The following is a 69,578-nucleotide window of genomic DNA, read 5'->3' as shown; positions in this document are numbered from 1 at the left end:
AGTTCCTTTTAAATGGGAAGGTATTATACAAGTGGAATTATGACATGGTTTTATTGAGGTATGTGGACAAACATGAAGCTAATCAGCTTATGAAGGACATACACGAAGGGTCCTTCGGCACAAACGCAAATGGGCATGCAATGGTGAAGAAGATCTTAAGGGCGGGTTACTACTGGTTAACGATGGAAGCCGACTGATCATTACACCAGAGCATGCTACAAATGCCAAATCTATGCTGACAAAGTACATGTACCGCCTACCCCGTTAAATGTTATAGCATCACCTTGGCCATTCTCTATGTGGGGCATCGACATGATCGGGATGATAGAACCCAAAGCGTCTAATGGACATAGATTTATCCTGGTGGCGATAGACTACTTCACCAAATGGGTTGAAGTCGCATCTTATGTGAATATCACGAAGCATGTAGTCGCCCGTTTCTTAAAAAACAATATCATATGTCGATACGGGATTCCGAACAGAATCATCACTGATAACGGGTCCAATCTCAACAACAAGACCATGGAGGAGTTATACACAACATTCAAGATTGAGCATCATAACTCATCACCATATCGGCCTAAGATGAATGGGGTTGTCGAAGCTGCGAACAAAAATATCAAGAAAATCATCCAGAAGATGGTAGTCACGTACAAGGATTGGCATGAGAAGCTACCTTTTGCGTTACACGGTTATCGTACCTCAGTACGAACTTCAACAGGGGCAACCCCTTATTCCTTGGTATACGACATGGAAGCAGATCTCCCTATAGAAGTGGAGATTCCCTCGATGAGAGTCCTGATGGAGGCTAAGTTAGACGAGGCAGAATGGGTTCAATTAAGGTTCAATGAGGTCAACCTTATTGAGGAGAAACACTTTGGAGCATTGTGTCACGGTCAACTCTATCAGAGGCGTCTTAAGAAGGCATTTGACAAAAAAAGTATGTCCTAGGGTGTTTCAAGAGGGAGATTTGGTGTTGAAGAAGATCTTGCCCATTCACAAGGATTCTAGGGGAAAGTGGACACCAAATTATGAAGGCCCATTTGTGGTGGTTAGAGCCTTCTCCGGGGGCGCTCTAATCCTAGCAACTATGGACAGTGATGAACTGCCACTTCCCATCAATAGTGATGATGTTAAAAAGTACTTTGCCTAAAAAAGTGGAATAGTAAAAGCCGCTAAATCGAAAACCTGAAAGGGAGATTTAGGAAAAAATGGCTATCCCGGTGGATCGAAAACCCGAAAGGGCGATCCATGCAAAAATTAGGGATAAAAAATTAAAAAAATTGACCCGCTGAGTTGAAAAATCGAAAGGGCGGCTCAGGCAAAAATGGGTATCCCGGTGGATCGAAAACTCAAAAGGGCGATCAGGCAAAAGTTAGGGATTAATTCCAAGACAAAGAACTGTACTTTCAGGCATCTAGCATATCCCTCGAGGATAAAGAATCAATCTACCTGACTTTTTCCAAAGCGACGTACTCGGACTATCAAAGACATAAGGATCATAGCAGTGTGGAGACTCAATAGGAACTCAATTTTATTGTCGTCCTATTTCTATGCACATCAATTACCTCATTAAGGAATTGCATCGTTATGTACAATCGCCCACTCAAGGGTCAGATCAATAAAAGAGAATTTTTCTCGACAAAAGTTATGCCCAAATTATTTTGTATTTTATCTGTTTGTTTGCAAGGCATTTTTATTTTTGATAAACATCACTCTTAAAGATTCTGGAGAAAATAAAAACACATAATTGAATGAAGTGATAAAATTGCTTTTGAAATAGTAAAAGGGTAGATCTCATAGCCCCCAAGTTTGTTCTTGTTTTTCATTGGGGTATAAGATTGTTTGCAGGCACCTATGTTCGTTCCAATTGCTAATCAAACGCCTCTCATAGATATACTCATGGTATAGCCAAACCTCAGCGAGTCTCTAGTGCATTTCCAGCAAGAACGTTAATAAATCATGGTTAAAATATCGCGTGTTGAAAAGTCTGAACCCTTCGAGTGGCCTGGGGCAGCCCAAATATATTCCCAAAATTACCCAGTGGGGCATCAAATCTTGATCTCCATCATAACAAAAGTCCACACTGTTGGCATCATCACCAAAGCGAAAACGCCTTAACCGGGGCACATCCCAATTACCCATTTGCATACTCGCATACATCGCATGCTCCATGTGCATCAATTACATACATAATCTTCCTACCAAATAGGAAAATTCACCAAGAAATAATCATACCAATAATTGGCATACATATGCATAGCCTTATACGATTCACATTCCTATATGCACATCCTAAATATCCTCGGCATTTGCATGTTCGCATACGCCGCATGCATAATTTCATACATAGTGCTTTCATCCAAAGTGGAACGTCATACATCAAGCATAAAAAATCAGGATCCATGGTCATTCATGTGTATCCCAGACTTTCCTCCTTCAATTCAATAGAGTTGATACCCTGCATATGCTTGTGGAATTATTTCTCAGCTAGTCTTTCTTCAACTTTATGGCTGATAGTGAGATTCCCCAACGTCTTTGCTATCATTTCTCCCCAAGCAGAGGTTACCATAAAAGTCTCTTATGAGCTTCTCCCCTGCAGAGCTTTTCCAGCAGATTTCCTCCAAAGGGAATCTTTTCTAGAATATTTCCCCCAACAAACGAACATTTGAGATACTGCTTCATTTATCTAAAGAATCTCATTTATCTGTTTAAGACACTGGTTCATTTATCTGAAGAATCTCATTTATCTGTTCGAGATACTGCTTCATTTATCTGAAGAATCTCATTTTATCTGTTTGAGATGTTGCTTCATCAATATGAAGAGTCTCATTCCAATTTCTTTTGAGATACTACTCTAGTATCCTCGAAGAGTCTTAGATTCAATTAAGGTATCATTCCCTTGTTCGGAATATCTTAATTTGATCGTATAAGATGCTACTTCGATTCGATACAGAGAATCTCATTTTTGCTGTTTGAGATGTTGTTTCATCAATATGAAGAGTCTCATTCCAATTTCTTTTGAGATACTGCTCTAGTATCCTTGAAGAGCCTTAGATTCAATTAAGGTATCATTGCCTTGTTCGAAATATCTTAATTCTATCATATAAGATGCTGCTTCATTTTGATACAGAGAAACTCATTTTTGTTGTTTGAGATGCTGCAGTAAGACCATAATTTTGACCCTAAGATCCCTCATGCAATTCCATCATATGCATTAGCATTGGGATCATACCTTAGCATCCTCCTTACCCTTTTTTCATTGGGTTTGTTTTAGGAGAGATCACCAAGCACTACGTGATTGTATCATACTTGTATTTTATCATTTCACTAACCAAAATACCAAAAATATGTCTTTGCATTTGCCTAACTCTTTTGTAGGTAGGGCATGATCTCCATTGATCTATCAAGTTCACATCTAGGGTTTGAGACCCTCATGAAAAAGAGCACAACCATGAATTGATTCAAGGATAGTCATAAACATCATATATGAGTCCCAATGACCTCTACATGTTATATTGATCAAGTTTTCTTCAAGAGTTTGAGGGTGGTTTGCCTTGGAAACCCTAGTTTGACTGGGTATCTTGAGTAACTTCTCCAACAAGCTATCTCACCAATTGATCAAATTTCTCAAGGGACACTTCAAAATTCATCATCTTATGCATATATGATCTACCATGAGCCTAGAAAGTCAAGAGAATCGAAGATTAGCAAGTTGGTTGATGGTGGTTGGCCAGATGAATTCATCTGATCAAAACTGGGTCTCCCTAGACCCGATCTCCTACAATTTTCACCATATGAAAATGATTCCAAGAGCAAACATACTCTAAATGATATTCCAAACAACTTTCATGTTGAGACCTAGCGATATTTTTGCTTTGAAAATCATTTTCTATGTTGAAACATTATAGGTCATTTTGTTTAAACCCTAATTTGAAAGTCAACTTCCCAAGGCCATATCTTGCTCAATTTTTAAGATATGAAAGATTTCCAAGCTTCACAATCAAACTCAAGATGTCTAATTCAACTTTTAGGTTTGGAGTGAGAGCTGATTCAACTTTTATGAGCATGTGATATGAGGTTACATTATATGTCACTTTTGACCTATACCATTGATCAAGTGATTTTTCCAAACTTCAAAAATGCATAACTCTATCATTTCAAATCCAAATGAAACGAAATTGGTCACGATTTTGAAGGTATTTGAAAGATCTACAACTTTGATAAAGACACTTTTCTCATTTGAAGCTCACATAAAAAGTTAAGCAAGGTGGAATATTGGGACATATGGCTTGACACTTAGAAAAAATTTCAATATGTTAAAATTTCCAAACTTCCACCTCAAAATTTTTGAACAGGAAAGTTGTTCCTCTTGATCTAACCTTTCCAAAAAGCTCAAATTCATCCATTTTGGACAGGAAATGAATGGGTTGCACATGGCTTGAACATGGTATCATCATTTGGCAAGATTGAACTTCAAACATCCATGCACAACTGCCTAGCATTCCAACATGACTTCAGCATTGCTTACACTCAATTATGGATCAGATAGAGTGATTTCATGGGCCTGCACACGCCCATGCACTCATGCATCACACATTGCTAATTTTGGAAGCTCATTTCAAGTGTGCAAATATCAACTGAATTGGCTATAAATAGAGCTCCATATGCTCAAAATTTCACAGACATTCGCGCCAGCTTTGATCCCAAACCTCTAACTCTCTCATTTCAAAGGATAATCCTGAGAATTTCACTTTAAATTGAGTTTGAATTCTCTGTGTTGAGATTCAAAACTCCAGGGATCCAAGACCTTTTGAGCACTCAATTCTTCTTCTGCAAGCATTTGGAGTGAGATCAAGCATGAGCCAAGGTAAGAACAGCTTAATCCAGACCTACATTGAAGGTATTTTCCAGAAATTTTAATCTCTTCGATTCTCTATTAATCTTGCTCAATTCTCTATATTCTTTGGTTGTCTGAAGTCCTACCAATGTAGGCAAGAAGATTGAGTTACTTTGAGGCCAAATCGAAGCAACTCAGTTCATGTACCTCAAATTTCAACTCCATGTATCTCTCAATATACTTGGAGTTAGGATGAATTGAGGTCAGATTCGTGCTCTACGCCATTTTTTATTTTAGATCATGTCCCCCTTTTTTATTCTGGTGATGGTTGAAGGTGGACCAGTCAGGTGAGGTCCACCAGAGAAGAAGACCGGAGCTACAGCTCCGGCGATGTGTTGGCATCTCTCACAACCATAGGATCCAGTTGAAATGATTTAATCACGAGCGTGCATGTTGATTACCACGTGTGTGGACAATTGACTCAAGTGCATGGTGAACCGCGCACGCTCAACCACTTGATTTGCCACCTTAATTAATGAGGCAGATCAAGTGGTCCACGTTTTTTTGATTTTCTGTTTTTTATTTTAATTCCTTTGATTTTCATTAATTCGTATTAATTTTAATATTGATCCAAAAAATATGAGAGTTTCACCAAATATTTTCAAATATTTTCCTCTTTCATATTCTGAATTAAAATTATTTTTTGAATCATTATTAATATTTTTCATTATTTAATTGATTTTTCATTTGTTTTTTATTGTTTAAAAATACTTTTGAGTCTTTAAAAAATCTAAAAAAAATTGTCCAAGGTCCTTTGACCTTGTTTGACCTATGATAAATGTCATGGCCATTTATTTGGTGTTTCGATGAGGTTTTAGGAATTTGACAAACCATATTTAATTTAAATGCCTTATTTTAGTTTTTTTTTAATTTGATTAAATGCCAAATAATTTGTTGACCAATTGTGATGACTCGTTGGTGTTTGACTATTGTTGTTGGGTCTTGGTCAAGGTTGATTTGACTTTGTCAAATTAATATCATTGGATTTAGGGGATTGATGGAATGTACATTCCATCTCCCAAAATGAATGGATGATATTAATTTGGTAAAAGTCCTCCTTTGACCAATTTGTGTTTTGATCCATTACCCTCCCACTTCATCTTATTCCCCTTCTTCATTCATCCATTCCATTTGGCCCATGATATCTCAAAATCCTAAGGCTAGTTGATTAGAAAATTAACATGAGTATGGATGAGATTATGCCACACCTTTTGCATATCCTTTTTTTTGTGGTATGTTTCATGAGCATAGTCTATTATACTATGTCTCTAACATGCATTAACACCAAAATTCTATTGCCCGACCTCAAATAGTTGTGACTTCTACATAAGTCCAATTACGATTGCTTAACATAGCGCTAAACTTGTGACACAAAAGGCATAAGCATTCTAGTTAGTAAGATTGTAAGTCTCCCCTCTTTCATGGTATTGTGTGGAAACTTGGCCTTTTTTCCTTCCTTTGGAATATGTCTTGGTTCAAGGATCCATGCTTGTGATAAGTGGGTTGAGTGTTCTCCAAAGAATGTCTTAAAATGAAAAGCAAAAGCAAAACAATAGTAACTTCTAACCTATTAACTACTAACTTTTAATTTCAAGCCCTTTACTTTAATGCCATTTAATTCTAGCTTTTATACATTTGCCATTGTTCATATCATTCTAATTGTTTATGTTAATGCAATTTTCACTTTATCCACTTGGACCATATTGTGTGATAAATTTTATTTGTGTATACTTTGCTTGTTTGTATGGTCTTTGACCATTAATGTACATAATAACAACAAAAACCCTAAAAAACTTTTTGTGTGGACTGTTGGCTTGATCTTGGACAAATAGACTTAGAATCTAGGCAACCTTCCTATGCTAAAGGACTTGGCCAATGCCAACTTATTGAGAAACCAAGTGCTTGCAATTTGAAACTTCATATGATACATCATTCAAGATCTCTCTGAGTTCATCTGTAACATGATCATTGTGAAGTTGTTATTTTGAACCTGTGACTTTTGAAATTCATCTGTTACATGGGTTATTTTGAGGAAGATCATGGAATGGATAAGCTTGGATGTGGCCATCTTTATTTGATGCCTTTTCTCTTTAAGATTAATATAATTGTGCATTTGTGTGTTGCTTGATTTTGAAAGTCCAAGGGAATTCTGGGTTTCTATTGACATTCTTGTCTATTGGATTGCTACCCATTTGGTCAGATCTTTTCAACTCTAAACTTTAAATTTTGTACATAGGATATCCTCTTCATATTCTCCCCATTTATTTAATTTCAAAAATCTCTCCCTCCTTTTTCAAAACCTTCTTGGATTGAACTTATTTTGTTCTCAACTTTGACCACTTTTGCAAAAGATAGAAACTTTGGCCTTATGCCATTGCATTTTCAAACTTCTTTTCTAAATCAAACTTGTAAGTAAACTTAACTATACTTGACTTAAACTTTCAAAAAAAAGTCAAAATGAACTAACTCATTCAAACCATTTTTAGGCCTTTGTGCCTTTCAAACTTAATTCTTGTTAAAAGCAATGCATCCACTTTGAAATTTGTATCACGAACAACGAGATTTTGATCCCTCATTTTTATGTTGGTATGTAGGCACAAGACCGAAGGTCTTGTCAAACACAAAAATATAATTAATTGAATTCTTTTCTCACCCCCCCCCCCATTCTATTTTGTTTGTAAACATCACTTTATACCAAGTACATATGCACACAAAAAGGGCTCCCTAGAAGTACCTAGGACACTTTGGATGCTAACACCTTCCCTCTGTGTAACCAACCCCCTTACCTGTAATCTCTGACTTTTTATTAGTTTTGATTTGAAAATATCTTACTTTTAGGTTTTGTTCGTACTTTTTTCCTTTTCCCTTGGAAACAATAAAAGCGCGGTGGTGACTCTTGTTATTTGATCTCTAGCTTATCCATAGCTTGATGATCATGAATTTACCGCTATAAAAATTAAGTGGCGACTCTGCTGGGGAGTAGTCTCCAGTGGGTTTAGCCTACTTTTTACGTGAATATATTTGTATATATGTGATGTTTGTATATATGTATGTGTGATATACTCTGCTTGTTATGCTTGGTGATATCTGAATGGTGAGATAAGTTCTAACCCGAACTTGAGTGCAATTAAGATAGGAGGATGGTATAGTCATGTTCGACTTGTGTGGAGTAGTCCTTAACAAGTTGGCTTGAGACCCATCTGCTCAGTGGAGACTCTTTTGGATTTGGAATGTCACATAAGTATTTGTGGTTAGGCATTGCTATCTCTAATTGGGTCCGAGAAGCTGAGGACCGTAGAACATTTACCCCCTCTTGGCCTATTTAGGACGTAGTGCAGAAACTTTGCAAGTGTAGACTTGATAATAGTTGTTACGCGATACTACACTCAGATGAGTTTCTCTTGAGAATATTATGGGTAGATGAGTCAGTCATCTTAACCTGTAATATCCGATAGATGGAATTAAGACTCTGGGAACTTTTTAGAACATGGTCTACAGGTTTTTATCCTTAGTTCACTCATTTGGGTTGGTTCTTACCCAGACTCCATGCTCGTGACTTACAACAAACTCTTGATTATTGGTTGATCCAATCAAGTCTTGTCAATATCAATGGAACTTGGGTGTTGATAAGGTGTAAACCACAATCCACCAAAATGGATGATTGATCTTGACAATGACTTGATTCATACCTTGACCTTTGTTTGCCTTGTGTGTGATCCCTTATTTGTGATTGTTGCGTTCATGCATTCAAGCGCATCATAACATTCATCACACAAAAATTTCAAGGAACTAAGGTATCATTTGCAAATATTTTCAGACCATGGATTATGGACGAAGGAACACCAAGAAGTACAGTTTCAGATGTCCCGACTTGAAAGAGTTAAGGAAGCTAGCATCTTTTGTATTAGATCCCTTGGACTTCAAACAATGTCATGGGAACCTTTTATCCATCTTGTCTGTTGATGTGATTGAAGGACTTTTGAGTGTGCTAGTCCAGTTCTATGATCCTCTCTACCGTTGTTTCACTTTCCCAGATTTTCAGCTTGTGCCTACATTGGAGGAGTATTCTCATCTTTTGGGGATACCTGTTTCTAGTAGAGTGGATTTTAGTGGATTGGAGGAGATTCTCCGGTCTAGTATTATTGCTGAAGCTCTTCACTTGAAGAAGTCTGAGATAGAGGCTCATTGGGTGAAGAAAGGAGGATTGTTTGGGGTTGCCATCTAATTTCCTCATCAAGGAAGCTACTGCTTTTGCTCAAGTCGGTAGTGTGGATGCTTTTGAAGTTATCTTTATGTTGATCATTTATGGATTAGCTTTGTTCCCTAACATTGATGGTTTTGTTGATGTTAACGCCATTAGACTTTTCTTGATTGGGAATCTTATGCCTACTCTGTTGGGTGATATGTATTTCTCTTTGCATCTAAGGAATTCTAAAGGTGGTGGAACGATTGTCTGTTGTATTCCTCTTATGTACAAGTGGTTTATTTCGCACTTGCCTCAAACACCTATTTTTGTGGAGAACAAACAATGTCTAAGGTGGTCTCAGAGACTTATGTCTCTCACTAATGATGATATAGTTTGGTATGATCCGTCTTTGATCAGTTTGGAGATTATTGATAGTTATGGTGAATTCTCTAATGTGCCTCTCATTGGTACACAAGGAGGAATTAACTACAACCCTGCTTTGGCTCGTCGTCAACTTGGGTTCCCCTTGAGAGACAAACCTAATAACACTTTGTTAGAAGGTCTTTTCTATCAAGAGGGTAAAGATCCCCAACATTTGAAGCAGAAGATTGTGCATGCTTGGCATAATGTGCATAGGAAAGGAAGATCCGAGCTTGGTCTGCGCAATTGTGTAGCTTTGGAAGCTTACAATCTTTGGGTGAAGAAGAGAGCTATGGAGTTTAAGATGCCTTATCCTTGCGAAAGACCTATGTCTATGATTGTGGTTGAGTCATTAACTCTCCCTAACCAAGATGTAGAGGAGTTGGAAGACGCGCTCGCCAAGATGAAGCAAGAGAAGGATATGTGGGAAGAGCGTTTTCGTGCTTTGAGCAAGAAGCATGAAGAGTTGCAGTTGGAGTCTAAGGACAAAGATGCACTTGTTGAGTTACGTGAAGATCGGGTGACGAAGAGACAGAGAGAGCCACAGTTTTCATCTTCTAGCATGTCGCAGCCTTCCGTTGCTTGGAAGAAGATTATTGATCAGCTTGTCCTCGAGAAGACTCAGATGAAGGCTTCTTTTGAGACCGAGATCCATCATATTCGAAGGAAGTACGCGCCTACAGCCAGATCTTCTGACTTTGTTGTTAGGGATCCTTAGGATGACCAGTCTCCTTTTCTCTTGTATTTTTCATTTGGTTTCTGAAATTGTACTCAGTGTAATCCTTCCAATTATAAATGAAAAAGATATTTTTGGTCATATCAAATTGTTGCAATTGCCATTTAAAAATATATATTTGCAAATAATATAGTAAGTTCCTTGAAAATAAAAAAACAATCAAGCATTACATGCATCATTTGCATGAGCAGGTTTTCGCCAGATGTCTGATTGGTGTTTCTTCTATGCTTTAGCCAAGCTGACTCATCGGTACAATACCCGAGCCAATCATCTGAGAATTATGGAGCACTTAGAGTAAGAGAACAGAGAGCTGAAGGATGAGATCACCCGCCTGACTGCCATGATGGAGTCAGTTCTCACTGCTCAGAGTCAATCTTCTCCAACGCCTGCAACTCCTCCTACGAGGACTGTTATTTCAAAGGTGGTTACCTCTACCGTGCCTGCTACTGCCACCCACTTTGCACCAACTATGCCTTCCGAATTCCCGTGGGGAATGCCGCCCAACTTTGTGCTTGAAGGCTTTGCGCCTACTTTTGCTTCCATGTCGGCATCTAGCTCGGTCATGTCCGTGCCACCTCCCGTTGTGCACACCTTACCTCGCATAGAGGATACCATCTATCATTCCGAGCCGTCTAAGGGTCCGGATGTGTATGAGAAGATGGACGAGATGAAAGATCATTTTCTTGAGTTGCGCAAGGAATTGAAGACGCTGAGAGGTAAAGATCTATTTGGAAAGAGTGCTGTTGAGGTGTGCTTAGTGCCCAACGTCAAGATCCCGATGAAGTTCAAAGTGCCTGACTTTGAAAAGTATAAGGGGAACTCTTGTCCGCTCAGTCATCTTGTGATGTACGCCCGTAATATGTCTACTCATACCGACAATGATCAATTGTTTATCCACTACTTCCAAGATAGTCTGACCGGCGTTGCACTCCGTTGGTATATGGGATTAGATAGTTCCAGCATTCGCACTTTCAATGACTTAGGGGAGGCTTTTGCCAAGCAGTATAAATATAATGTGGATATGGCGCCAGATAGAGACCAGCTAAGGTCTATGTCTCAGAAAGACAAAGAGACATTTAAGGAGTATGCGCAACGATGGAGGGAATTGGCTGCTCAGATCACTCCTCCTTTGGAGGAAAAAGAAATGACAAAGATCTTCTTGAAAACACTGAGTTCATTTTACTATGAACGAATTATTGCTAGTGCCCCCAGTGACTTTACCGAAATGGTAAACATGGGGATGAGGCTTGAGGAAGGAGTCCGTGAGGGACATTTGTCAAAAGATGAGGCGTCAACAAGCAAGAGGTATGGTAGTAATTTCGGTAAGAAGAAGGACAGTGAGACGAATGCACTAGTCAGTGGGAGGAAGAGGAGGCCTTAGATCAGAAGAAATCCAATATCCCGTCAACATCATCATCATCAAGTATCCTCGGTAATTCTGGTATTTTCTAATTAACAAGCAACACCAATTCAACAACAACAACGTCAACAATAACAACCGCAACAAAGAACAAACACCTACAACAACAACAATACCAACAACAATCATCATCAACAAAACTTTGAGAGGAAGACGGTCTCTTTTGACCCGATTCCTATGTCTTATGCAGAGTTGTATCCCTCATTAGTTCTCAAGAACTTAATTCAACCGAGGAACCCATCATAGATTCCAGAACCACTTCCTTGGTGGTACAAGCCTGAGCTCCGTTGTGCTTTTCATCAAGGAGCACCCGGACACGACATTTAAAATTGTTATCCATTGAAGTATGAGGTTCAAAAATTGATGAAAAGTGGTATGGTGTCCTTCGAGGACCGTGTGCCAAATGTGAAAGCAAACCCTTTGCCCGTTCATGGGAACTCTTCTGTGAATATGGTGGACGGTTGTCCTGGAGAATTCAAAGTTTTTGATGTGCGTTTTATTAGGAGGTCCTTAGTGCAGATGCATAAGGATGTTTGTTTGGTAAGTGAATGTGAGCACGACCATAATGGTTGTGTTGTTTGTAGTGTTAACCCGAGGGGTTGTGAAGTTGTGAAAAGGGACATCCAACGTCTAATGGATGAAGGCATGATCCAAATTGTTCAATCCCGTCATGTAGATGACGATGTCAATGTCATAGTGCCCGTTTTCAAGCAACAAGAGCGGTTGGTAATTCAGTATGACTCCAGTAACAGCAACAATCAAAGATCAGTATCGTCGTTGGTAATACGGTTAGTAGGCCCAGTCCCGTATTCATCTGATAAAGTTGTACCGTATCAATATAATGCTACAATGATGAAGGATGGTCAAGAGGTCCCATTATCTACGACTAGTTCAGTGGTTAGCATTGCTGATGTTACAAAGGTGACCTGCGGTGGTCAAGTGTTTAGGCTGGTGTTCCCAAAGGATAAAGAAGAATCGATTGTTGGTGATAAAGTGAAGGTGCCTAGTATAGACCCAGTTGGTTGTTCAAAAGATAAGTCTGGTGAATCCAGCAATTTGAAAACCAATGATGATGATGAGGTACTCTGACTAATCAAAAGGAGCGAGTTTAATGTGGTAGAGCAGCTGCTCCAGACCCCCTCAAAAATTTAAGTGTTGCCTCTGCTGATGAATTCTGAAGCGCACAGAGAAGCACTACATAGAGTTCTCAAACAAGCGTTCGTGGAACATGATGTTATAGTGGATCAATTTGATCATATTGTGGCTAACATCACTTCTTGCAACAATCTCAGCTTTTGCGACGAAGAACTCCCTGAGAAGGGCATAAACCATAGTTTGGCTTTGTACATCTCGATGAATTGCAAGGAAGATGCTTTGTCAAACGTGCTTGTTGACACCGGGTCGTCACTGAATATGCTTCTGAAGTCAACTTTGTCGAAGCTATCTTATCAAGGAGCATCCATGAGGTATAGCGGTGTAATCGTCAAAGCTTTTGACGGTTCACGCAAGACAGTAATTGGTGAAGTGGACCTTCTAGTCAAGATAGGTCTGAGTGATTTTCATATTACTTTTCAAGTAATGGATATCCACCCAGCCTACAGTTGCTTATTGGGAAGGCCATGGATTCATGAGGCAGGAGCTGTTACTTCCACTTTACACCAGAAGCTCAAATTTATCAAGAATGGCAAGCTAGTGATTATCGGTGGGGAGAAGGCGTTGTTGGTTAGCCACTTGTCATCTTTCTCTTATGTTGAGGCTGAGGATGAGGTTGGAACTTCGTTCCAAGCCTTATCTATTGCTGCTGAGAAGAGAGTTGGGGCACTTATGTCCTCATTGAAAGATGCTCAAAATATTGTTGAAGAAGGTACTGTTGATCAGTGGGGGCGCATGGTAGAGGTCCCCGACAATAAGGGCAGAACTGGTTTGGGGTTCTAGAAAGGCTCATCAACTGTTAGATCTGAAGATATGCAACTTAGATTCCGTAACGGAGGGTTCATTCATGGCAATGAGCAACACTTAGTTGTTGTGCTAGAGTATGACGAAGAGGAAGACTGCATCAATTTTATGACGCATGGAAAGGCTTGCAACAATTTGACTGCTGTTGATATTCCTGTTATTTTGCATCAATCTAAGTAATTGCTTTTATATGTTTTAAAAACCTTCTCATATGCCTAAGGGAGAGGTGAACATTGTTTGGGCATTTTCAAATTGATCATCAATAAAATTAATTATATTCATCCACATCTATGATGTTTGTTTTTACTTTTTGCTTTATTCTGAAAATGGTAATCACAAAAAAATATAAATAAATAATATAATTGTCCATCTGCATGATATTTGGTCACAATTTCACTTCTATAAAATCAAAATATTAAATCATTATGCAGGTTGGTTCCTAACCCCATTGAATACAATGATCCTTCTCCTTCTCCAAATTTTGAATTCACTGTGTTTGAAGCCGAGGAGGAAAGTGATGTATAAGTGAGTGATGAATTATCTCGTCTTCTTGAGCAAGATGAAAAGACTATTCAGCCGTTCGAAGAGAAGATTGAGCTAGTCAACTTGGGTTCCGAGGATGATGTGAAGGAAGTCAAGATTGGGTCTCGACTGTGTCCAGATGTTAAGAAGGGGTTGATTGATCTTCTTTGAGAGTATTCAGATGTGCTTGCTTGGTCCTATCAAGACATGCCTGGGTTAGATTTTGAGATTGTGGAGCATAGATTATCGTTGAAGCCAGAATGCCCGCCAGTCAAGCAGAAGTTGAGAAGAACGCATCCCGATATGGCTGTGAAGATCAAAGAGGAAGTGATAAAGCAGATTGATGTCGGTTTCCTTGTAACCGCTGAGTATCCACAGTGGGTGGCCAATATTGTGCCTGTACCAAAGAAAGATGGAAAAGTCCGCATGTGTGTTGATTATAGAGATTTGAATAAACCCAGTCCGAAAGATGATTTCCCTCTGCCACACATTGATATGTTGGTAGACAATACTGCTAAATTCAAAGTCTTTTCGTTTATCGATGGATTTTCCGGATATAATCAGATCAAGATGGCACCTAAAGATATGGAGAAGACCATATTCATTACACCTTGGGGAACATTCTGCTATAGAGTGATGCCTTTCGGTTTAAAGAATGCTGGTGCAACTTACCAAAGGGCAATGACTACTTTTTTTCATGATATGATGCATAAAGAGATTGAAGTTTATGTCGATGACATGATTGCTAAATCGATTGATGAAGAGGAACATGTTGAGCATTTGTTGAAGTTATTCCAGCGTTTGAGGAAGTATAAACTCCGCTTGAATCCCAATAAGTGTACTTTTGGTGTTCATTCTGGTAAGTTGTTGGGATTTATTGTCAGCGAGAAGGGTATTAAAGTTGATCCTGCCAAGGTCAAAGCAATACAAGAGATGTCTGCGCCCAAAACTGAGAAGCAAGTCAGAGGTTTTCTCGGCCGCTTGAATTATATTTCTAGATTCATTTCCCACATGACTGCCACATGTGCGCCTATATTCAAGCTTCTTCAGAAAGATCAGTCTTGTGATTGGGCCGAAGATTTCCAGAAAGCTTTTGACAGTATCAAGGAATATTTGCTTGAGCCTCCAATTTTGTATCCACCTGTTGAAGGAAGACCATTGATCATGTATTTGATTGTGCTCGAAGATAGTATGGGTTGTGTTCTTGGTCAGCAAGACGAGACTGGAAAGAAAGAATTTGCAATTTACTACCTCAGTAAGAAGTTCACCAACTGTGAGACTCGGTATTCGATGCTTGAGAATACTTGTTGCGCATTGGCTTGGGCTGCTAAGCGTCTGTGCCAGTATATGTTGAATCATACCACTTGGTTGATATCCAAAATGGATCCGATCAAGTATATATTTGAGAAGCCTGCTTTAATTGGGAGGAATTCCCGTTGGCAGATGTTGTTATCAAAGTATGATATCGAATACCGATCTCAGAAAGCAATCAAAGGTAGTATCTTGGCTGACCATTTGGCTCACCAACCAATTGAAGATTACCAGTCAGTGCAGTATGACTTTCCTGATGAAGAGATTTTGTACTTAAAAATGAAGGATTGTGATGAACCATTGCTTGAAGAAGGGCCAGAACCTGGTTCCCGTTGGGGCATGGTGTTTGATGGAGCTATTAATCAATATGGAAATGGCATTGGGGCAGTGATTATTACTCCTCAAGGCACGCACCTACAATTTACAGCTAGATTGACTTTCAAGTGTACAAACAACATGGCAGAATATGAAGCTTGCATTATGGGGCTTGAAGAGGCCATGAATCTCAGAATCAAGTATTTGGATGTCTTCGGTGATTCGGATTTGGTTGTGAATCAAATCAAAGGAGAATGGGAGACAAATCAACCCTGTTTAATACCATATAGAGATTATGCGAGGAGGATTTCAACTTTCTTTACAAAGGTTGAGTTTCATCATATTCCTCGAGATGAAAAACGGATGGCAGATGCTCTTGCAACGTTGGCATCAATGATTGTAGTGAAGTATTGGAATGAGGTTCCTAATTTGTCTGAGATGCATCTTGATAGGCCAACTCATGTATTTTCTATTGAAGATATCAAAGACGAGAAGCCATGGTATTACGACATCAAATGTTTCCTCCAAAGTCAGATTTACCCACCTGGGGCATCTTTGAAAGATAAGAAGACTTTGAGGAGATTAACCGGTAATTTCTACTTGAATGGTGATGTACTATACAAGAGAAACTTCGACATGGTTTTGCTCAGATGCGCGGATAGACACGAAGCAGACTTGTTGATGACTGAAGTGCATGAAGGTTCCTTTGGTACTCATTCCAATGGACATGCAATGGCAAAGAAAATGTTGCGAGCAGGTTACTATTGGCTGACAATGGAATCTGACTGTTGCAAATTTGTGAAGAAATGCCACAAGTGTCAAATTTATGCTAATAAGATTCATGTTCCTCTGACACTATTGAATGTTATCTCTTCCCTATGGCCCTTCTCCATGTCGAGAATTGATATGATTGGGATGATCTAGCCGAAAGTTTCGAATGGACATCGTTTCATTTTGGTGGCAATTGACTACTTCACAAAATGGGTTGAAGCGGCATCATATGCAAATGTAACCATGCAAGTGGTTGTGAGGTTTATCAAGAATCAGAGTATATGCCGTTATGGTGTGCCAAGCAAGATCATTACTGATAATGGATCGAACTTGAATAATAAAATGGTGGAAGCTCTTTGCAAAGACTTCAAGATTGCATATCATAATTCTTCTCCCTACAGACCTAAGATGAATGAGGTTGTTGAAGCTGCAAACAAGAACATTGAGAAGATTATTCAGAAGATGGTTGTCACATACAAAGATTGGCATGAGATGCTCCCATTTGCTTTGCTGGGTATCGTACATCCATCCGCACTTCAATAGGGGCAACCCCTTTCTCTCTTGTTTATGGTATGGAAGTAGTGCTCCCCGTAGAGGTTGAGATTCCTTCATTGTGTGTGCTTATGGAAGCCAAGTTGACTAAGGCTGAATGGTTTCAGACCAGGTTTGACCAGTTGAATTGAATTGAAGAGAAAAGGTTAATTGCCATGTGTCATGGTCAGTTATACCAGCAGAGAATGAAGAAAGCGTTTGATAAGAAGGTCAGACCTCGTGTGTTCAGAGAAGGTGACCTTGTGCTCAAGAAGATTTTGACGTTTAAACCAAATTCTAGGGGAAAATGGACTCCTAATTATGAAGGCTCATATGTTGTTAAGAGAGCCTTTTCAAGCGGTGCATTCATACTTACAACTATGAATGGTGAATAGTTCACTCGTCCTGTGAACGCAGATGCAATCAAGAAATACTTCGCCTAAAAAATAAAATAAAAGCTCGCTAAGTTGAAAACCCGAAAGGGCGGCTTAGGCAAAAATGAGCGTCTCGGTGGATTGTAAACCTGAAAGAGCGATCCAGGAAAAAATTAGAGACATAAAACAAAAAAAATCCCGATAAGTTGAATACCCCACCTTGGGCAACTTATGCAAAAATTAGGGATTATGGCAAGTAACTGCATTCTGCTGATCTTCAAGGTTTTGAAGATTTAATTAAGCACAAGGGTTGACATCGATTCATCACCCCAGTAGCGGTAAAGAGCGCAGTGGATATCAAGAGTTAGTAGAAGGATTAAGGATCATTTGTATTCAATGTAACCCTTTTCCATGTAAATTACCATTTTCAACTTTGTAAAAATCTATGGAGTCTTGTCATTTACAGACTACCATTCTATCAAATAGAGTTGAGCTTTTATCCAATTATTTCTACTCTTATTTACTTCTGCCAATAGTTTTAAATTTTATTATGATCATTTTGAAAAATAAATTTTTAATCAAAATCAGTTTTTCGTAAATATATAAAAGCAAGAATTTTTCAAAGCAACAAAAGGAATATCAGCAGCATTTTAATGGATAGCAGGTCCTTAAGTGCAAAACATTAGAGGTTCCTCAAGAAATTAACCCTTTGGGTATCCCTGGACGTTTGTGTTGATTCAGTTCCTCGGCGGAGTGTTTGTTCCCCCAGTAGAGCTTCATTCTGTTTCCCCAGCTCAGTTGGTTGATTCAGATACCTTGCGGTGTGTTATTTTCCCCGACAGAGTTTCTGCCTTCCCCGACGGAGTTTGTGTTTCCTCAGCAGGGTTGATTTTCAGCAGATATGGTTGACTTCCCTAGTAGATTGCATTGGTTTCCCCGCTGATCGCCAGTCGATTTGCTCCCCAGTCAGAGTTTCCTCCTGGCTTCTGAGCAGTTTATATTTCCCTGTAGGGTTGTCTCCCATTTTTATGGTGTTGACCTAAAATTCCCCACAGGCTCGGGGATGTTTTCTCTTTCCTCAGCAGATCTCCTTCTTCCCCAGTTGGGGTTGAGCCTTTTTGGATTGTTGATCTCTTTGTTCTCCAGCAGTTGTCTCCATATTTTGTGGGTTGACCAGGATTGTACCGATGATTCAAATTTCTTCACGATACCTTTGTATCCTTTGTGATCGTCTTTGTCAGCATAATCATCATATATACATATACATACACATTCATATAATTTCATGGTTTGCATGATTCATTTGAGATTATTACTCTTTGCTATGGCGGTACTCTATCCCCATACAAATATGGTGTCTGTCCTCCTTCAATTGTAGAGTGTCAGCCCCTTAAGTAGAAAGACTTTAACCTTTCTCCTTTTCCCCACTGAGTTTGTCTCCTCGTGGATGATTATTATTTCAGTTTTCTCCCCAGTTAATTATTTGGATGGAATCACTCCCCTTGGGTTATGTCCTCAATGGGTTGAGTCTTTATTGACCGTTTCTTTCTAGTTTTTACCTAGATAGATGCTCCGATTCTCCTAAGAGTTTATTGCCCAGTAACTGTTAATATTCTTCTTAGTTTGCAGTTTGCTACTTTTTGCCCAATACCCGGTGAAATTACCCCAGCTTTCCCAACAGTAGAGTCCCCAGTGGATCTGATTCCCCAGGAAGTATATCCTTGATATGTTCATCCTAACCAGTGACGGATATCTTTCTCTCCCCTGCTTGAGTCTATCCTTGATATGTTCATTCTAACCGATGACGGATATTCTCTTCTTGGTATTCTACCCAGTAAAAAGGTAGTTGTAATCCCTATTTTTGTTCCCCAAAGAGTTAATCCTTGATATGTTAATCCTAACTTATGATGGGTTTCCTTCTCTTTGCGGTATTCTACCCAGTAACCGGTAGTTGTAAATCCTGCTTTTTTGTCCCCTTCGCAGAGTTGATCCTTGATATGTTCACTTTAACTGGTGACGGATTCTCTCTCTTGGTATTCTATCCAGTAACTGATAGATGTAATTCCTATTTTATCTCCTCACAGAGTCTATCCTTGATATGTTCATCTTAACCGGTGACGGATTTTCTCTTTGACGGTATTCTATCCAGCATTCGATATATGTAATTCCTACCTTTTTGTTCAGTTGGTTTATCCTTGATGTGTTCATCTTAACTGATGACGGATATCCTCCTTGGCAATCCCAGGCAAGTTTATCCTTAATATGTTCATCCTAACCGATGACGGATTTTCTTCCCTATTGAGTTTATCCTTGATATGTCCATCCTAACCGATGACGGATGCTCTCACCCTTGGTCTTCTGCCCAGTAACTGGTAGTTATAAATCCTATTTTTTTGCATTTTTCCCCAGCAAGGCTATTCTTACCCAGTAATCGGTAATGAATACTCTCTCCTAGAATCCTCATCGAGTCATCCTTGATGTGTTCATCCTAACCGGTGACAGATGTCCTCTCTGTCAGATCTTTATTATCTCCTTACCCAGTAACAGGTAGTAGATAATAGATTTCTGATCCTCCTGTGTTGAAGTTTATTTCTTCCCCAATTGAGTTGAGTGTGCATTTCCTTAGAGAAATCATTTTCCCTGCATGATTCAAGTACTTCAGTTCTATCCTAACTTACTTGTATCCCCTGCAGAAGTTTTTAGTTCCTCGGCTGAGTCTTTTCCATATTTGTATGGAATCCCTCGAGTCCCCCAGTTAGTTTTAAGTCGTAGCCTGACCTACGCATAACTCCTTTTTATCCCCTCATAGTCTTTGTCTCCCCAATGAGTTTTCCTTACGGAATGCATTATACTCCTGCGGACTTTCAGTCCCTCTGATTTCTTTTCCTTTGTGGCAGTATTTCCCCACAAAGCATTAACTTTTACATTCATATCATATGCATCATGAGGTCTCTTAGGGACCAAAATTTGTTTCTATATGTTGTAATTTAAGCCCATTCTACTGAGACGACATGAAGATTTTAGCCTTCGCCTCCTCAGTTAGAATGTCCTTAAATAGGGGTAGCTGTAAGACCCCAATTTTGACCCTAAGATCCCTCATGCAATTCCATCATATGCATTAGCATTGGGATCATACTTTGGCATCCTCCTTACCCCTTTTTCATTGGGTTTGTTTTGGGAGAGATCACCAAGCACTATGTGATTGTATCATACTTGTATTTTATCATTTCACTAACCAAAATACCAAAAATATGTCTTTGCATTTGCCTAACTCTTTTGTAGGTAGGGCATGATCTCCATTGATCTATCAAGTTCACATCTAGGGTTTGAGACCCTCATGACAAAGAACACAACCATGGATTGATTCAAGGATAGTCATAAACATCATATATGAGTCCCAATGATCTCTACATGTTATATTGATCAAGTTTTCTTCAAGAGTTTGAGGGTGATTTGCCTTGGAAACCCTAGTTTGACTGGGTATCTTGAGTAACTTCTCCAACAAGCTATCTCACCAATTGATAAAATTTATCAAGGTACACTTCAAAATTCATCATCTTATGCATATATTATCTACCATGAGCCTAGAAAGTCAAGAGAATTGAAGATTAGCAAGTTGGTTGATGGTGGTTGGCCAGATGAATTCATCTGATCAAAACTGGGTCTCCCTAGACCCTATCTCCTACAAATTTCACCATATGAAAATTATTCCAAGAGAAACTTACTCTAAATGACATTGCAAACAACTTTCATTTTGATACCTAGAGCTATTTTTGCTTGGAAAATCATTTTCTATGTTGAAACATTATAGGTCATTTTGTCTAAACCCTAATTTGAAAGTCAAATTCCCAAGGCCATAACTTGCTCAATTTTTATGATATGAAATATTTCCAAGTTGCAAAATAAAATTCAATATGTCTAATTCAACTTTTATGTTTGGAGTGAGAGTTGATTCAACTTTTATGAGCATGTGATATGAGGTTACATTATAGGTCACTTTTGACCTATACCATTGATCAAGTGATTTTTCCAAACTTCAAAAATGCATAACTCTATCATTTCAAATCCAAATGACATTAAATAGGTGACCATTTATGAAGACACTTTTCTCATTTGAAGCTCACATAAAAAGTTAAGCAAGGTGGAATATTGGGACATATGGCTTGACACTTCGAAAAAATTTCAATATGTTAAAATTTCCAAACTTCCACCTCAAAATTCTTCAAGTTCCAAGCTCCAAATGGAAAAGTTTTGAACATGAAAGTTGTTCCTCTTGATCTAACCTTTCCAAAAAGCTCAAATTTATCCATTTTGGACAAGAAATGAATAGGCTGCACATGGTATCATCATTTGGCAAGATTGAACTTCAAACATCCATGCACAATTGCCTAGCATTCCAACATGACTTCAGCATTGCTTACACTCAATTATGGATCAGATAGAGTGATTTCATGGGCCTGCACACGCCCATGCACTCAAGAATCACACATTGCTAATTTTGGAAGCTCATTTCAAGTGTGCAAATATCAACTGAATTGGCTATAAATAGAGCTCCATGTGCTCAGAATTTCACAGACATTCGCGCCAGCTTTGATCCCAAACCTCTAACCCTCTCATTTCGAAGGATAATCCTGAGAATTTCACTTGAAATTAAGTTTGAATTCTCACTATTTTGAGATTCAAAACTCCAGGGATCCAAGACCTTTTGAGAATTCAATTCTTCTTCTGCAAGCATTTGGAGTGAGATCAAGCACGAGCCAAGGCAAGAATAGCTGAATCCAGACCTACATTAAAGGTATTTTCCAGAAATTTTAATCTCTTCGATTCTCTCTTAATCTTGCTCAATTATCTTAATTCTTTGGTTGTCTGAAGTCCTACCAATGTAGGCAAGAATATTGAGTTGCTTTGAGGCCAAATCGAAGCAACTCAGTTCATGTACCTCAAATTTCAACTTCATGTATCTCTCGATATACTTGGAGTTAGGATGAATTGAGGTCAGTTTCGTGCTCTACGCCATTTTTTCTTTGAGATCATATCCTCCTTTTTTATTCTGGTGATGGTTGAAGGTGGACCAGTCCGGTGAGGTCCACCGGAGAAGAAGACCGGAGCTACAGCTCCGGCGATGTGTTGGCATCTCTCACAACCATAGGATCCAGCTGAAATGATTTAATCACAAGCGTACATGTTGATTACCACGTGTGTGGACAATTGACTCAAGTGCATGGTGAACCGCGTGCGCTCAACCACTTGATCTGCCACCTCAATTAATGAGGCGGATCAAGTGGTCCACGTTTTTCTGATTTTCTGTTTTTTATTTTAATTCCTTTGATTTTCATTAATTCATATTAGTTTTAATATTGATCCAAAAAATATGAGAGTTTCACCAAAAAATTTCAAATATTTTCCTCTTTCATATTCTGAATTAAAATTATTTTTTGGATCATTATTTATATTTTTCATGATTTAATTGATTCTTCATTTGTTTTTAATTGTTTAAAAATACTTGAGTCTTTAAAAAATCTGAAATTTTTTCTCCAAGGTCCTTTGATCTTGTTTGACCTATGATAAATATCATGGCCATTTATTTGGTGTTTTGATGAGGTTTTAGGAATTGACAAACCATATTTAATTTAAATGCCTTATTTTAGTATTTTTTTAATTTGATTAAATGCCAAATAATTTGTTGACCAATTGTGATGACTTGTTGGTGTTTGACTATTGTTGTTGGGCCTTGGTCAAGGTTGATTTGACTTTGTTAAATTAATATCATTGGATTTAGGGGATTGATGGAATGTACATTCCATCTCCCAAAATGAATGGATGATATTAATTTGGTAAAAGTCCTCCTTTGACCAATTTGTGTTTTTATCCATTCCCCTCCCACTTCATTTTATTCCCCTTCTTCATTCATCCATTCCATTTGGCCTATGATATCTCAAAATCCTAAGGCTAGTTGATTGAAAAATTAACATAAGTATGGATGAGATTAGACCACACCTTTTGCATATCCTTTTTTGTGTGTGGTAGGTTTCATGAGAATAGTCTATTATACTATTTCTCTAACATGCATTAACACCAAAATTCTATTGCCCGACCCCAAATAGTTGTGACTTCTACATAAGTCCAATTACGATTGCTTAACATAGCGCTAAATTTGTGACACAAAAGGCATAAGCGTTCTAGTTAGTGAGATTGTAAGTCTACCCTCCTTCATGGTATTGTGTGGAAACTTGGCCATTTTTTCCTTCCTTTGGAAGATGTCTTGGTTCAAGGATCCATGCTTGTGATAAGTGGGTTGAGGGTTCTCCAAAGAATATCTTAAAATGAAAAGTAAAAGCAAAACAATAGTAACTTCTAACCTTTTAACTACTAACTTTTAATTTCAAGCCCTTTACTTTAATGCCATTTAATTCTAGCTTTTATACATTTGTCATTGTTCATATCATTCTAATTGTTTATGTTAATGCAATTTTCACTTTGTCCACTTGGACCATATTGTGTGATATATTTTGTTTGCGTATACTTTGCTTGTTTGTGTGGTCTTTGACCATTAATGTACATAATAACAACAAAAACCCTAAAAAACTTTTTGTGTGGACTGTTGGCTTGATCTTGGACAAATGGACTTAGAATCTAGGCAACCTTCCTATGCTAAAGGAATTGGCCAATGCCAACTTATTGAGAAACCAAGTGCTTGCAATTTGAAAACTTCATTTGATACATCATTCAAGATCTCTCTGAGTTCATCTATAACATGATCATTGTGAAGTTGTTATTTTGAACCTGTAACTTGTGAAATTCATCTGTTACATGGGCTATTTTGAGGAAGATCATGGAATGGATAAGCTTGGATGTGGCCATCTTTATTTTATGTCTTTGCTCTTCAAGATTAATATAATTGTGCATTTGTGTGTTGCTTGATTTTGAAAGTCCAAGGGAATTCTGGGTTTCTATTGACATTCTTGTCTATTGGATTGCTACCCATTTGGTCAGATCTTTTCAACTCTAAACTTTTAATTTTGTACATAGGATAGTCTCTTCATCTTTTCCCCATTTCTTTAATTTCAAAAATATCTCCCTCCTTTTTCAAAACCTTCTTGGATTGAACTTATTTTGTTCTCAACTTTGACCATTTTTGCAAAAGATAGAAACTTTGGTCTTATGCCATTGCATTTTCAAAATTCTTTTCTAAATCAAACTTGTAAATAAACTTAACTATACTTGACTTAAACTTTCAATAAAAAGCCAAAAAGAACTAACTTATTCAAACCCTTTTTAGGCCTTTGTGCCTTTCAAACTTAACTTTTGTTAAAAGCAGTTCATTCACTTTGAAATTTGTATCACGAACTACGAGTTTTTGATCCCTCATTTTTATGTCGGTACGTAGGCACAAGACCGAAGGTCTTGTCAAACACAAAAATATAATTAATTGAATTCTTTTCTCACCCCCCCCCCCCACACACACACACATTCTATTTTGTTTGTAAACATCACTTTATACCAAGTACATATGCACACAAAAAGGGCTCCCTAGGAGTACCTAGGACACTTTGGGTGCTAACACCTTCCCTCTGTGTAACCAACCCCCTTACCTGTAATCTCTGACTTTTTATTAGTTTTGATTTGAAAACTTCTTACTTTTGGGTTTTGTTCGTACTTTTTCCCTTTTCCCTTGGAAACAATAAAAGCGCGGTGGCGACTCTTGTTATTTGATCTCTAGCTTATCCATAGCTTGATGATCATGAATTTACCGTTACAGCTGCTTCATTAATATGAAGAGTCTCATTCCAATTTCTTTTGAGATACTGCTCTAGTATCCTCTAAGAGTCTTAGATTCAATTGAGGTATCATTCCCTTGTTCGGAATATCTTAATTCTATCATATAAGTTGCTGCTTCGTTTTGATACAGAGAATCTCATTTTTGCTGTTGCTTCATGAATATGAAGAGTCTCATTCCAATTTCTTTTGAGATACTGCTCTAGTATCCTCGAAGAGTCTTAGATTCAATTGAGGTATCATTCCCTTGTTCGAAATATCTTAATTTTATCATATAAGATGCTGCTTCGTTTTGATACAGAGAATCTCATTCTTGCTACTACTTCATCAATATGAAGAGTCTCATTCTAATCATTTCTTTTGAGATACCGCTCTAGTATCCTCGAAGAGTGTTAGATTCAATTAAGGTATCATTCCCTTATTCGGAATATCTTAATTCTATCATATAAGATGTTGCTTCGATTCGATACAGAGAATCTTGTTTTTTGCTGTTTTAGATACTATTTCATTAATTTGAGGAGTCTCATTTGTTTTAAAGGTGCTGATTCGCTTGAACTTCAGAGAATATTGTGTGACCGTTTCTAGACACTGTTCTGCTAAGTGTCAGATATAGTTGAGGTATCATTCCATTGATGGAATATCTCAATCATAATTATCCAAGATATTATTCTAAAGATTCCCATAAAGTCTTGATTATTTCTTCTACCTTACAATAAATCCTCATACCGCATTTCTCACTACATTCCTCTTTATGCATTTATTCATTGAGTTTCAAAGGACAAAATTTGGGTCTTCTTGTATTTTATTATCTTTCACCGAATGTATGAAGACTATTGTCATTCTTACTTTCTAGTTCACAGTAATTAAATAGGGGCAGCTGTCATACCCCGTTTTTGTCCGGGAAATTTTCAAAAAAAACTTTCGTTAGTATCCATAACAGGAGGGAACGATGTACAGAGTCAGAATTTGTGGGTCTTATCAGGAGTTTTCTTTGTTACTACCTTAGCTTATGAAGCAAAGCCCTGATCTAAGGGGGCCCTTACCTGACTCTCCATTGCTCCTGGCGATTGGTTTCTCCTGCTTGATCAAGAGTTCACTCAACATTCATTTAGTCATAACTCTTAGTTCTGATCTAGACTTTTGATTCTGATTGGTTGCATTTTCTATGAAGTACGTACTAAAAGATCGAAGATTCATTTAACCTATCTGGCTTGTTAAGGTTGGTTCATAAGCCTGATAGGTCCATAGTTTTGTTTCTTTGATGAGGGTTTATTTAAGGCATCACATGTCCTTGATTCATTACTTGTTTGGGATTATCGTTGGCACAAAGTCACGGGATTGGTGGTCCATTCAAGATTATAGCTTGGGGCAGTAGCCATGTTCATATGATTAGTTCGAGCCAGGGTCAAAATTATCATACACCTAGTCAAGGCCAAATGTTTATTTCACTTTCCAAAAGCCACCATTAACCCATACTCAAACTACAAGTTATTCTCCAATTCTTAAAAAGGGAGAGGTTTGAGCCATTTATCCATGGCATTTAAAAAGAACTTGATGTTCCAAGGTTCGTTGTGTTCTACAGGGGGACTTTTATTCCATTTTTTGTCACGAAAAATGGTTATGGACACAAGGGTCGTTGCTTATGGCCTATGTGTGATTCGGTTAGCTAAAACTTCAGCAGGAAAAAGAAAAAAGAGGTCTCAATTATCCAAAGGAATATTACAAAAGTCCATTAAACCAAGTTACATTACAAAACTGCAAGATAACGACAATAATAACAGAAGCTGGCAAAACAATCCTCCTGATAAAAGTCTTTGTTCTCAGTGTTGAGGCTGCCAGAGGAAAGTAGACTTCCGGTAAACATCGCGACGCACTAGCTGGTATAGCCATATCATACGCTCACCGACGTTGAGAAGAAGGTTTTGCTCAAAAAGTACAATGTCCGAAATGCAGCTTCCTAGAATCTGGATGACGGATCCTATTGCAAAAGCATCATGGATTAAAGAGTGGACAAGTTGACGGGATTATCCGGCCAAGTGAAAGTACTAGCAGATGCATAACCTACAAGACTAGATCCAAACCATTAGCAAGTTTTATTACGGAATTATATCCATAAATCTAATAGCACTACTCGTGGATATTGGTTTGTTACAAGCAAGAATTGATGATGTACAAGATAATCCATAAATCCTAATAACATCACAATTGGTTTGGAGAGTTTCTTATTTTAAATTAGTATCAACACACAACAAATCGAGATGCAAATACGTGATTGAGCATGGTCAAATGACTCGATAACATAACTCAAGTCGCTACACATTACCAACAAAAGTGGCCCGATGAAGACGAAGGTTGAACATAGCAAGTTGTGCCGGTTGTAAAACAGAAACCTGCAGCGTAACGATCACGGAGAGGATATTTCGAAAAGTTTAGGATGCTACCACAACCTGTGAAGGGTTGGACCTGCAAATCATCAAAACCTACGGTTCATTAACTATCATCACTACCTGAAGTGTTAAACAAAAACTAAGAGGCATGATACAAATCCAGCCATTCAGATGCTAAATCCCCACACCAATTCTATCATCAAGGCGTAGAGGGGAAAAATCTGGCACATCAAACATTGCACGATTCGACCACACTCATATCTATATCTACAAAATGTTCTCCACGGCAAGACTATAACAACTGTGGCACCTCAGGTCGTATGATTGTCGCAAGAGTGTGTCACATCCAAGGTCCTACAAAAGCAAATAAGTTCGATTAACAAGCAACCAACACAATCCAGAAAATTACTATTGACTACCCTTCATCACAAACGAATGACAACCAAATCGTTATGTACTCATATCCCTAAGCTGCAAGGATCACTGCATTAATGCAGGATAAACTGTTAAGTCATCTTATCAGTAAAAGCCAAAATAACTTAGACTAAGAGTTGAAATATATGTAACTGTAAAAAAATCAAACTTCTACCACAACAAACGCACATTTACTGCAGTAAAACCTTAATAAAGGAGTCAACAAAAATAAGCCACATCTTTGGAGGATTATGCTACAGACAAAATAGATTGGCTCTAAACAAAAAAACAAATCAAAGGTTTGTGATCGGTCCCCAAAAAAAATCTGAGGGAAAAATTCTCTCTAACGGATTGATCCTATCCAAGATTTTCCAAATCATGAAAGATAAAGACGGAAGAGCCTCGTACAAAGACTCTATATAAAGACCATTTGATCATTGAAGCGGGGATCCTTTCGCCAAGCATCGTTACCTTGCCGAAATCTCGTACCGACCCATACCCAAAGCTCAAAATACAAAAGGTGACTCAGAGTTTATCCCTAAAACTCTGAGTAAGCCAAGCTAAGCCATTACTAAACCAAGGCACGCACCAGATCGGTAAAGAGGAACAGAAACGGAGAGGATTCGAAGTACACAAAGCAAAGAGGATCACTTACCAGGTATACTCGCGGCCAATGGATATGCGTCAATAGTTGTGCGAATCATCTTCTCTGTTTGTTTCAAACGTCATAGCATTTGCATAGATTTGTTGCTTCTGTTTTGATTTGTCAATTTCTTGGTTATTGGTGGTGGATATAAAAAGTGGCATTAGAAGCTTTTATACCTTGGTTACCTGAACCTCACATCCGTTACGGCGAGAATAGGGTGCGGAGGAATCGGATCGGGATTTAGAAATAGGATAGGCTGGCATTCGATGTTGTTTTGGGAATTAGGTAGTTGAATTTTTGTGAATCGAAGGTTGCGTAAGGGTGAACACCGAAGAGTGGGGTTCATCGCCTTCTTTCTTCTTTTTGCTTTCTTATTTTTTTTAGCTTAAAAGTTCAGGGTGTGTGTTTAAGGTGGAAGGAAGGATCCGTTACAATGCATATGTTGATTTAAGTAGAGTTTTTTTTATTCCCCATAAAGTCCATTAAATTTGGTTATTGGATTTATAAGACCTGGGTTGGACAAAGCATGTACAGTTTATCTTTTCAAAGTTTAGCTTTATTGGCATTAACGTTGTTTTAATGGCCAACAGTGGAGAATCCAAAAAGGGTCATGTGATCCTTTCTGATGTTCCATTGTATGACTTTCCCTTGCCTTGCCACGTGGGTGCTTTGAGAAGACGAAATGGCACAAGCTGCCCTTAGGTTTCTTCGTCTAGTTCGCTGGTTACAGCTCTTGTTGGGCTAGGGAGAGGTTGGGCTTAGGGCCCACGCTGACTCTTTTTTTGTTTCTTTTTTTTTGTTATTATTGCGGGAAGTGTTTGGGCCTTAGGGCCCATTCTGAATCTTTGAGGTTTTTTAAGGTCTCCTTCGGGCTTCTGTAGTTTGCTATTTTGGGACTTCACCTCTTTTATTTCCAATACACCCTTATTCATCTCATTTGGTTTAGGTGTTATTTTTAAATACTTTAATTTAATGTCGAGGTAACTATGATTAAAAAATAACGACGGTAAAAATATTTATTAGCTTAATTTCGATTATCATTATAATTATTATTTTTATTCCTATATGTTTTTTGTTAGAACACTATAATTAATCAAATAGGAGATTAAGTATTAATATTTGTAAATATTTCCTTTCCTAAAATGAGGTTAATCTCGGTCCAATACCAAATAGGCTTTCTCAAGACATGTTAACCCTAATTCACTGTGTTTAATTAATATTCTCTAAAAAAATTATTTTAAATTAATTTTTGGACGAAAAGGAGAATAGTAAGCTTCCGCTTCAGTATCTCTCGATTATTCGGATAATTGGTGTTCGCCATATTGCCCGAATTTTTGTCATTCAAATTAAAACCCTAAAACTCCATAAAATTAAAATCACTTCTCCAAACTAATTAAATTCTAAAAGCTTGGTCTTAATAATTAATTCTTGGATGAAAAGGAGAATAGTGAGCATCCACTTCACTATCTCTCGATTGTTCGAATAATTGGGCATTCGCTATATTGCTTGGATTTTCGTCATTCAAATAAAATCTTAAAAAGCTTGCAAGGCACAAATCATCTTCCTAAATTAATTTAATACTCAAAATAGATTTAATTTTAAACTTGGGATGAAAAAGAATATAGAAAGCGTCCACTTCATTATTTCTCAATTACTCGAACGATTGGCGTACGCCATATTGCTCGAATTCTTGTCATCCGATTAAAACTTTAATCGTATAAATTCAAATTATTTTCCCAAATCAAATATAATTTCAAAAACTTTATTTTTATAAAACTTTGGACGAAAAAGATAGGAGGCGTTCGTCTCACCATCTCTCGAATAATTGAATGATTGGCGCTCACCATATTGCTCAAATTATCGACTTTCGGTTAAAACACATTAAATAAATTTGGATAAGGGAATAGGTGGCGCACGCCTCATTATTTCTAGAATAAGCAAGTGGGAGGCGCACGCCTCACTACCGTGCATATTCAATTTCCGCAAACAAGCTTTCAATAATAATTCAAAGAAAAGGGAGTAGAAGGTGTTCGCCTTATTATTCTTCGAAAGAATTGAACGATTGGTGTGCACCACATTGCTCAATCTTTTGTCGTTCTTTTAAAAATATCTAACACATCAATTCAACTTGTCACCCCCGTGTGAGCAAAACTCTTTTCAAAAAGAACATTGTTTAATCTTTTTTAACGCGCACAACAAACTAGTGCTTAAGCCTCCGTCGAGAGTAGACAAGCCAACGTTTAGCCTTTAGAATGCGATCTAAACAGCTGTTCATTAAAAGCCACCAACCAACCGTAGTTCCCCAAACTACGAATGCTCTGATTTCCTTATTGAAATTCTAGTTATCAGACTTTAGATGTCACACGGGTTGTTATGACATCCAATTCTGCACAGACAGGAATTATGCAGAACTTAAATGTAAGTGCAGTAAATAACACAAGTAATTGTTTACCCAGTTCAGTCCAACATGACCTACATCTGGGGGCTACCAAGCCAGGGAGGAAATCCACTATTAGTAGTATCAATTCAAAGCTAAACTCACCCGTTTACAACTTATCACTTAATCCCTACCCAATGCAATTTCAATCTTAACCTAAGATCAGAGTTCCTACTCACTCCCCCTCAATCACCTCAGTGATTACTATCTTTAAACACTATTAAAGACAAGTTGAAGTCACACTTCAAAAACTCTTGATTGTGCTTCACAGCTTTAATCAAGATACACAGCACTCACGCTTAAAAGCTTTGAGTGACACAACACTTACAACTCAATGAACACCCTATACCAAAACAATCATCAACGTGATAATGGCTTGGCTTACAAGATATGTCTAATACAAGACTCACAAAAATACAGCAGTGAAGTATGATGGACACACAAAATCTTCACGCCTCAAAATCCCTGAAACTGAATGAAGGAACGCCTTCCTTTTATATTGCAGTATCCTCGGCTTTTGCACCTGTATTCTCCTGAATTTAAGGTCACGCGAGTTCCCATAAATTCAACATTTAGGTTACTAACAAATAGGCTATTTGTTAGGTTCATTGAATGTAGCTTGGTTGTTGATTTCCTGGATTTTCTCTCAGTAGTTGAATCCCTGAAGAATAGCCTGAGAAAAAGCTGAAACAGAAAACTGAACAACCTACAATATAGCATATGCTGTAAGGCATGAATGTCACGACATTCAGCTTGACATCAAGGTCTATATGCTGAGTCTGTTTTTCCAGAAAACAGATTGTACAATTTGCTGACCTGTGCATGATCAAAATGACCATACTACAGTAACAGCTTACATTAATAAATGTCAAAGTGTCCAACTTAACATTTACACATTTGGCCTTAAGTTAGTTCTGTTATTCTCTTGAAGAACAAAACTAAGTTACATGTTGAATTATAACAGAACACCACTCTGTCTAATGTTCAGTAGCTGCTGTCAATGATGAATGTCATAACATCCAGTTTGACATTCAGTCAGTAGGCCTTATGCCAGGTCTGGTCTTTCCTTGATAACCAGACTGGAAATAAATACTAAGTTCTAACAGAACACCTGCTGTTCTATTCCTTAGTATCTGTTGACAGGTATGAATGTCACAGCATCCAGTTTGACATTCAATAAATCCTGTGTTAGCTAGTCCTGCAGTAACTACAATGTAGTCACACATACATGTCATGACATCAGTCAAGACATTAGTAACCATCTAGTGTTTTACCATATAATGCAGCCAATTAAACACCTACACTTATTGCACCATAAGGATACGCAGGCACGAGATTGCGAGATCTTGGCGAGCACATTAATAAAAAACCTCCCTTTTCCCCCTTTTGAGGTTTCCATCCACCTCTTTTAAATATTTTTATCACTCGAAGAAAACAAACAACATTAACTAACATTCAAATCGCAAATTAAACTAAAAGGTTCTCGTTGAGTACAACGGGCGTGAGGGGTGCTAATACATTCCCCTTGCGTAATCGACTCCCGAATCCGAATATGGTTGTGATGACCATTATTCTATTTTTCAAAGGTTTTATCAATATTTTCATATTCCTTCATTGGGATAAATAAAGTTCGATGGCGACTCTGTTTGAACAATTTTTTTCCGCGATCATCGCGGGGAATCGTATTTTTCGAGATGCGACAATAATATGGCTGAGTATGAAGCTTGCACTATGGGGCTTGAAAAGGCAATTGATCTCAGAATCAAGTATTTAGACGTCTATGGAGATTCAGTTTTGGTTGTGAATCAAAACAAAGGTGAATGGGAGACAAATCAATCTGGTTTGATACCATATAGAGATTATGCGAGGAGGATTTCAACTTTCTTTACAAAGGTTGAATTTCATCACATCCCTCGAGATGAGAACCGGATGGCAGATGCTCTTGCAACGTTGGCTTCAATGATTGTCGTGAAATTTTGGAATGAAGTTCCCAATTTAACTCTGATACATCTTGATAGGCCAACTCATGTGTTTGCTGTTGAAGAGATCAAGGATGAAAAGTCGTGGTATTTTGATATTAAATATTTTCTCCAAAGTCAGATTTACCCGTCCGGGGCATCTTTGAAAGATAAGAAGACTTTGAGAATATTAGCTGGCAACTTCTACTTGAATGGTGATGTGCTTTACAAGAGAAACTTCGATATGGTTATGCTCAAATGCGTGGATAGACACGAAGGAGACTTATTGATGACTGAAGTGCATGAAGGATCCTTTGATACTCATTCCAATGGACATGTTATGGCTAAGAAGATGTTGAGAGCAGGTTACTATTGGCTGACAATGGAATATGATTGTTGCAAGTTTGTGAAGAAATCTTACAAGTGTCAAATTTATGCAGATAAAATTCATGTTCCTCCAACACTGTTGAACGTCATTTCCTCCACATGGCTCTTCTTCATGTGGGGAATCTATATGATTGGTATGGTTGAGCTTAAAGCGTCAAATGGACATCGTTTCATTTTGGTGGATATTGACTACTTCACAAAGTGGGTTTAAGCGGTATCGTAGGCAGATGTAACCAAGCAAGTTGTTGTGAGGTTTATCAAGAATCAGATTATATGCCGGTATGGTGTGTCGAGTAAGATCATTATTGATAATGGATCTAACTTGAACAATAACATGGTGGAAGCTCTTTGCAAAGACTTCAAGATTGCACATCATAATTCTTCTCCCTACAGACCTAAGATGAATGGGGTTGTTGAAGCTGCAAACAAGAATATTAAGAAGGTCATTCAGAAGATGGTTGTAACATACAAGGATTGGCATGAGATGCTCTTATTTGCTTTGCATGAGTATCGTACATCCATCCGCACTTCAACAGGGGAAACCCTTTTCTCACTTGTTTAGGGTATGGAAGTTGTGCTCCCAGTATAGGTCGGGATCCTATCATTCTGTGTCTTGATGGAAGCAAGTTAACAGAAACTGAATGGTATCAAACCAGGTATGATCAGCTGAATTTGATTGAAGAGAAGAGGTTGACTGCCATGTGTCATGGTCAGTTATACCAACAGGGAATGAAGAAAGCATTTGACAAGAAGGTCAGACGTCGTGCGTTCAGAGAAGGTGACCTTGTGCTCAAGAAGATTTTATCTTTCAAACCAGATTCTAGGGGAAAATGGACTCCTAATTATGAAGGCTCGTATGTTATTAAGAGAGCCTTTTCATGCGGTGCTTTGATTCTTACAACTATGGATGGTGAAGAGTTCACGCGTCCTGTGAATGCCGAAGCAGTCAAGAAATACTTCGCCTAAAAAAAGAATAACTCGCTAAGTTGAAAACCCGAAAGGGCGGCTTAGGCAAAAATGAGCGTCTCGTTGGATTGAAAACCCGAAAGGGCGATACAGGCAAAAGTTTGAGACATAAAACAGAAAAAAAATCCCGATAAATTGAGTACCCCACCTTGAGGAAATTTATGCAAAAATTAGAGATTATGGCAAGTAACTGCATATTGTTGATCTTCAATCTTGAAGACATTCTTGAGCACAACCTTTATTTCTGATTCATCTTCAACCGAAGCCAAGAGCACACTGGATATTAAAGTCGGTAGAAGGATTAGTGATCATTGTATTCGATGTAGCCCTTTTCCATGTAAATTACCATTTTTAAAATTTTGTAAAGATCTATGGAGTCTTGTCATTTACAAACTACCATTCTATTAAATAAAGTTGAGCTTTTTATCCAATTATTTCTACTCTTATTTATCTTTCAGTCAAATAGATTTAAATTTTTATGATGATCATTTTGAAATTAATTTTTAAATCAAAATCATGTTTTCTTAAATAATAAGAGCAATTACTTTTTAAAAGCAATCGATTTCATTTAAGGAATATCAACAACGGTCCAAGAACAGGTGAGCCCTAAAATGCGAAGCATTGTTGGTTTTCCCCAAACAGTTGTCGTGATCTCTGTTTTATTCCCAACAGCATTTCTGCATCTCCAGCCGAGTTTTGGTGATTTCCCCAGCTGAGTTTGTGACTACCTCCCTTCAAATGTAGGCGCGTTGTCTCAGTAGTTTGCATTAAATCCAGCAAGGTTCTTATTTCCCCTCAAGTCTCCAACAGATTTCATTCAGCACTAATCCTAGAGTAGTTGTTAGATCCTCTACAAGGTTGTCTCGCCATTTGATATGGTGTTGACCTAAAATTACCCGCAGAGTTGATGGTGCAGATCCTCAGTAGATTTTCTCTCTCCCCTAGCCAGGGTCGAGCCTTTGAGATGTTTGATTCGCGTTCTTCTTTCACCTCTCTTTCTCCAGTTGGTTTCTCCCTGTTGAGATTGGTCGAGTGTTGTATTGGTGATTCAAACCAGCGACAGTTGTATCATTTGTGATCGTTTTGTCATCATAATCATCATAAATACATATACATATACATCCACAAATTTTCATTATTACATTATTTGCATTATATGATTCATTATTTCTCTGATCCTCTGCTATGGTGGTATCCTTTCCCCCACGCAGATTTTGTGTGTCTGTCCTCTTTCAATAATAGAGTGTCAACCCCCTTAAGTAGAAAGAATTTAACCTTTCTCATTCCCCGCCGAGTTATGTCCTCGTGGATGATTATTTCATCTTCCTCCCCAGTTGATTATCTGGATGGAACCACTCCCCCTGAGTTATATCCTCATCGGGTTGAGTCTTTGATTGACCCTTCCTTTCTAGCTCCTACCTAGATAGGTGTTGTTGGTCCCCTGAGAGTCTATTACCCAGTAACTGGTAATATTCTCAATTTGTGAGTATTTTAATTTTGCCTGATACCCGGTAAAAGTAACATATTTCCCTTTTCTCCTCAGCGAATTCATTTTCACGTTTCCCCAGGAAGTCTATCCTCGATATGTTCATCTTAATCGATGATAAATAGTTCCTTCCCCTTCTTTGAGTCTATCCTTGATATGATCATCCTAACCGGTGACGGATATTATCTTTTTTGGTATTCTACCCAGTAAAAAGGTAGTTGTAATCCTTATTTCCTTCCCTAGAGGGTTAATCCTTGATATGTTCATCTTAACCAATGACAAATTTCCTCCTTTTTGCGGTCTTCTACCCAGTGACCGATAGCTATAAATCCTATTTCCCCTTGTGGAGTCTATCCTTGATATGTTCGCTTTAACCGGCGGCGAATATTCTCTCTTTTGGTTTTCTATCCAGTAACTGATGGATGTAATTCTTATTTCTCCCCTCAAAGTATATCCATGATATGTTCATCCTAACCGATGACGGATATCCTCTTTTTGGTATTCTATCCAGTAATTGATAGATGTAATTCCTGCTTTTTCTGGAAGTTTATCCTTGATATGTTCATCTTAACTGATGACGGATATTCTTCCTCTTGAGTCTATCCTTGATATACTCACTTTAATCAGTGATGGATATTCTCTTTCTTTAGTCTTCTACCCGGTAACCGGTAGTTGTAAACCCTATTTTGGCTTTTCCCTAATAGTTTATTCTTACCCAGTAATTGGTAATGAATACACCTCCTGTTTCCCTCAGTGAGTCATCCTTGATATGTTTACCCTAACCGATAATGGATGTCCTCTCTGTCAGAACTTGTTATCCCCGTACCCAGTAACCGGTAGTGGATAATACATTTCTGTTACTCCTGTGTTAAAGATCATCTCTTCCCCAGTTGAGTTTGAGTGAGTATTTCCTCAGTGAGATCGTTGTTTTCTGCTTGGGTCGAGTATTTCATCTTTGTTCTGATATACCCGTTCCCTTGCAGATGTCCCTTTTATTCCCCGACTGAGACTTTCCACTGATTTATTTTCACTGAATCCCTCGTGTCCCCCCAACAGTTTTAAGTCGTAGCCTGGCCTACGCGTAACTTTTATCCCCTAGAGTCTCTGTCTCCCTAGTGAGTTTTCATTATGCAATGCATTATGCTCCTGCAGACTTTCAGTCTCTCCGGATTCTTTTTCCTTTGTGGCAACATTTTCCCCACAGAGATTATTTTTAACATTTCATATCATATGCATCATGAGGTCTCTTAGGGACCAAAATTTGTTTCTATATGTTATTATTTAAGTCCATTATACTGAGTCGATACGAAGATTTTAACCTTCATCTCCTTATCTAGAACGTCCTTAAATAGGGGCAGCTGTAAGACCCTAATTTTGACCCTAAGATCCGTCATGATATTCTCATCATATGCATTAGTATTGGGATCACACCTTGGTATTCTATTTACCCCTCATTCATTGGGTTTGCATTGGGAGAGATCACCAAGCACATTTGATTGTATCATACTTCATTTTTCATTATTTACTAACCAAAATGCCAAAAATGTGTCATTGTATAGTTTAACTCTTTTGTAGGTAGTGTGCATGTTCATCTATGCTCTATCAAGCTCATATCTAGGGTTTAAGACCCTCAATGCAAGGAGCTCAATCAAGAATTGGTTTACTTTGGCTCTAAGTTTCATACATGGATCCCCATGATCTTCACATGTTATTTTGATCAAGAAATCATCAAGAGTTTGGAGTTGGTTTGCCTTGGAAACCCTAATTCATCTGGGTATCTTGTGTGACTTCTTCAACAAGTTTCCTCAAAAATTGATCAAATATTTCAAGGGATACTTCACATTACATCACCTTATTCATATATGACCTTCCATGAGTCCTAAAAGTCAAGAGAATGTCAAGCTAGCAAGTTGGTTCATGGTGGTTGACCAGAGAAAGTCAACTAGTCAAAACTGGGGTTCCCTAGACCCTATCTCCTACAATTTTTGTCATATGAAAATGATTCCAAGAGAACAGTTACTCTAAATGACATTCCAAACAACTTTCATGTTGAGTTCTAGAGCTAATTTTGCTTGGAAAGTCACTTTTATGGTGAAATATTATAGGTCATTTTGTCTAACCCTAGCTTGAAGGTCAACTTCCCAAGACCATAACTTGCTCAATTTTTATGATATGAAATCCATTCAAATTTAATGATGAAATTCAAGATGTCTACTTAAACTTTTATGTTTGTGGGAAGTGCAAATTCAACTTGAAAATGCATATGCCAAGAGGAAACATTATAGGTCATTTTGGACCAATGCCATTGAACAAGTGATTTTCCTCAACTTCTAAAATGCATAAATCCTTCATGCCAAATCCAAATGAGGTAAAATTGGTGACCAAATTTAATAGGTTTGAAATAGATACAACTTTTATGAAGGAACTTTTCTCATTTGAAGTCCATAGAAAAAGTTATTCAAGGTGGAAGAAGTGAACATTTGACTTGGGACTTAGAAAATTTTCAAATATGTTTGATTTCCTAAACTTCTACCTCAAAATTCATCATTATCCAAGCTTCAAATGAAAAAGTGTTCAACATGAAAGTCGTTTCCCTTGATCTCACCTTTCCAAAAACCTCCAAGATCGTCTCATTTGGACCAAATTTGATGAACTTGCGCATGGCTTCATTATGGGAAGTGTTTTGGCAAGATTGAACTTTAGATGATCATTTCCATTTGCATGCTTGCACACAATGATTTCAGCAGACGTTGTACACGATCTGGAAGTGGATTGCATCACTCTTAAGGCTCAAATGGTTGCCCATGCACCCATACAAGTGAATTACTATTTTTGTCCAATTTTCAAGTGGTGCAAATATCAAACACTTTGCCTATTTTAACAAGCTTAAGGCTTCAGATTCATTATCAACACCTTGCCCAAGCTTTGCTAGACCTCTGCAAACCCTCACTGCCATAGAATTTTTTGAGATTTATCTTGAAATAGAGCTTGAACTTCACCTTCTGTTTGGAAGTTCAAACTCCAGAAATTCACTTCCATTTTTAGTTCATTTGGTTTCTGCAAGCAAGAGGAGGAGAAAGCAATCAAATCCAGAACAAGATCAAGTCAAATTGGATCAACTCGAAGGTAAATTTTCATAAACTTCCACTCTTCGATTCTCTCTTATTTCTCCATTATTCTTGTTGATTTTTGGTTGTCTGAAGTCCTACCAATGTAGGCAACAAGATTGAGTTGCTTGGAGGTCAAATCGAAGCAACTCAGTTCATGATCCTCAAAATTCAACTCCCTGTATCTTCTCATATACTTGGAGTTAGACAAAATTGAGGCCAGATTCGAGCTCCTGAGCATTTTTTCTTTAACTCCATGTCTTGCTTTTTCATTTTGATGATGGTTGAAGGTGGACCAGTCTGGTGAGGTCCACCGGAGAAGAAGATCAGAGCTCTGGCTCCGGCGATGTGTTGGCAAGCTTCTCAACCACAGGATCCATTTAAATTGTTTTAATGCTGAGCGTTGTTTGTGATTACCACGTGTGATGCTCAGTTGACTAAAGACCATATGGAATGTGCGTTTTAGACCATCTGATTTGCCTCTCAATTAATGAGAGAGATCAGATGGTCCACGTATTTTGAATTTCTGAATTTTCATTTTAATTGCTTTATTTTCATTAATTCATATTAATTTCATTACTGATCCAAAAAATATGGGACTTTCACCAAAAAAATTCAAATATTTCCCTCTTTCATTTTCTGAATTGAAATTAATTTTAGGATTAATATTGATATTTTTCATGATTTAATTGTTTTTATGCATATTTTAAATTGTTTAAAAATACTTCTGACTTTTTTAAAATAGTGAAAAAATTTCTCCAAGGTCCTTTGACCTTGTTTGACCTATGATAGATCTCTTGGCCATTTATTTGGTGTTTTGAAGAGGTTTTAGGTTTTTGATAAAATATAATTTAACTTAATGTATTTTTAATTGATTTTTTTATTTGTTTAATTGAAATAATTTGTGTTGAGCCATTTTTATTGACTTGTGGAGTTTGACTATTGTGTTTGGGCCTTGGTCAAGGTTGATTTGACTTTTGTTGAATTAAAATCATTGGATTTAGGGGATTGATGAAATGTACATTTCATCTTCCAAAATGAATGAATGATTTTAATTTGATGAAATTCCTCCCATGACCAATTTGTGTTTGTCTCCTTTCCCCTCCCTCTTCATCTTCAATCCCTTTCTATCTCACTCCTCTCATTGGCCAATGACATCTCAATATCCTAAGGCTAATTGGTTCATGAACCAATATAAGTATGGATGAGATTAGGTCCACCCTTTGATCATTTTATTTTTGTGTGTGGTATGTTTTAGGAGTATGGTTCATTATACCATATCTCTAACATGCATTAACACCAAAAAAATTCTTGCCCGACCTCAGATAGTTGTGACTTTTACATAAGTCCAATTATGATTGCTTAACATAGCGTTAAATCTTGACATAAAAGGCATAGCATTCTAGTAAGTGAGATTGTAAGTCTCCCCCCTTTCATGGTATTGTGTGGAAACTTGGTCTTTTTTCCTTCCTTTGGAAGATGTCTTGGTTCAAGGATCCATGCTTGTGAATAGATGGTTGAGTTTTCTCCAAAGAATGACTTAAACAATTGAAAAGTAAAGTTCCACTAACTTCTAATCCACTAACTATTTGACTAACTTTTAATTTCAAGCCATTTACTTTTATGCACTTCAAATTCAAGCCATTTATCATTTGTCATTATACATATCATTTAACTTGTTTATTTTAATGCCATTTTCACTTTACTCACTTGAGCCATATATTGTGATTATATTGTGATTGTATATACTTGTTTTGTATTTTGTTTGTGTTTGTGGTCTTAGGACATTAAAGTACATAATAAACCACAAAAACCCTAAAAACTATTTGTGTGGACTGTTGGATTTGATCTGAGACTTGGACTTAGAATTAGGCAACATTCCCTATGCAAAAGGACTTGGCCAATGCCAACATTTCTGAAACAAAGTCATTATGAAGTGAGCTTTCATCTGATGCAAGTATTGGGATCCACTTGAGTTTATCTGCTACATGGTCTTGATGCAAATGTTACTTTGAACCTGTGTCTAATGCCTTATTCTGAGCCATTTAAGGAGTATGTCATCTGATACATGGGGAAGATTATGAAGAAGATTATGAAGTTGCTAGCTTGGATGTGGCTATCTTTATTTGATGCCTTGCTCTTCATCTTGCTACTTGTGTATTGATATTGCTTGATCCTAAAGTCCAAAGGGAAAAGTGGGTTTCTATATGACATTCTTGTCTATTGGATTGCATCCCATTGGTCAGATCTTTTCAACTTTTAACTTTTAAATTTTTGCTTAGGATTAGTCTCTTCATCTCTTCCCACTTCTTAAATTTCAAATCTCTCCCTCTTTTTAAAAACCTTCTTTGCTTGTGATTTCTAAATTTAGACTTTATTACAAATTAGAAACTTTGGCCTTATGCCATTTCATTTTTAACTCTTTTCTTAAATCAAACTTGTAAATGAATTTAACCATATTAGACTTAAAATTTCAAAAGACAAAAATAACTAACACTCATTCAAACTCTTTTAGGCCTTTTGTGCCTCTTTGAAACTTAATTTTTTGTTAAAAAGTAATCCACTCATTTTGAAATTGATACCACGAACTACGAGGTTTTGATCCCTCATTTTTATGTTGGTACGTAGGCACAAGTCCAAAGGTCTTGCCAAACACAAAAATATAATGAATTCTTTTCTCATCCCCTCACTCTATTTATTGCAAACATCATTTTATACTATTGATTCTAAGTGTTGGCAGCAATTTTGGTAAAACAAAGAGTGTTCACAAGATGTTATGTGTGATGTCTTAACATGAGATATCCTATGTACCTACTAGAGTTCAAGAACATGTGCATGCAGGATTGTTTCAGAATGCCACATACAATGACAAGGCTTCTGATATTGGATGTACCTGCTGGAGCTTAAATGAAAGACATGTTCATGCAGGATTGTTTCAGATGACATACACAATGTCATGGCATCTGATATGGTTGTACCTACTGGAAGTTATAAAAGGAATTATTGGATTATGCAGGATTTTTCCAGGATGTCAGACCCGATGTCATGACATCCTGTACATAGAACATTCAGTATGAATGTCTGGTGTTTTGTGATTGCACAATTAATGAAAATCTTTGGATGATTGAAGATATGGCTAGCTGGCGCATTCAATCATGGATTACAACCAGATTTACTTATTTTCCAAGGAGATCTATACAACTGTTATAAAAAGATTTGATTGGAAAATAGATTTAGGGTTTTCAAGATGTCCAAGCCCAGCTGAGAGCTTCTATAAAAAGGGACTTAGAAAACCTGTTTGAACACACAACCAAGACTGAGTGAAATATATAGAGAGAGAGCTAAGGTTTGTGTCTGTTTAGTCGTAAGACTTGTAGGTCATTCAAGTCATCCATTGATGATTGAATTGGACTGATTTGTGGTTGTAATTTGTCGCTCTAAAGCTGTTAAGCAAGAGTGTGTGTCTTCTTGATCAAAGTTGTGAAGCAAGATCAAGAGTGTGTCTTCTTGATCAAAGCTGTGAAGCAAGATCAAGAGTGTGTCTTCTTGATTAAAACTGTGAAGTATAATCAAGAGTGTGTAATTGAAAAGTATTTTCTTTTCTCAAGGGATTGTTGTTTAAAATCACTGGTGTGTGATTGTAGGGAAGTGAGTGGGTTCTCATATCTAAGAGTGCTTAGGTAGAAGTTGCACGGGTAGAGATTAGGTGATAAAGATTGTAACTTGTTGAAGTGTACGGAGAGTCTTTGAACTAATTCTATTTTGGTGAATTTCCTTCCTGGCTTGGTAGCCCCTAGACGTAGGTGAGTTGCACCGAACTAGGTTAACAATTGCTTGTGTTATTTGCTTTACCATTCTGTTTTTGTTAATCCATTGTGTATTACCAGATATTAGTGTCGTGACATTATCTTCGACATCTTATATCTGATACCAGAATTTCATATACTAAAACACATGCACACATAAAAGGGCTCCCTAGGAATACCTAGGACACTTTGGGTGATAACACCTTCCCTATGTGTAACCAACCCCCTTAGCTGTAATCTCTGGCATTTTATTAGTTTTGATTTGAAAACTTCTTATCTTTGGGTTTTTTTCGTACTTTTCCCTTTTCCTTTGGAAACAATAAAAGCGCGGTGGCGACCTGGTTTTATTGACGTTAAGTTTATCCATAGCTTAATGGTCATGAATTTATTACTACATTATGTTCTTGGTCAGCAAGACGAATCCGGTAAAAAAGAATATGCAATTTACTACCTCAGTAAGAAGTTCACCGACTATAAGTTTCGGTATTCTATGCTAGAGAAGACATGTTGTGCTTTGACATGGGCTGCTAAATGTCTACGCCAGTATATGTTAAATCATACCACTTGGTTGATATCTAAAATGGATCCAATCAAGTACATGTTTGAGAAGCCTGCTTTAACTGGGAGAATTGTCTGTTGGAAGATGTTGTTATCTGAGTATGATATTGAATACTGAGCTCAAAAAGTTATTAAAGGTAGTGTCTTGGCTGAACATTTGGCTCACCAACCTATTGATGATTACCAATCAGTGCAGTATGATTTTCCTGAAGAAGAGATATTATATTTGAAGATGAAGGATTGTGATGAACCATTACTTAAAGAAGGGCCAGAACCTGGTTCCCGTTGGGAATGGTGTTTGATGGAGTTGTTAATTCGTATGGTTATGGCATTGGGGCAGTAATTATTACTCCTCAAGGCACTCATTTTCTATTTACATCTAGATTGACCTTCAAATGTACAAATAATATGGCGGAGTATGAAGCTTGCATTATGGGCCTCGAAGAAGCCATTAACCTCAAAATCAAATATCTTAACGTTTATGGAGATTCATCTTTGGTTATGAATCAGATCAAAGGAGAATGGGATACGAATCAACCCGGCTTGATACCGTATAGAGATTATGAGAAGAGGATCTCAACTTTCTTTATAAAGGTTGAATTTCATCATATCCCTCGAGATGAAAACCGGATGGTAGATGCTCTTGCAACGTTGACTTCCATGATTATGGTGAAGTTTTGGAATGAAGTTCCCAATTTGACTGTGATGCGTCTTGATATGCCAACTCATGTGTTTGCTGCTGAAGAAATCAAGGATGATAACCCATGATATTATGATATCAAATGTTTCCTCCAAAGTCATATTTACCCGTCTGGGGCATCTTTGAAAGATAAGAAGACTTTGAGAAGATTAGTTGGAAACTTCTACCTGAATGGTGATCTGCTTTATAAGAGAGACTTCGATATAATTTTGCTCAGATATGTGGATAGACACGAACCCGACCTATTGATGATAGAAGTCCATGAAGGTCCATTTGGTACCCATTCCAACGGATATACTTTGGCAAAGAAGATGTTGAGAGCGGGTTACTATTAGCTGATAATGGATTCTGACTGTTGCAAGTTTATGAAGAAATGTCTCAAGTGTCAAATTTATGCAGATAAGATTCATGTTCCTCCAACATTGTTGAACGTCATTTCCTCCCCTTGGCCCTTCTCCATGTGGGGAATTGATATGATCGGCATGATTGAGCCCAAAGCTTTAAACAGACATCGTTTCATTCTGGTGGCTATTGATTACTTCACAAAGTAGGTTTAAGCGACATCATATGCAAATGTGACCAAGCTAGTTGTTGTAAGGTTTATCAAGAATCATATTATATGCTGATATGGTGTGCCAAGTAAGATCATTACTGATAATGGATCGAACTTGAATAAGAATATGGTGGAAGATCTTTGCAAAGACTTCAAGATTGCACATCATAACTCTTCCCCCTACAGACCCAAGATGAATGGGGTTTTTGAAGCTGCGAATAAGAATATCAAGAAGATTACCCAAAAAATGGTTGTGACGTACAAAGATTGGCATGAGATGCTGCCATTTGCTTTGCATGGGTACTGTACATCCGTTTGCACTTCAACAAGGGAAACCCATTTCTCTCTTGTTTATGGCATGGAAGTTGTGCTCCTCGTAGAGGTTGAGATCCCATCCTTGCGTGTATTAATGGAAGCCAAGTTGACCGAAGTTGAATGGTTTTAGACCAGGTTTGATCAACTCAATTTGATTGAAGAGAAAATATTGATTGCCATGTGTCATGGTCAGATATATTAGTAGAGAATGAAAAAAGCTTTTGATAAGAAGGTCAAGCCTCGTGTGTTCCAAGAAGGTGGCCTCATGCTTAAGAAGATATTATGAAGGCAAATGGACTCCTAATTATGAAGGCCCATATGTTGTTAAGAGAGCCTTCTCAGGTGGTGCATTGTTTCTTCAACTATGGATGGTGAATAATTCACTCATCCTGTGAATGCCGATGTGGTCAAGAAATACTTCACCTAAAAAGGAAAAGAACAACTCGCTAAGTTTAAAACTCAAAAGGCCGACTTAGGAAAAAATGAGCGTCTCGATGGATTGAAAACCCGAAAGGGTGATCCAGGCAAAAGTTAGAGACATAAAAACAGAAAAATCATCCCAGTAGATTGAGTACCCCTCCTTGGGGAAATATAAACAAAATTAGGGATTATGGCAAGTAACTGCATCCGGCTAGATCTGATTGTTGAAGCAATATCATCAGTCATTTGGTTATGATTCATCATTCTCAACCGAAGACAAGCACAGTGGATTTCAAAGTTGGTAGGGAGAGTAATGGTCATTGTATTCAATGTAGCCCTTTTCCATGTAAATTACCATTTTCAAACTTTATAAAAGATTGATGGAGTCCCTCCATTTGCGGACTACCATTTAATAAAATTGTGTGTTTATAATGATACTTTTGAAATAAAATAAATCAATGAATAATTTTTTTTCTGAAATAATAAGACATTTAACTTAAGGAATTTTGAATTCAAAAAGGAATGTCAACAGCAATCTAAAGAACGGAGAGTCTTGACGTGTGAAGCAGATGTCATTCATCCCTAGTATTGGTTGATGTGTTATTCTCTTTGTAGTTCACTGTCCCTCCTCAGCTGAGGCCTTCACTAATATTCATCCTCAGTATGCATTACTGTGATTAAATCTTGGATCTTCGGTAAAGCCTTTATTTGGTTTTCGGATCCCCAACACCTTTATTTGGTGATTGCATAGCCTTGGCAGTGCCTCCCCTCATGGTCCCCAACTGTCTGATTGATATTTTTGGATTGGTCCATTTCTCAATCTCAGAGAAAAATCCTATGACTAATTATTGTATCCCCAACAATTGTATATCCCCAACGGAGTTCCATCTTCTGGAGAAAAAATCTTCTTATTTAAGTAGTGTTGATTCTGAGCAGTATTGATGAATCTATCCCTTGTAGGGTTGTCTCCCATTTGATATGGTGTTGACCTAAAATTCCCTGCAGCGTGACTTATTGCTTTGAAGTATATATATATATATATATATATATATATATATATATATATATATATATATATATATATATATATATATATATATATATATATATATATATATATATATATATATATTCTTCATTTCCTCTAAGTGTTGAGTCTTTATCAGTTTTTGGTTGGATGCATGTTCTCCATGTCTTTCCCCAACCAAAGTTTAGCATTTGATTTGGATTGTTATATTCCCAACCTTACTTGAGTACATGGTTGTGTGCATTTCCAAGGGAATTAAATATCTGAAGATAGGATTTATATCCTCAATGTTTTTTTCCCGTCCCTAACAGGTTCTCCAGTTGGTGTTCCTATCTTATTGAGATTAGTTGAGTATCTAGTTGTGATGATTGGATCTTCATTGTGTGTATCCTTTGTGCTCGGTCATCAGCATAATGATATACATATTCATGCATAAACATGCATAAACATAGCATCAGATATTTCATTGTGCATTTTACACATTGACATATTCTTCTGATCCCCTGCTTTGGTGATATCATTCCCCCATGCAGATTTGGTGTGTCTGTCCTCCTTCAATGTAGAGTGTCAGTCCCTTTAGCAGAAAGAGTTTATCCTTTCTTCTTCCTCATTGAGTTATTTCCTTGTGAATAATTATAATTTTTCCTTTCTCCCCAGTTCATTATCAGGATGGAGCCACTCCCCTTGAGTTATATCCTTATTGGGTTGAGTCTTGTTTGACCTTTTCTTTCTAGTTCTTGCCTAGATAGATCTTTTGGTCCCTAAGAGTTTATTACCCAGTAACTGGTAATATCCTTCTTGACAATGAGTATTTTACTTGTGTTAATTTACCCTAATCGGTAAAAGGTAATTTACTTCATTAATTTCTCCAACGGATTTGTTTTCATTTCCCCAATAAGTTTATCCTTGATATGTTTACCCTAACTGGTAATGGATATTATTTGTGCTGAGTTTATCCTTGATATGTTCATTTTACGGTGACAAATATTCTCCTTTTTGGTCTTCTTCCCTGTAATAGGTAGTTGTAAATCCTATTTCTTTGCGAGTTTATCCTTGATATGTTTACCTTAAAAGGCAACGGATATTCTTCTTTTAGAAGTTGGTGGTTTTCCTCCTTTTTGGTAGTATGTCCTTGATATGTTCATCTTAACCGATGACGGGTATTCTTCCTTTCGAGTTTATCTTTGATATGTTCACCTTAACCAATGACGGATACTCTCTTTGTGGTCTTCTACCCAGTAACCCGTAGTTGTAAATCCCATTTCCCCTACTGAGTTTATCCTTGATATGTTCATCTTAATTAGTGACTGATATTCTCTTTCTTTGGTCTTCTGCCCAATAACTGGCAGATGTAAACCCTATTTCTTTGTAAGTTTATCCTTGATATGTTTACCTTAACCGATAACAGATATTCTCCCTGACAGTCTATCCTTGGTAGGTTTACCTTAAACGGTAACAGATATTCTTCCTTTGGTCTTCTATCCTCGTAGATAGTCGTAAATCCTATTCCTTCATTTTTCCCAGTAGGGTGTTCTTACCCAGTTACCGGTAATGAATGTCCCTCATTTTTTTCTCAACGAGTCATCCTTGATATGTTCACCTTAACCAGTGAAGGACGGACGTCTGCCCGAGTGTATAATCTTTCTACCCAGTAACGGTGGTAAATAATATATCTCTTTTACTCATGTGTTGAAGTTTTTCTTCCCCAGTTGAGTCTGGATTCGTATTTCTTTGTGAAATTTCCTTTTGTGTTTGGGTATTTCAGCTTCGTTCTGATTTACGCCTTTCCTTAGTGGACATTTCTTGTTGTGTTGGTTTTATTCCAATGCATGTAAATTATTTTCCCCAGTCTGAGTCTTTCCATCGTTTTATTTATGGAAATCCCCCCGTGTCTCCGACCGTTTTAAGTCGTAGCCTGGACTACACATAGCTTTTTATCCCCCAGAGTCTTTGTCTCCCCGGTGAGTTTTCCTTATGGAATGCATCGTGCTCTTTTGGACTTTCAGTCATTTCCGGATTCTTTTCCTTTGTGGCATATATCCCCCATAAAGATTATTTTTCATTCATATCATATGCATCATGAGGTCTCTTAGGGACCAAAATCTGTTTCTTTATGTTGTTATTTAAGTCCATTCTACCGAGTTGATACGAAGATTTTAAACTTCACATCCTCGGATATAATTATCCTTATATAGGGCCAATTGTAAGACCCCAATTTTTCCCCTAAGATCCCTCATGCCATCTCATCAACTTGGCATTAGCATTGGGATCACACCTTGGTATCCTCCTCACCCCTCATTCATTGGGTTCGTATTAGGAGGGATTACCAAGCACATTTTATTGTATCATACTTTATTTTTATTTGTTCACTAACTAAAATACCAAAAATGTGTCTAGTGTAGCTTTGTTTCCTTTGTAGGTATTGTGTGTATCCACCTTTGTCTCATCAAGCTCACAACTAGGGTTTGAGACCCTCAATGCAAGGTACCAAGCAAGCAATGTTATAATTGAGTTCTAAGCATCATATATGGATCCCCATGTTCTTTACTTGTCATTTTGATCAAGAATTTATCAAGAGTTTAAAGCTTGTTTGTCAAGGAAGCCCTAATTCATTTGGATATCTTGTGTGACTTCCTCAGCAAGTTTCTTTAATAATTGGTCAAAAATATTATGGGATACTTAATTAAACAGCATCTTAAGAATATATTATCCTCCATGATCCCCAAAGAGAAAAAGAACTTCAAGTTTGCAAGTTGGTTCAAGGAGGTTGACCAGAAAAGTCAACTAGTCAAATCTAGGATTCCCTAGACCATATCTCCTACAATATTTGTCATATGAAAATGATTCCAAGAGAAATATTACTCTTTATGACATTATAAACAACTTTCATGTTGACATCAAGAGCTAATTTTTCTTTTAAAGTCATTTCTTATGGTGAAAGATTATAGATCATTTTGTTTACGCCCTAGATAGAAGGTCAACTTCCAAGAACCATAACTTGCTCAATTTTCATGATATGAAGATGATACAAGTTTCATGGTGCATTTCAATATGTTTTATCCAACTTTTCTTATTTTAGAAAGGTCAAATTCCACTTGCAAGGGCATTTTCCATGAGGAAACATTATAGGTCATTTTGGGTCATTACCATTAAACATGCATTTTTCCTCAACTTTTAAAATACTTAACTCCATCATGTAAGATCCAAATGGTGTAAAATGTGTGACCAAATTGAATATAATTGAAATAGTTACAACTTTTTAGAAGGAACTAAAGTCATTTGAAGCTAATATAAAAAGTTATTCAAGGTGTAAAAAGAGGTCATTTGACTTTTAACTTCGAAAATTTTCAAGTATGTTTGGTTCCTCCAACTTCAATACCAACATTCATCATGATCCAAGCTTCAAACGAAAAAAGTTCCAACATAATAGTTCTTCCCCTTCATGTTAGCTTTCCAAATAGTCCAAGATCATTGCCTTTGGATCAAAATTGAGGGACTTGCGCATGGTTCCTTTGATTGGATTGTTTTGGCAACTTTTGCATTCAAATGATAATTCCTTTTGAATGATTCCATGTTATGACTTCAACAACTTTTTTACATGAATTGGAAGTGGGTTGCATCATTGTTTGGGCCTAATTCCATGGCCATGCACCCATGCACACAAGTTGCTATTTTTGGCCAAATTTTCAAATGGTGTCAAAAGGAATTCATAAGCCTATAAGTACATGTCCGTTGCCTCAGAATTGGAGGACCTTGCCCAAGCTTTGATATGCAAATCCCCTAACCTCCATTGATAGAACAACCTTGAAGATTTCTTTGAAATCGAGTTTTAGTTCACCTTTTACTTTTGAGCTAAAACTTCAAGGGTTCACAACCATTTTTATTTGAATCATCTCCTGCAAGCAAGAAGAAGCAAGGCCAAGAGGATTGGGATCGAGATCGAGCTTCATCACTGTAAATCGAAGGTGGAATTGCTCAAACTTTCTTTCTTTGATTCTCTCTCATTTCTCTATCTTTTTGGTTAATTCTTAGTTGGCTGAAGTCCTACCGATGTAGGCAACAAGATTGAGTTATTTTGAGGCCAAATCGAAGCAACTCAGTTTGCATAACTAATTTTTCAATTCCACATATCTTTCTGTATAGTGGGAATTGGAGAAAATGGAGGTCAAATTCGAACTCCTGGCATTTTTCTCTTTAAAATAGTGTATGGATCTTTCATTTTTGTGAGCATTTTTGTTGGAAAGTCCAGCGAGGGTGACCGGAGCTAGGGCTCGAGTGGTGCGCTGCATCAATCCAGGACATCTGATCTTTGGTCTATGTTTTAATCTTGACCTTTCATGCTGATTACCAATGCTGCATACGCGTTGACTAGGGTGTACCATGGATGTTACGCCTGTGGCCATCAGATCTGTCACTTCAATTAATGAGGGAGATCTGATGACCCTTGTGTTTTTCATTAATGTGATTTTATGAATTAATATTTTAAATATACTTTTCTTATTTAATTCATTATAAATCCAATTTTAATCCAAAAAGTATGGGACTTTCGCCAAAAAAATTCAAATAATTTCCTCTTCCATTTTTTGAATTAAAATTATTTTTTGAATGGAATTTGATATTTTTAGTGAATTAAATTATTTTTGACTTGTTTTTAATTGATTTTAAATACTTATGACTTTCAAAAAAATTCTAAAAAAATTAGGCAAAGGTCCTTTGACATTGTTTGACATATGATAAATCCCTTGGCCTTTTCTTTGGTGATTTAAAGGGATTTGAGGTTTTTCATCTTTAAAAATGCATTTTCATTCATTTAAAAATTGGAATAAATTATTTAATTGCATAAAATTATGTTGAGCTATTTGATTGACTTTGTATTGACTCATCTTCTGTTTTGCCTTGATCTTGGTTGATTTGAGCTTCAATTTTATCAATACTATTGGATTTAGGGGGTTAATAAATGTAATACCCCAAAATTTACCCTTCATTTTTCCTGGAAGCATGGGATTATGTTTTACACTTCATTAGCATCATATTAGGTCATACTCATTGCATACTGCATTAGTGACATGGAGATCAGGTTTTGATCGATCACTCCTTAACAGAAGGAGCCCACACAAAGAAAGATTGAGAGTTGGACTTTATTTTCTAAGTATACAAGTGTCAAGGGTCTCAGGGGGGGTCCAAGTATCTTATTATGGTCCTCAGTTCATCAGTGAAGGATTCAAAGCTATCTGAGTGTTCATCTGGATTTAATCAAGAAATTATGGTTTCATGGCTACCTGCAACAGGCAATGTTTGGTTGGAAGTATAGGAGCCCATCCATGTCATGATTAGAGAGGCATCTTGGCTTAGGAAGATTCACAATTATCTCAGAAAGATCCATTGGCAATCAGTGCAATCAGTTCCTGATCATTTTGCCCGAAAACTAGGGTTTGGTATAAAATCAATTTATTTCTGATTCTTTGGGTAAAGCTCTTTTCCATGGCCCTCCATATTTCCACAAGGGTCTACATACAAAATATCAGCTCTTTATTTGAGCTAGAAGTGCTTCAATTGATCAATGGAATCGGGAATCAGACAGTTTGGGAAAGGTCAATTGTGGGGCCAGAAAAGTCAACTCCTGACATTTTGAGAGTGGAATCTCAAAATCCATGCCTAGGGGATCCTACATGTGAAATTTGATCAAGGTTGGATCATGGATTCATCATTTAATCAGGAATTGGAAAAGTTACTTAATTTGGAAATGGTTGACTTTCCATTTAGGGCAAGTTTTCATGATCGTTGCACTCACTTTAAGCCCATTTTGCATAAAGATAAAAGCTCCATTTGAAAATTTCTCCAACATGAAAGTTGTTCCTCTTGTTCCAATCTTTCTATAGATATAAAGTTTTCTCCATTTGGATTAGAATTGAGAAAGTTATGCTTAGTCAAAGTGAGACATTTTTTTAGGACACTTAGAAAAATTTCTAAGTCCAAAATCTTCAAAATTTGTCAAGACTTCTTGGCCAGTTTTCTTGCACTTCAAGGCATTATTTGAAAATACTTTCTTCACAACAATTGTACCTTGCCGTGTCCTCTTTCACATCCTTTTGGAATCATCTCATTTCGATCCATGGTTTGAGAGATACATTCATTTAAAGTGGGCATCATGACTTGATTTTCTAGGCAGATTTTGGGCCTGGCTGGCCCAATCAGATTTTCTAAGCATGCTGCACAAACCAGTCACATTTTTTTACCTCTTTTGGCCATGCATTGGACATCCATTCACTTAAGTTTAACCCAAAATAACAACATTTTACACCTCACTTCACACTTTTATTCTTATGGATAAATCACTTATTAAAAAGTCCATGAGAACACCTAATCCACCCTATTTAAGAAGCTGAAACCCTAACCCTAAAGGAGCATTGGAATTTCGTGTTAAGGAGGCAAAACTTCACCACATATCAGAAACTATTCCACTTCTATTTTCCATTAGGTAATCATCTCTTCCATGATCATGTTTTGATATATCTACGCTCGCTTACCATGTTCATCACCATTAATCCTTCCATTTTCATATTTCTTTTTCTTATTTAAAATATTTTCTTCGTCCATAAAATTACTCAAAAATCTTTTTCGCTTTTCTTAACGTTTTACTTAATTTTATATAATTTTTATTTTCGTATTTTTTTAATATTAATATTTTATTTTAATTATTTATTCTAAATGGTCCATTTGAACACACTTTTTTATTGATTTTCTTTTTGTGACTTAAAATTATTGTTAGCATTTGACTTTTGGGATGAAGGTTGACCAATGTCTCATGGTCAACCTGACCTTTTCTTGGAATTTTATTTCACATTTTCAATTTATTTTGGATTTATTTTTGACCTAGTTTGGTTAGTTGACTTTTAATTTGACTTCTGTTTTATTTTAATTAATTCACATACCAATTTTCATTATTTTTAAAATATTTTTGGGGGATGATGATTCCCTGACCCGAACTTATTTATTTTAATTTTTCATAATTTTCTTGATTAATTTACTATTTATTCTTGATTTATTCTAACCTAGTCTTATTAATTGACTTTTGGTTTGACCTATATTTTGTTTTAATTAATTCACGTGCCAATTTTCATTATTTTTAAAATCTTTTGGGGGGATAATGATATCCTGACCCCAGCTTATTTAGTTTAATTTTTCATAATTTTCTTGATTAATTTGCTATTTATTTGTTATTTTTTAAGTTGACTTGAATTTTCAGTTGACTTCTTTATGATCGATGTTTGACTTAGGGATTGCTTATGGCAATTGAAGAGATCTTTTGATCCTCCTCGTTCATCTCATATGCCATGTGTAACACCCCAAAATTTTCCCTCCTCATTCATGCATTCATTTAGCATTTCATATTACATTTCATCATGTCAATCAGAATTAGATCCGAAAAAAAAAATAATAATAATAATAATAATTTTTTACAAAAAAATAAATAAATAAAAATAATAATATATATATATATATATATATATATATATATATATATATATATATATATATATATATATAATAAAAAATTTTGGACTTGGGTCTCTCTCATTTGAGCCCACAAAACCATGAAATTCAGTCTATAAATACCAAGGCTTCACTTGAGAAAAAGGAAGAGAAGCAAAATACTCGGAGGTTTCCTTGGAACAAAACCCTAGACAAAACCTGAAGAGAAACCTGATAGAGAATTCAGAGCAGCCTCCAAACCCTGAAGGGCCTCACGGGTGCAACTCAATTTCAATCAAGCTCTCCAATCAGGTTTGCCCTATTCCCATTATTTTACGCCTTCAATTTGAATGTTTTAAATGTGTGATGTATTATGAATGGGTGAAACCTATGCCTTGAATGTTTAATCACATGATTTCTGAAGTGTATGCCACAGGGTTTGAGGTTTCTGAAACCATACTGTTATCCATGAAAAAAATGCTTATGGTGTTTCACTAACCCTTTTGTTGAGTTTTTGTGAGGGCTCACATGACTTTTGCAGGGATAACTTGCGTGGTTTCCCACTTTATTTGTGGGATAACCCCTGGAGGTTCATTCCGATTACCTGTACTGACTCACCTTTCTTTGATGGCATTAGCTTGGGAGATCCCTGGGTTTCTTACTCCTTTAATTGTTGTTACTTCGGATCTTTATCCGTGTGGTACTTTTACCTCTTTTCCGCATTTTATCGCTTTCTTAGCTGGAAGACCTCGATAGGAGGCATTTGTTTTCTTTTGTTTATTTACTTCTGAGCCCCTTGTTGGCACATTTACTTTATACATGTTTGTTTTGTATGTGTTCGTATCCCTGCAGGTAGCGCGGTTCCTTCATCAAGGACTGCCTTTTTGCCCTTGAGCATCCCAAACCCTAAAACCCAAAGCAACACGTTAACTCCTTCTACTACAGGCGAGTAAGTCTCCAAAGGTCGAGCATCCGGTAGATTGCGTAGTGACGTCGTTTGTCCAAAACCCAATCCATAACCCCGTAGTTAGCCGAACTACGTTTTGCTCTGATTCTCAGGCCAGATGAGATAGGTAGGCATAAGACGCGATGTCTTAGCGAGCACAATTACCCTTAACCCCTAGGTAGCCGAGCTACGAAGACTCTGATTCTCATATTCAGATGAGATACGTATGCAGTGGATGCGACATCCGCGCGAGTCATTTTCATTTAACCCCCTTTTTTTTAGTAAATAACACATTAGATAAACCCACACCCTTTAGACAAGAACTACAAAAGTGGATCCCGTAGAGTACTACGGATGCGTAGGGGTGCTAATACCTTCCCTTCGCATAACCGACTCCCGAACCCAAGATTTGGTTGCGAGACCCCGTCTTGTCCTTTCCTTTTTCAGGTTTACTTCGAGCGTTTCCTTTCCCTCCTTTGGGATGAATAACGCACAGTGGCGACTCTTCTGTCTTTTTCTTTCGCCGGTTGTTTTTTTTTGCACACTGTATTTTTCAGGTTGCGACACCATGTATTAGAGGCCTTTTACCTTGATTTTATTTGGTCCTTACCTCATTTCCTGATTAAATTATTCAGTGGACCCTTCGTGTGCATATTTTCATCTGTTTGATTCATCTGTTATCTTTTATACTTGTTTCTCTCATTCATGCTTTCTATTGCTTGATTATTTAACATGTTCATACTCCCATGCATTGTTTAAATGCTCCATTATTTGATTCTTTGGTTTGATTATATATTGTTTACTTATCCGATCTGATTGATAACTGTTGCCTACTTGTATGATGTATGAGGCATATATTCTTATTGTTTGTTTGCCATGAACAACCCCCATTCATAACAAATGTACCCCTCTCCCATAAAGTGTATAATATTTATTTCTTTATTTCTTTAGTCACCTGTTAGTACAAGAATTAAAATGAACATTCGATAACCATTTCAAAATAAGATCAAAAGCTCGATCCAACGTCGAGTAATCATTTTCAAAACTTAACAGAACCAGCACACATTCATCCATCCTCTTGTAAGTCGATTGCCTCAGGCATCGCCATCTACCTGTAAGTCGATTGCCTCCGACATCGTCATCTACCCTTATCCGTAACTCCTCTCCGCGCTCCATCCGTCGACTCTTGTTCCGTTTAGGTAGCACCCATTAGGTAGAACCCTTTGTATGATAACATAGGTAGAATTCCCTTATTCTTTGCATGCTAACATTAGGTAGATGTTCCCCTTTGTAAATCCTAACACATAGGTCCATATTGCATGATAACTCTAGAGCAGAGCTTCCCCACTTTTAGACCTTCCGTGCGTCTCCGATCTTGTGGCATGTCAGTCCGTTCTATTGCAAAGAGGTAACTGCCTAAGACTCGATTCAGCGAGTTGCGACACCTACTGCTAGGACGTTGAACACACTGCCCACCCTCCTTTGACACAGCTGGTGTCCTCTTTTGTAAGTCCATGTTCAGATGGCAATCCTTAACCCCTAGTTAGCCGAACTACGTTTTGCTCTGATTCTCATTCCAGATGAGATACATAGGCATAAGACGCGACGTCTTACCGAGCACACTTCTCTTTAACCCATAGGTAGCCGAGCTACGAAGACTCTGATTCTCATACTCAGATGAGATACGTAGGCAGTGGATGCGACATCCTTGCGAGTCATTTTCTTTTCCTTTTAGTAAATAGTACTTTAGATATACCTACACCCTTTAGACTAGAACAACACTTATGAAAAAGGCTCTCTAGGAGTACCTAGGATGTTTTGGGTGCTTAAAACCTTCCCATTGCATAACCAGCCCTCTTACCCAGATCTCTGACATTTTTACTAGTTTTTTATTCGATAAAACTTTTAGGTTTTTATTCTCTTTCTAACCATTCCTTTGGATAAATAGAAGTGCGGCGGCGACTCGACTTGTATGGTTTACCTTGGATTTAGTCAATATCTCTAATGGTAACGAATACCCCGCTACAATAAAGTGGCAACTTCATCCCTTTAGATGAATGGATGGTATTGATCAGATGAAGTTCCTCCATTGATCAATTTGGGATTCTATTTCACTTCACCTTCTCATCTTCATCTCCCTTCCTCCCCATTCCCTCCATGGCCAATAATTTCTCAGCAAATCAAATGCTAGTTGATTCATCAATGACCTTGTGTCAGGTGAATCAACATGAGCCTGGTTGAGATAGGTTCATCCCCTCTTATTTTTGTGTGTGGTATGCTTTAAGAGTTTGGTTTATTATACCTTGTCTCTAGCATGCATTAATACCAATATTTTTATCGCCCGATCTCAGAAAGGTCTGACTTCTATATTAGTCCAATTACGATTGCTTAACATAGAACTAAATTTGTCCCAAAGGCATATCATTTTTGTAAGTGAGACTGTAAGTCTCCCATCCCTCATGGTATTGTGACAAGATTTAACCTTTTTTCCATTTGTGAGAGCTAGTGGCATACTTGTTGATTTATCCAATTTGGAGCCCTTCTCGTGGATGATATCTTGATTCATATCTTCATGCTTGTGAGTGGATGGTTGAGTATTCTCCAAAGAATGACTTAAAACAATTTTCTACTTCCACTAACATTGACTAACATCTTTTGTATTGACCTTATTTTAATGCAATTTAAAATTATACACTTTATCATTCATTGCCATTTACATTTCATGCAACTTGTTTATGTTTCAGTCATTTTCACTTTGCTCACTTGAGCCATACTTTGTGCTTGTATTATATTATGCTTGTGGTTTTGTTTTATTTGTGGTCTTAGTAATTTAAAATACTTAATAACAACAAAAACCCTAAAAAATACATTGGTGGAATGTTGGACCTCTACCTGAGACTTGATTTGAACTTTTGGACTTAGAATAGGCAATACCCCTATGCTTTGAAGGACTTAGACATACCATTCATCTGATATAAGCCTAGAACAACTCCTTTGGTTTATCTTCCACACTTGGTCTTTGTGCCCAAGCTATTATTTTGATCATATTGTTTATACCTGATGCTTGTCTCTGTGAGTTTGTGTCAAGGAATATCCATTTGATGCATTTGAAGACATTGAAGATTGCTTGCTTTTGGAGTGCTTGCTTGGATGTTTTGGCTATCTTTATTTGATGTCATTTGGTCTTCATATTAATTGCTTGGATGATTATGCTTGTTGCTTGCTTAAAAGTCCAAAGGAAATAGGTTTCTATCTGACATTCTTGTCTTGTGGATTGTTTCCCATTGGTTAGATCTTTTCAACTCTAAAATTTTAAGTCTTATCTAGGATAGTCCCTTCATCTCCTCATACTTCTTTAATTTCAAAATCTCTCCCTAATTTCAAAACCTTATTTGCTTGTGATTTCAAACTTAGACATGTTTTAATGAGTAGAAACCTTGGCCTTATGCCATTGAATTTTTAAAACATTTTCTTAAATCAAACTTGTAAATAAACTTAACCATATTTACTTTAATTTCAAGAGACAAAAAGAATTAACAACCTCATCTAATCCTTCGGCCACTTTGTGCCTTTTCTTTTAAAACTTTTCAAAAGGGAGCGTTTAAATTTGAGTTATCTTTGGTTGAGATATAATTCTCCCATTTCCATAATATTTTGATTATAAGTCTTTCCATTTATTAGGAGTTAATGGCATACTTGTTGATTGAATCCAAGTTAGAGCCCTCCCTCTTAAATGTTGTAAAGCACTCATTATCGGCGGATGTTTGGTTGAGTATTCTCCCTTTGATAACAAAAGATCTTTAAGCTTTTGTTAAAATCAATCCATCCATTTCTTTGAAATTTTTACCACAAACTACGAGGTTTTGATCCCTCATTTTTTATGTTGGTACGTAGGCATAAGACCAAATGTCTTGTAAAACACAAAAATTGAAATAATTGAATTCTTTTCTCATCCCCTCATTCTACTTTTTTTATCAAACATCTTTTCAACAAAAACACTTACACACAAAAAGGGCTCCCTATGAGTACCTAGGATACTTTGGGTGCTAACACCTTCCCTCTGTGTAACCAACCCCCTTACCTGTAATCTCTGACATTTTATTAGTTTTGATTTGAAAACTTCTTATCTTTGAGTTTTATTCGTACTTTTCCCTTTTCCTTTGGAAATAATAAAAGCGCGGTGGCGACTCTGGTTTTATTGATGTTGAGCTAACCAATAGTTCAGTGGTCACGAATTTACCACTACAGTATCTATAACAGACAAGAGTTTAGCACATGCCCACTGGGCGTGCCAATTTGTGTACACTAGAATTTGGTAAGCAACCTCTAGTTTATTATTTAAAGATAACTTGCAGGATCAACTAGAGAATCCAATGACATAGTGCTAAAAAAATTGCTTTTATAATGTTGGTTGAGAGACACTGATTTCGACTTAGTCTAAATAATTGTAAAAAGGATGTAAAAAGTGTGACTTCGGTAATAATGAAAAGAAAGAACATCGTAAGAACAGAAAAATAAAGTGACAATGCAATTAAAGTAAAGATGAAATCAACTAGGCATAAATCATAAAATAAATTGAAAACTTTGCCTTGAAATAAATGTGGTGTTTCAGGATTCATACATTCTCTCAGTAAAACTTATTTCTCTAACACTGGTACTTTGAGTATATGTGAGATTCTGTGATGAAATCCAATGAACACCCCGAATTCTAACACTAGAAACTATATTTATACTAGTATGAAATAACTGTTTCCTAACATTCCATTCTTCCGCTTTATCCACGTAGACTTCTGCATGCATTTCGTCTATGCATTCCCCCCATGTGTCTTTCAGGATAAAACTAACAATTATTTATTGATTTTGAATAGAACACCTTTGCACACTCAAATGACCTCCACTTCGACGAGCTTTATGTTGTCGAAATGTTGTTGTCAAAATATCTTCCAAACACGTTCCAAAAATACTAAGTCCTATTTTATCCACTTGAGACTTCAACCATGTACACGTCATAAAACGTATAATTTCCTTTTACTTGTACTTATGTTGATATTTTTTCCTCTGTCGAATATCTTAGCTAACATGAGGCCATGATGATTCTTACGGCAAGAGAACTCACACAAGAGATAAACTAGAAGAAATGAATTTTAAGATGCAAGAAATAGTGAATGGAACATACCTATTTATAGTGTGCCATATGATGATTTGATCATGTATTTTTGGAAAGTGATCATTGGAGATTATGATGATTCAAAATCAGAGAGAAATATTTCCAAATTAGATGTGTTAATCGATTGGCTAATGGCTCCAATCAATTGGTGAATCAAATCTCTTAGGATTTTGTGCGCTCATTGTGTTTAGTAGTCAAAATTAAGTATTGTTTGTATCATATCCACATGGACTGATGCAATATCACTGTCGCTCAGCAGTTAATAAGGTTTTAAGTGAAGGATTTACTGATTAATAGATTACATAAAATAAAGGAATTGCAAAATGGTAGATGTTTGGTAAAATAACATATAGATAAGTGTGCCGAGATTAGATTTCATTAACCTATAACGCATGTATTCTCTTGATCGATTGTGTGAATTCTATTTATTAATCATTATTATCACGTATCGCTCACCGACATTGTTTATGTCTAGATAATGGCGAGGATTCTACTATATCATTTAATCAACGATCTCTTAGTATATTAATCGAACGGTAGCATTAAGAATCGATACAAGGAGTGAATATCAAAATTCGAATATATGTATAGAATTTAGCTTTTGATAGATGATGATCTTAAGTCGGGATTCAAAAAGTATTTCTCAACAGCGATTCAATTCCGAAGAAATAACATGTAAATGAAGATAACATCAATATTCATTCCTAACTAAGTTCATACAACAATGATTAGAAGAAATACACACGGTTACGGTTAGCTACGTCTAATCCCAACAAGAGAGGAGTTAGGTACTTATGGTAGCTTGATACAAGTTAGAAGAAAAGAGATGAATCAACATCAATCTTGATCTCTCAATGATTTATGTGTTTCCACCTTCAATTCTTTGAAATCTCACTTTTCTCCTCAAGATCTATTTCTATCTCTCTAAACTGGTGTAAAACAAATGTAAAAGAAGTCCGAAGATGCTCATTTTGAAGTGTTGAATGACTTATATACAAGACAAGAAATTATGGCCATGCTAAGCCCCAGAAAACTGCGCAAAATGCCACACCCTTACTTCACCATGAAGCAATATGACACGTCAACATTGATAAAACACCTTCCCCTTCTTAGCCCCAGAAAATCAGGCTAAACAAGCTCTCACTATAACCGTGCTTAGCGCGCCAAGCGTTTTGGGACTTAGAATATTTTTCTTCCTTTCTCTCGCTTCAAGCATGCTACAAATGAAACTTTCTGGAATTGTGAAACTTATCTCGATTGAAGCATGCTAGAAGCGAGACTTTATGGATTTTTCTTCTTTTCTCGCTTCAAGCATGCTACAAGCGCCACCAACTGGATTTTCTTTTCATTGCTCACTACAAGCTCGCTTAACGCCATGCTGAAATTTGTTTTCTTTGCCTTGCCTTCCATGCTTTGCCTTCCACTCTCTTGCTTAAATACCTACACAATGATTTGGAATTAGATAAAAATTGCATCATTAAACTTTTATCCTAACATAACCAACATTTACACCAAAAATGGGGGTTTTCATACTCTTAACTGGGGAAATAAGTTAGTAACGGAAATAATTTCCAAGTGTCATGCACCATATTTTTCGAATTATCAGTTCATCATCAATTTTGAGATTTGATTTTCTTTGAGTGTAAGTTTGGATTGGATTTGATCTGAAAATAGGTGTGTCAAGCTTCTCCAATTGATTTCCATAGTATGTCAATCGATTGTGTTTTCGTTTCTTAACCTCCTTGGTGAACTTTGGGAATTGTGCTAGATTTTATTGCTTTTCTGAACCCCCATTCAATCATATTGCACCTCATTTCTACAAAACTCTTAGAAACTCATTATTTTGGTTAGTACAAATAATTTATTGAGAAGAGCAAAATTAAAACAACTATTTTAAGGGATTAATCAGAGTTTTTCTGATTACTTTCAACCATAAAATAGTGTACTACCTTTTATATCAAAAGGCTTTAATAAAATCTTCCCCTAAAGGGGAACACCGGGAATATTATGGTGTGTCCTTCTCTACACATCGTTGGATGTGAAAGTTTGTATAAATAACAAAATGAACAAACAAGACTTAGAGTCGCATTGCTTACTTTAGCATATCTATATGATCTTTTTCACTTTTATTACGAGAGTTCTGACACAATTTATAGAAAATAGATAAATATGGACAAACTATGCTTTCGACAACATGTTTCCCTATCCATGACGAATAATTTGTTGGCTTTCACATGCCTGATTATTCGTCAATGATTCATTAATTTTGCTCAATTATAAAAATTGGAACTTTTCTCAAACTCATCAAAGCCCTTTTTCGTTGTATTGGATTTGATTGTTTAAAACTTGCACTCTGGTACCTATACATATCCTTTCAAACTACGATCGGTACCTGAGAAATCTTTACTTTTGTACAATGGTTGGAACGTGATGACTTCTCGGCAAGTGTACAGATAATGTCACAATAATAAAAAGATTGGATCCACATGGATTGCCTTCTAACAAGACAAAATGTGTGCAATGTATCAAAATTGGTAATCAAAAGAAAGGGGTTTTCGAGTTACGATGCGAAAAGTAAATAAGAGTTTAAACAAAATAACGAAAGCGGCCAAGTTGTGTTTAGAATCCCCTATTTCTCTATTGTTGATGTTTGATGCCTTGTATGAATTATCTTATCACTATAACCCTACGATAAATTAACAAAGTCGATCTAACCAATCCCTCATGAAATAACTCACTAATCACTACTCGGAGCTTCCTATCCCTGGTCGACCAGCGTAAGCAGGATTAGGCGATGCACAAAACGTTAATTCCCTATGCCATTATCCAGGGTCTGCTATTCCTATTCAACCAGCGTAAGTACAACAATTTCCATTGGTCCAACACATAGGTTAAAGGTTAGTATTTCCTATGTACCCAAAATCAATTTAAAAGAGTATCTCACATAAAAAACATTAAGAATAATAAGCAATTGAATGAAATTATAGATCAAAAGGTTCATACAAAGTGAAATCAACATATTACCTAACAATATTGAAATAAGTTCATAATAACACAACCTAACCTAGAGGAGCTTAACTACTCATAATTCAGATTAAAATACAAAAATTGGTAGATGATAATAGCATATGAATTCCCTTGAAGTAATGGCCTCCAATGCCCTAAAAATCTCCTTTGATGCTCTCAAAATTGTGTTTTTCTCTCCAAAATTTGTAACCCTTATCAAAGTGCAAAAATTCCCTTTAAAAAGAGCTCAGAATGGATCAAACACATCAGAAAAAGCCCAGAAAAAGGGGTCACCACGCGCGTGATGACTTGCAACGTGCACGCGATGTAGCCTTTATGGCTCTGGCTCACACGCAATATTGTGCGATGGTGCACGTGATTTTCCCGAAAGTTGTCTCTTTTGCTCCCTTTTTCACCAATATTTTCACTAAGTCCAATTTCTTCACACTTAGCTATTTTTTCCTCATTCTTTGGTCTTTCTTCTTCATTTTATCTCATCTTTCACTTTTTTAAATCTGATTCTTTGACTAAATTCATGAAATAACAATGAAGCTAGCGGAAATATACCCGACTGTATCGCACACTTGAACATACAATAGAGTCGCCATCAAACTTTATTTATTCCCCATTGTCGCATCCGCGAAAAAACAACCGGCGAAGCTCAAATAAAAACACAACACAGAGCCGCCACTGCGCGTTATTTATCCCAAAATAGGGAAAGGAAACGCTCAGAGAAACCTGGAAAGGAAATGGTCTCGCGACCAAAGAGAAAGGGTAAGGGAGTCGGTTACGCAAGGGGAGGGTATTAGCACCCCTCACGTCCGTCGTACTCGACGGGATCCACGTTCTAAGAAAAGAAAAGGTTGCTAAACATCACACACACACACAGGGAACGCAGGTGGGGTTAAGAGAAGGGAGCTCGATAGGACATCGCATCCTATGCCTACATATCTCGTCTGGAACGGGAATCAGAGCCACTGTAGTTCGGATTACGCACGCCAAACAACACAAAACATACAAGCAAGCAAGTGATAACATGAAATTATATCACATTTGAAGACTTAATTCAATTAGATTATATTATCATTTACTTTAATTTATCCCATTTTATCAGATATTATGCAGTATTTCTTTTCTATTTATGTCAGGTATCCATTTTGAAGCAAAAGTGAAAAAGGGAAGAAAAGGAGGTGTAGAAAGGAGTAAAAAGGAAACAAATATCAAAGACCAAGCCCAGCCCAAAAGAAAGCGCACGTTGTGCCTGTGACGGGCGTCACAAGGGTTGTGACGAGCGTCACACTAGAAGCATCCCTGTGACGAGCGTCACACCATTCCACTAGCTTTTTGGCGCAAGTCACGCTCTTAGAAGAATTGAAGAAGAACGTTGAGAGAGTTCGTGTCCTATGCCCACGCCGTGTATTTAGCCATGCTGAAGACTCGCGGGAAACGGAAGGCAGTTACCAAGGCTATTATAAATAGCCATCTCACAAACCTAAAAAAAGTCTCAGTTTTGGCACGCTCAGTTTGCCGAAGCTCTGCCAAATTTTCTTTTCACGCCTTTGCTTATTTTTCTTCCTTTCCAGCAACTTAGCATTGTTTATTTTATTTATTTCTTTTGCAAGCTTTACATTCTTTTTCCCTTGCAAATTTACCTTTCCAGTTTTAGCTTTTAGATATTTTTCGCATAATAGTTTCTACACCGGAAACTATTGTGCAACTTTATACCGGATTTAACCTTACGTTATATTCCAGTTTTATTTCCTTGATTTAATTTACTGTCTAATTGAAGAATCCAAGAACAAATCCTACCGGCTTGTGGTGGAGTGTTCAAGACCATTGTATTACGCATTCAGGTTCTTTAATTGTTATTTAATTTTTAATGTTTTATTCTATTGTTTATTCATATTGCCTGCCTGGAATGAGTCTGTTTATGCATGATATAAATTCTTATTTATTTAGCATGTCTGGCTAATTTGCCTAGGTATCGGTATGTAAAGTAAGCAGAATAAGGGATCAAGACTGAGTCGGTCTATTTAAACTTAAAATCAAAATCAATCTTTTTACGGTTTCAACTTACAGGTTTAATAACAAGATTTTTTACAAAAGTAAAAGACATAAAGAAGTTAAAATCAATAGAGCGAGAGTTTGAGATTTTAACTGGACAGTGTAAGTTAGGCATTAATTCTAGATCAGGGCGAGAGCAAGTTTTAGAGTTAATTAAATTCTGACCTTTTCCAAAAAGTATTTTTAAAGATTGGATGTGAGGACGAGAGTTAAGCATTTGGATTTAATTATATAACCTAAGTCAACAGAGCGAGAGTTTGAGATAAGGGTGTTTAAAACGGTCAGTATTTTCTTAAAAAGAGTTTCTGCAACTTTATTGTTTTCAAAATATGGTTTTTGACTTAATTATAAGTGACAGCAACATTAATATAAAATCATGGTTTATTCAACAGAGCGAGAGTTTGAGATAGAACCTTTAACCAATAAAGTTAACCGAAACGATTCATTTTAAAACCAAGAAACCGACAAAGACTTGATTCCCTAGTTTTGACGAACTACATACCGATATCCGTTTTATTGATATTTAATCTAGATATTAGTTTAGCTCTTAGTTTTTCCCCAAACAATCAAACATTTTCACCTTAGATTTACGTAGTAACCTTAGATAACGGTATATCGATTCATAAGTCCCTGTGGGATCGATATCTTTTAAAACTACGCGATAGAACTGTGCACTTGCAGTTTGTATCCCATTCTCGACTCACCCAGTCGAGCGATCAAGTTTTTGGCGCCGTTGCCGGGGACTTTTATTCAATCGATATCGTAACTCTTCCGTTACGCTGTAGAGACTAAGGTTTCTTTTTCTTCTATTGTCTTTCTTTCGTTGATTTGTATGCCACGCACTCGCTCTCAAGGCGAACCGCTCTATTTACGAATCAACGATATCGAACTATATCTCCGAGTCTTACGACGAATTCGGGAATATCGTGCTGAAAACAATCTCCCTCCTATAAACCTTCCAGATTTCAAAAACATTTTTCCTTCTTTAACCGAGATGGCAGAACCAGCTCGTGCTCTTAGAGATTACGCCGCTCCATCGCAAGATGAACCGCATTCAAGTATTGCTCCGCCCGCAATCGAAGCAAACAACTTTGAACTTAAACCTTCGTTGTTGCAGGCTGTGCAACAGAACCAATTCTCTGGAAATCTTACCGAAGATCCAAACCTTCATTTATCCGTATTTGTTCAATACGCTGATACTGTTAAAGCTAATGGTGTCACTTCAGAGGCAATTCGACTTCGTCTTTTTCCTTTCTCATTAAGAGATAGCGCTAGAAGATGGCTTCAATCTCTTCCTTCCAACTCAGTCACCACATGGAACGAGTTGAAGAAAGTTTTTCTTGCCCGATATTTTCCACCAAGCAAAACAGCTATGTTAAGAGCCCAGATAAACGGATTTAAACAGAAAGACAACGAGTCTCTTTTCGAAGCATGGGAAAGATACAAAGACATGATGAGACTTTGCCCACACCATGGTTTGGAAGACTGGTTAGTAATTCACACATTTTATAATGGTCTCTTATACAATACAAGGTTAACAATAGACGCCGCTGCAGGTGGTGCACTAATGAACAAACCTTACGCTGATGCTTACCAGCTTATCGAGAGCATGGCCCAAAACCACTATCAATGGGGAACCGAACGAACGAATGTGGAAAAACCTCAACCGAAAACTGGCATGTACGAGATAAGTAACCTTGATCACGTCAATGCAAAAGTGGATGCTTTGGTCCAGAAAATTGAAAGTTTAAACGTATCACCTCCAGCCGCCGTGGTTGCTATAACTCAGAATTGCGAGGTCTGTGGAATCCAAGGCCACACTCCTGCGGAATGTCAACTCTTGACTGGAATCCAAGCAGAGCAAGTAAATTATGCTCAAGGAAGCCCCTATTCGAATACCTATAACCCAAATTGGAAGAACCATCCAAACTTCTCATATAAGAGTAATAATGCTTTATACGCACCTGGACAGTCTCCAAATCAAGCCCCATCTATATCTCCAGGATATCAGAAACCGAATCCTAACAATAATACCCCTAGAAAATCCAACTTGGAAATCATGATGGAAAACTTTATAGCTTCCCAACAACAAACCAATAAAGATTTCTTAAACCAGAACATACACACTGGCGAACAGCTTAAACAACTAGTAAGCAAAGTAGATGCCCTGGCTACCCATAACAAAATGCTGGAAACGCAAATATCTCAAGTAGCTCAACAACAAGCACCTACTGCTGCACCAACTGGTACATTCCCTGGACAGCCCCAACCCAATCCGAGAAGCCAAGCTCATGCAATTATATTGAGAAGTGGAACGGAAGTGGAAGGACCGTCTGACCCAAGGATAGAAAACCAAAACCCTAAGAAATCTACTGAGGAAAGTGAACCTAAGGAAAAGGAAGAGAGTAATAAGGAAACCCTAGAAAAGAAGGAACCTTATGTACCTCCACCACCTTACAAACCACCTATACCTTACCCTCAAAGGTTTGTTAAAACCAAAGATGTAGGCCAATTTAGAAAATTTGTTGATCTCCTTAAACAATTAAACGTTACAATTCCGTTTACCGAAGCTATCACGCAGATGCCCTCATATGCTAAATTCTTAAAAGAAATTCTTTCTAATAAGAGGAAACTTGAGGATAGCGAAACCGTTACACTCCCTGCCGAATGTAGCGCTATAATCCAAAACATGCCCCCTAAACTCAAGGATCCGGGTAGTTTCTCTATACCCTGTCACATAGGAAAATTTGTCATCGACAAAGCCTTATGCGATTTAGGAGCCGGAATTAGCGTTATGCCTTTATCCATATGTAAGAAACTGGAAATGGGAGAATTAAGACCGACCAAAATGTCTGTGCAATTAGCAGATCGTTCCATCAAATATCCTGTAGGAATCCTTGAAAACGTTCCCGTACGCATAGGTCAGTTTTACATTCCCACTGACTTCACAATTATGGACATTAGAGAAGATGATACGACACCTATTATACTAGGAAGACCATTCTTAGCAACTGCCGGTGCAATCATAGACGTAAAACGAGGACGACTCACCTTCGAAGTAGGTGAAGAGAAAATTGAATTCATTCTTTCCCAATTCTTGAAAGCACCTGCAATAGAAGATACATGTTACTTCATGGATATCATCGATGAATGCATAAAAGAAGCAGAGTCAGGAGAAGACAAATCATCAGACTATCTTTTAGAGGACAAATCTAAACAATGCCTAGCAATAACACCGGATCCTACGCAGTGTCTTAACAAACCAACCCCTGATTTGAAAACACTTCCCAAAAATCTGAGATATGAATTCCTAGACTTAGAACTTGAACGACCTGTGATAGTTAATGCAGATCTAGGAAGACTCGAAACAGAAAAACTCCTACATATCTTAAGAAAATATCCAACCGCACTAGGATACCACATCACCGATCTCAAAGGAATAAGCCCTTCTATTTGTATGCACCGCATCATGTTAGAAGAAGACTGTAAAACCTCTAGGGAACACCAGAGAAGACTAAATCTGATCCTAAGTGAGGTAGTAAAGAAAGAAATAACCAAGTTATTAGAAGCAGGTATTATATATCCTATATCTGATAGCAAATGGGTTAGTCCTGTACACGTTGTACCAAAGAAAGGAGGCATAACTGTTATTGAAAACGAAAAAGGAGAAACTATAACTAAACGAATCGAATCGGGATGGAGAATGTGCATTGATTATAGGAAACTAAACAAAGCAACCCGAAAAGATCATTTCCCTTTACCATTCATTGACCAGATGTTAGAACGATTAGCTAAACATTCACACTTCTGTTATTTAGACGGTTATTCAGGCTTCTTTCAAATACCAATTCACCCTGATGACCAGGAAAAGACAACATTCACATGCCCTTTTGGTACCTTCGCTTATAGACGAATGCCGTTTGGTCTGTGTAATGCCCCTGCAACTTTTCAAAGATGCATGATGGCAATATTCGCCGACTTTCTCGAAAACATCATGGAAGTATTTATGGATGACTTTTCTGTATACGGACAAAGTTTCGAAGAATGCCTTGAAAACCTGGAAAGAGTTCTGGAACGATGTGTAAAAGTAAACTTAGTACTTAATTGGGAAAAGTGCCACTTTATGGTACAAGAAGGCATTGTTTTAGGACACATCATCTCGAACAGAGGAATTGAAGTAGACAAAGCCAAAATAGAGGTAATCGAAAATCTTCAACCCCCAAGAACTGTGAGAGAAGTACGAAGCTTTTTAGGACACGCCGGTTTTTACCGACGATTCATCAAAGACTTCTCTAAGATAACTAAACCCTTAACCGGACTGTTGATGAAAGATGCTGAATTCATATTCGACGATAACTGTTTAAAAGCATTTCAAACTCTTAAACAAGCATTGATCTCCGCACCCATTATGCAGACACCAGACTGGAATGAACCATTTGAAATAATGTGCGATGCCAGTGATTATGCTGTAGGTGCTGTTTTAGGACAAAGAAAGGATAAAAAGCTTCACGTTATATATTACGCTAGCAGAACCCTG

At 37.2% G+C, this 69,578-nt stretch overlaps 2 long non-coding RNA genes and 1 pseudogene across 2 annotated transcripts; 1 reads left to right on the top strand and 2 right to left on the bottom strand.

Moving 5' to 3' along the window:
• Positions 1-26,900: 26,900 nt before the first annotated feature.
• LOC127085283 (uncharacterized) lies at positions 26,901-29,682 on the bottom strand. Its single transcript, XR_007789067.1, has 3 exons — positions 28,675-29,682; positions 27,794-27,959; positions 26,901-27,681 (listed from the first exon to the last, which is right to left on the bottom strand). It is a non-coding gene; the product is annotated as an uncharacterized LOC127085283 (long non-coding RNA).
• Positions 28,117-41,239, top strand: LOC127085285 (uncharacterized). The gene is made up of 2 exons (XR_007789069.1): positions 28,117-28,677; positions 40,790-41,239. It is a non-coding gene; the product is annotated as an uncharacterized LOC127085285 (long non-coding RNA).
• A 25,181-nt stretch (positions 41,240-66,420) lies between these two features.
• On the bottom strand, positions 66,421-66,520 carry LOC127089292 (uncharacterized; annotated as a pseudogene).
• Between the last annotated feature and the right edge of the window lie 3,058 nt (positions 66,521-69,578).

This window comes from Lathyrus oleraceus, chromosome 5, assembly GCF_024323335.1.
Source record: "Lathyrus oleraceus cultivar Zhongwan6 chromosome 5, CAAS_Psat_ZW6_1.0, whole genome shotgun sequence".
NCBI lineage: Eukaryota > Viridiplantae > Streptophyta > Magnoliopsida > Fabales > Fabaceae > Lathyrus > Lathyrus oleraceus.
The sequence above is the reverse complement of the archived record's forward strand: the minus strand, read 5'-3'. Positions and strand labels throughout refer to the sequence as shown.